Genomic DNA, 66,408 nt, shown 5'->3' with positions numbered 1-66,408 from the left:
GCCTCGGTCTTCCTAGGGGCCGGGCACTCTCTTCAGTCCCATACGGCCGAGCTCATGCCTTCGACAATCTCTAGGGTGGCCACGAACTAGCAGAATCTGTATCCCACTACAACACTAGCAGTAGAACGTGGGAAACTAGGAAATAATCGTAAGAGTTGCACACAAGAGTCCAACCACCCCTAAAACTCAGAGCGGCGCTCACTCAAGAGTCCCAGACACTCGTGAAAGGAGGATATCCATAGGATCTTTCCTAGAATCTGGGGACATTCTCAGAATTAGATAAGGTGGACTGGCAGTTAAAGCTGGACTCTTCGCAAGTGAGACCTTAGGGTTCACAACCTATAAATAGCAAGGTAAGCCCCTAGAGAAGGGATCGATCACTCCTTTCCCATAAAATCCTCTTAAGTAATTGGTATGGAGAAATTATGACTTAGGTATCGGAGAGTCCCCCGTTGGGTCAGCCCAGCTCTCGTTTGTCTGCTCTCTTGTGCAGGACCAGCGTGGAACTCCCAATCTTGCAAGGAAGATCACCCGGTCAAATCCTACCACATCACATGGAATGTAATTTTTCTTTTTCCTGTACTCTTGCTATGTTTTTTTTTTTTTAGCTAGATGGGTGGTAATTGGATTGTGAGGTTTGGCCTCAATGCAATACCCTGTTGCAATGCCATACATACAGCAAGCGATTAAATATGGCAGGGTTATGTATCTATGCCTAATTTGATGGAAACTGGAGGGAGTTGTTAGAGTGGATCCCAATCTGGTTGTGTGTCTATGGTTATCTATATCTTAGGGAATCTCTATCACATAAGATGTCAATCAATAGGTTCAGTCTGATGTTGATCTGGGATATGTTGGTTTCGATGTAGGAATGGTGAAATCAAAACCAAATCAATAAGAAAATGTTGATTTCGATTTGATTTTGATTTTGGTACAGTTTTAGTTCGGCTTTGGTTTCTTATATTGGGTTGACTTTGATTTTAGTGAATTGATGTAAAAATCTGATTTTTATGAGTTTTGGATTGGTTTCGATTTTTGACCAATTTAGTATCGATTTTGATCCAATTTTCTATCAATTTCGATTTTAATTCTAATTTAGTTTGATTTCCAATGTGGTTTGATCTGATTTTGAGATCATAATATCCTAAACTGAGGGCAGGTTCGAACTATTTCTAATTCAATCTAATTGATTTTATCGGTTCGATTTAGTTTTTGACATCCCTCGTGTCACCACATGATGACTTGTAACTCCCCCAACTCTTTGGGAGTTTATAAACTGGTTGAATAGAACAAGTCATGTGTTTGAAGCTACATTAGTCCCGCCTCCTTGCCTCCAACCACTCCCATGCCTATGGGCCCCAGTCTATAGTCTTCTAGAATCTAGATCATAGAAGGAATTGTTTGTTTTTGTTTTTTTAAGGTAGATAGATGATGAAGGACCATGTAAGAGGTAAGAGGGAAGAGGGAATAATAATGGCAACATAGATCGTAATTTAAGTATGCTATCGATGAGGCGGTGAGGCCTATTAGTAACACTGCTGAAGTAAACTGTGGTAGGGTATGGTCATGTCTCGTAGTCTCACAAGTACATTGCCTATGAGGCGCATGTTTTTTGTTTTTTTGGATGTGAATATAAGGCATATGTTTAAAGTTTTTTTCTTTTGGGTAGAAGTATATTAAAAGTTAAACCAGCTGAAATACCACTGTCAAAGAATTTGTGGTAGAATGGTCATGTGATGTCACAGAGTCACACAAAGTACGCTGCCTATGAGGCTAGGACAGCTGAAGCAGTTGTCGTATCATCTCTCTTTCGCATTAAAATCCTTTGTGATGAAATAGTAAGTGGCACTGACAATACAACATCCAAAGAAGAGTAGGCTGGTGTGGAGAAGGAAGGAAACAACTGATCAAGGTGGGGTGAATGCTGAAATTTGGATAACCAGCGATGTTGATAATTCTCCGACAAATGAAAGAGGTGATTTAGGAAGGATGGAGGTGGATTATATGCATACTAAATCTGGAAAGTATTTTTATTCAAATTCAAATTTGAATATTCAAAATGAGAAAGTTGGCACTATTAGATTCGGTGGAGGATTTCTTTCTCAAACAAATTCAATCGTTGATGCTAATACTTTCACATTATTGGAAGGTTTGACCGAAGAGATTCCTCTTTATTCAAATAAGGAGGTTATGCTATATTCTGAAGGGGGGATAAATGCAGGGAGACTTATATGGAAGGGGTGACTAATTGCGCAGAGGTTGTTTTGGAAAGAGGAGGTGATGGCATGATAGTTGTAGGTGATAAGGATGAGGTGGATGTGGATGTGGACTTTGACTCTAATATCCACTCTGTAGTTGGTAATGCCATAGAGGACGGTGTGCTGGCTGAAGGAGAGATTGAGGGAGAAATTATAAGGATTGACGAATTGGGGTATAATTCAGCTACCATTTTAGAGGGGGTTGTTTTTGAGGAATCTATTAGTGCTCCCTTTTTTGCTAATAAAAATGAGGAGGTGGTGCTGGCCGATATTCAATCTGCTGACGTTGGCAATGTGAATGAAGATTTTTCTCCCAATTTGGTGGGCTTAATTGAAGGAGATGAAGAGGAAAGGAATAAGGTCAATGAGTTGGCTGATCAATTAGAAGAAAATATTGAGAACGTAGAAGATATGGTGGAAAATCTATCAGGGGCAGATTTTGAGGAAGGAAAATATTCTACCTCCTATATCCGATCCTCTTCCACAAGGAAGAGAAAAAGAAGAAGAAGAAGAAGAAGTCAGTCTCTAGGACCCTTGAGTGTAACTTGAATCCTGACCCGGAGCCTAAGCCATTTTCAAATCCCGAAAATGAGACAGATTCGAAAGAGAGTTTAGAGTCTATGGAAAATTTGAACCTAGAAAATGATCCCTATGATGGAGAATCATTCATTCATATTTTAAATTGGGATGTAATGACAATTGTTATCTCTCCAAGAGAAGAGAGAGAGAGATGAACCACGAGGTGGTCCATCGAGTTGATAATATAGATGGTTCATTGGATTTTCCTGAGGAAGAGTCAAAGTCGACCAATGATGACGATGACTTGGCTTGATTCCAACATATCAAAAAATAACTCGTATCAATCCGTTGAGCTGGACGTGATCAATCAGTTAAGAAATCATAGGAGAAGATGGAGATATGCTGATGTGGTCTTTGCTGGAGCATGCAAGTCACATATGCCCAACTTGGACCGTAGATTCTAAAATTGCTCACGGCCAAGAGACTTAGTGAACAAATCGGCCAGTTGTTGTTGAGTAGAGATCTTGGTCGGGCAAAGGAAGCCTTGTTGGATCTTATCATGAACGACATGACAATCGATCTCAATGTGTTTTGTACGCTCGTGAAAGACTGGATTGGCGACGATGTGGAGAGCGGCCCGATTATCACAACAAAGTGGGATGGGTGCCAAAGATGAAATGACGAGGTCATGTAAAAGATAAGAGAGCTAGGTAAGTTCATATGTTGCAAAGGCCATAGCACGATATTCAGCCTCCACCGATGACCGAGAGACAATTGTTTGCTTCTTTGTCTTCCAAGATATAGGACAAAAGCCAATAAAAATGCAATACCCAGTGGTGGAGCGACGGGTCATGGGACAACCGGCCCAATCAGAGTCACAATAAGCCTTTAAGGAAAGGTCAGATTGTTTAGGAAATAATATGCCTTGCCCTGGGGTAGCCTTTAAATAGTGCAATAAGCGAATTGCCACATCCAAGTGAGGTTGGCGAGGCTGGTGCATGAATTGGCTTAAAATGTTGATAGTGTGGACAATATCGGGCCGTGTAACCATGAGGTATATCAAATGGCCAACCATCCTTTGATAGATAAAAGGGTCATAAAGGACATCACCCATAGAATCAGATAATTTTAAATTTTGTTCCATGGGAAAATCAATTGGCCGTGAACCAGTTAAACCACAATCCTCCAGTATATCCAAAGTATATTTGCACTAAGAAATGTATAGACCACTCTTGGAATGACCCACTTCAATTCCAAGAAAATATTTAAGAGTCCCAAGGTCCTTGGTATGAAATGTTTGGCATATGAGGTTCTTGACAGTTTGAATGGAAGTAGCATTGGATCCTATAATGACAATGTTGTCGACATACACAAGGACAAAAATCGAAGTGGTTTGCTGATGTAGAAAAAATTGTGAGTGGTCAGCTTGAGATTGTGTGAAACCAGAATGCAACAACACTTTGGAGAATTTTGAGAACCAATTGCGGGATGCCTGTTTAAGGCCGTAAAAGGACTTGTGTAGGCGGCAAACAAGATTCTCCCCCTTTCGTCGATAACCGGGAGGAGGGGTCATGTACACTTCTTCTACAAGGTCCCCATGCAAAAATGCATTATTCACATCTAATTGATGTAAGTTCCATCCATGAGCAGCAGCTATAGCAAGGAGAGCACAAACATTAACCAATTTTGCAACAAGAGCGAAGGTATCATGATAATCAACGCCTTCAATCTGTGTATACTCCTTAGCAACGAGTCTAGCTTTGTGACGATTAATTGATCCATCAAAGTTTCTTTTTATTTTGTAAACCCATTTTGAGCCAATAGCTCATTTGCCACGGGGTAATGGAACAAGAGACCAAGTATAGTTGTTCTCAAGGGCCACTATCTCAGCTTTCATAGCAGTGTGCCATTCCTGTAATTGCATGGCTTCAAAAAAATTTGTAGGTTCACGAGTTATAGATAGAGAGCTAAAAAAGAAAGGTGAGAAGGAGAAAACTGATCATAAGATAAAAAATTAGAGAGAGAATGAGATGTACGTAAACCAACAATTGAAGAAGATTGAGCGCGGGCATTGGAAACATAGTAGTCTTTTAGGTAACCGCGTGGGACACGAGTGCGAGAGGATAGGGTACTAAGGGGTAGGTGGGAAGTGGGAGTGGGTGGCACTACAGGTTCAGGTGTCGGGTCGGGTTGGGTGCTGGTGTTGGGTCAGGGTGAGTGGGAATAATAGGATTAGGGTGAGGGGCAAGGTCAATAGCTGGGGAAAACGTGTTGGGTTCAGATGAAGGAAAGTCTGGTTCAGTGGGTGGTAGAGGTAGGATAGGAGAATTGGAAGCCAACGGAGATGAAAGCATATTGTATGCAAAAATATGTTCATGAAAAATGACATCACGTGAAACATAAATGGTTGAGTGGATAGGTCAAAAACACGATAACTCTTTTGGCCATATGGGTACCCAACAAAGATACCAGGAGATGCACGTTTATCAAATTTAGGTTTAACAATGGGATTGCGACCAAAACAAAGGCAACCAAACACCTTGAGGTTAGACAAGATAGGGGATTTATGAAAATGAATCACATAAGGTGTTTGGTTGTTAAGAACTGGTGTTGGCAAGCAATTTATGATAAAAGCTGCGGTGATACCACATTCTCCCCAAAAATTTAATGGTAAGTTAGCTTGGAAGAGCAATGCACGGGCAATGGTAAGAAAATGATGGTGTTTTCGCTCCACAACGCCGTTTTGTTGTGGAGTGTAAACACAACTTGATTGGTGTATCATGACCAAAGAATAAAAGTAATCAAAATTGGGGTTATTAAAGAACTCTTGTGCATTATCAGAACAAAGTTGGTGAAATTGGGTGTTGAATTGTGTTTTGACCATTGCAAAAAAATAACGAAGAAAAGGAGTTACATCAGTTTTATGATTCATCAAATAAACCCATGTACTTCGAGAATAGTCACCCACCACTGTTAAAAAATAACAGGCACCAGAATGGGAGGGCGTGCTATAGGGCCCCCAAACATCGAAATGTATTAATTGAAAACAAAAGTAGTGGTAATTGTGCTAGTTGGGAAGGGTAAGCAGGTTTGCTTTGCCAAAGGGCAAACCGTGCAAGTGCACTTGTTGGAAAAATAAATATTATTATCTAAGGCCTTCAATTTTGGTGACAAAGAAAAAGCAAGATGTCCTAGGCGTCAATGCCAAAGATCGAAGTGGGAGCCTAGAAAGGTAGTGGCTGCAAGGAGGGTTGTTTGTTTCAAAAGGTAGAGTCCACCATGTTTCTTACCCACTGCAAAACTCTTCATCGTTTGTTGGTCTTGAAACACACAAGTGTCATGAGAGAAAGTGAAGGAATAGTTAGAATTGGTAGTGAGTTGACTGAGAGATAATAAATTAAATTTGAAACTAAGGACATGCAGAACATTGTGAAGAGTAAAATTTGGAAAGAGTTGGACACTACCAACATTTGCTACTTGAGTATTAGCACTATTAGGGAGTCCATTAGTGAAATTAGTGGAGGCTTTTGTGTGGGAAGAAAAAAGAGCCATGTCATATATCATATGATTAGTTGCACCACTGTCAATTATCCAAAAGGGTTGTGAAATAGTAGAGAAGCAAAAAGGGCTACCTGCAAAATTTGCCAAGCCATGTGGATTACTAGAAGGGAGCAACACTAGCAACTGCTGTATTTGTTCTAGTGTGAAAGAGGTGGAAGTATTGGTGGGGTTTGTTGGTGTGTCGTCCAAAGGGGTAGCAGCCATGTTGGCGTGTTATTGATATAAGCGGCTATTTGATGCACCAACTCCACGACCACCTTGGGTAGAGCCACCATGGTTTGATGAAGAACCATTACGTACGAAGCCAGGTGGATACCAGTGAAGTTTAAAGCATCGAGAATCTCCATCAATATTGCAGTGAAAGCAATGGTACTTAGGTCGTGTGTTGTTATTATCTAATCGGGAAGATGCCGTGTAGGGAAGGTTGTGTCAGATTATTGAGAGAGCAAACCTCAGTGTTGCCTTCTTGATAAGAGAACTTTCAATCTATCACCTGTATGAAATATTCCTGATACCTGAAACAAAGATTATTAGAAAAATTGGTGGGTTGAGTCGTGTCACTTGACACTGTCCTTAAGACCGTAGATGCCCCCTATGGTGCAACCGGGAATATTACAAATCGGCCTCCAAGAGAAAATAGCCCGATGGCTCCCCCAGTAATCGTGCACTCTACTATTGGACCCCTTTGAATGCTATAGGGCTGTGCTCAAACTATAAAACAAAACACTCACACAATGGATATGTTAAAATCCAACAAAACCCAAGAGAAGCAAAATTAAGAACACACTTGAATAACTCAAATGACTTGTTTCGTGTTTTACAAATGCTAATGCTCCCCCTATTTATAAGACAATTTGGATGAGGAGTAAAAGAAAGGAATTAAAGAACTTTAAAATTAAAGTGAATAAATTGATACTTAAAGATATGAGATTAAAGATCTCTCAAATTTAATCTCTCAAAAACTGAAGAATTGCTTCCACAAGAAGCTTCTGTGTAGAGACATAAAGTGTCTCAAAAACTTAAAAGAGAAAATGCCTTAAGGAGCTTCAAAGGATAAATTACGTATTAGCAACTGTAGTATTTAATAACCATTTTATAGAGAGACTTAAAGAATCTCCAAAACTGAAGGAACAAGTGTTTTGAATCTTAATTTGTGTTTTAAAACTTGCATTAAAAACCAACAATTCCCCCACAAGATTCAAAATACTGATAAAAATATAAATACAAAAAAAAAATTTAGTCTGAGCACATTAGAATGGTAGGACACATCGTTGCAGATGTCTTTCGGACTTGAATCTACACTAAGTCTGATAAGCCACGCTACAGAGTACGGATAAAGTCAGACTTTTTGAAACTTTCCTTATTGGTGTAGCCGACTAACTTACCATCAATATCCTACCATCCGACGCCATAGTCACTCTTTTATATATTATGGAAAATTTTGGCCTTTGTCCCCATCTTGGAATCATGAATGTTTAGAGAATTTGCCCATAAAATTCTCATCGGAGGCGGCCTCACCCCCTACATCCACTTAGGTCAGCCCACAGTATGCACCACAGTTAATATACCCCCATCTGACATGAGCCTTGGCCGATTAAGAGTTTTATAAACTCATCCTCCTTGTCATTATGGTGAGTATTATCTTCCACATCTAATCCGGAATAGGCATATGATAGTACTAATCAAGTCATCCAGTAATTTCATTTTTACCCTTTGAACCTAATTCCAGGGATCTCTTATCACATAGGTTGGGTGTCCATCACTTTGACTTATGACATGGGCCTCAAGCCTATTCCTTTAGATGTCTCATGAATAACCTTGGTGGATTGAGGCTTTGTAAGCATATCTGCTACATTCCTCTCTGACTTTACAAAGTCGATAGCAATGATACCATTATTTATATATTCCCTCACCAAGTTGTGTCTAAGGAATATATGCCTTTTCTTACCGTTATACACTTTACTTTTAGCCTTTGCAATGGCTACCTAACTGTCACAATGTAGATATAAAAAAGGCACAGGCTTAGGCCATAATGGTATATCTGCTACTAGATTCCTCAGCCATTCAGTTTCAGATCCAGCCTTTTCCAAAGCTATAAATTCAGCTTCCATGGTAGAACTTGTACCACATGTTTGTTTAACCGATTTCCATGAAATCGCTCCACCACCTAAAGTGAACACATAACCATTAGTAGCCAATGTTTCATTTGAATCAGATATCGAGTTAGCATCACAATATCCTTCAAGTACAACAGGGTTACCACAAAAATGTAAACCATAATTCATAGTACCCTTTAAATAACTTAACAACCTTTCTAAGGCATCCCAATGTTCCATTCTTGGATTCTTGGTATGTTGGCTTAATTTTCCAACAGCGAGAGCTATATCAGGTCTTGTGCAATTCATTAGATAAGAGACAAAACCAATAATTTGGGAATATGTTTTTTGTGAAATTGGTTCTCCCTTATTTCTTTGTATATGACTTCCAACAACTAAAGGTGTTTTCATGATTTTGCTATCAAAATAGCCATATTTCTTTAGTAGGTTTTCCACATAATGGGCTTGAGATAAAATTATTTCACCTTTTTTTTTTCTAATAATCTTGATTCCTAAAATCACATCAGCCTCTCCCATATCTTTAGTATAAAAATGGGACATTAGAAAGGCCTTAGTAGATTTCACTAAATCAAGACTAGTGCCCATAATTAACATATCATCAACATACAAAACAATAAAAACACCTTTGTTGTTATGGAATTTACTATAAACACACCTATCAGAATCATTTACTTGAAAATAATTTGAAATTAAAATATTACCAAATTTTTCATACCATTATTTAGGTGCTTGTTTTAAACCATATAATGATCGCACAAGTTTGCAGACTTTATGCTCTTGTCCAGGAATGACACATTCTTCAGGTTGTTTGATATAGATTTCTTCCTCTAAATCTCCATTTAGAAATGCCGTCTTTACATCCATTTGATGTATGATAAGCTTATAGATTGATGCAATAGTAATCGATAATCTTATGGTTGCAATTCTAGTAACTGGAGAAAAAGTATCAAAGAAATCTATATTCTTCTTTTGCTTGAAACCTTTGACCACTAATCTGGCCTTAAACTTATCAAGTGTACCATTAGGCTTTAGTTTCTTTTTAAATATCCACTTGGTATCTAGAACCTTAGTGCCAGGAAGTCTGCCACCAAGTTCCCTTCTCTATAGTTGTGAGTGATTTTCCATGTAATACTTCCCAGGTATTGCCTTAGATGGTTCCATCTCTGCAAAGCCATCCATGGAATTTTTCCCTGATGAACTGACATAACCAGAGCAACTGAATCTGATTCTACCCAGAGGAATGGAATAGCTAACTGTTTTGCTTTCATGAGACCATGCATTAGACCTTCTAATTCTGCTTCATAATTTTCTTTAATCCCCAAATATATGCTGCAAGACCAGAGACACCTACCATTATGATCTCTCATGATTGCACCTGCACCTGCATTACCAGGGCTCCCAAGAGAGCTTCCATCAAAGTTTAGCCAGGGGGTTTGCATGATTGACCCCCCTGGTAATGCACCTGCACCTGCATTACCAAGGGGCTCCCATGATCTCTTATGATTGACCCACCCCGTAAGCAGTTTGCACCAATAAACTTCCAGGGGGGTTTAATGCCCGCGCTAAGAATGTTCAAACCCAACCTCCTACAACAAAGAATTTCATTCATGGATTTGATTGATGTTTTCACATTAGGAATAGTCTCTCTAATGTCGTTCTTAATCATTTCAATCACATGCCTTTGTTGTCTCTGTCTGTCTTCAAAGCGGCGCACATTCCTTTCTTTCCAAATGTTTTCAGCTGAAATGGCAAAGGCGATTGACCAGACCTCTTTCAGAATAAATTATCTTCATTTTCCTTTTCCACCATGAAGCCAGATCATGAAGGGACTCATGCTTCCTACTGGGAATATTAAACCATTCACAGACAATATTCCAAACTCTCTTTGCAAACTGGCAATGGCCCAAAATATGATCCAAATCCTCGCTCGAGCTTCTGCATAAGTCGCATCTAGAGGCCATAGGGATGCCTCTCTTCATAACCACCGCATCAGTAGGGAGTTTGCCATGCATGATTCTCCACCCAAAGATAGAAATTCTTGGGTGTAATTTCTTAGACCAGATCAGGGCCTCCCAAGAGATTGAGTCCTTTTTCCGCCTAATTGTATTCCATGCTGATTTGGTCGAAAAAATCCCATCAGTGTTGGGGCTCCAAACACACCTATCTTCGTACTCAGACTAGGGGAGAGGGATTTCCATGACGATGTTGATGATTTCAGTCATTCTACTCGATTGGCAATTGGGGAAATTCCATTCGTAATTTTGAATGACTTGATCAACCTTACCACTGAATGCTTCGTCTGAATTTTGTTCTGTCTCCATAAGGTCAGCGATAGTCTTAGGCCCCAGCCATCTATCATTTAAAAAATTTATTTTCCTTCCATTCCCGATGATCCATCTTTCATTTAAGGAGACAAACTCCCCTAATTTTCGAAAACCCGTCCATATCGAAGAGGACATGTGGCCTTTTCGTAGAGATCCATCTGCTTTAGTGAAGCGAGATTTCAAAAATCTATAAGCTGGGTCGTCATCATGCTTCGTCTTCCAAACTGCCTTGGACAACAGGGCTTCATTGATCTCCCTCAACCTGCGCAGACCTAGTCCACCCTCAAATTTTGGCTTGTAGCACTGATCCCAGCTTACTGTGATGGATCTGCACATATCAACATCTCCTGTCCAGATGAAGTTGCGAATCCACTTCTCCATAATCTTGATGAGCTCAGATGGCCACCAGTATACAGAGAAGCTATGCATGGGTATGCCCATCACCACAATTCTGGCGAGCTCCACTCTACCTGCCATAGAGAGCAGCCTTCCTTTCTAGCTTGCAAGTCTCGCCTTAACTTTGTCCATCACAGGGAGGAGGAATTCTTTCTTAGCTCTACCTTTGAAAATTTCCACACCTAAATACTTAGTGGGCAAACTACAAATTGGGATTCCCATCGTCTCTCATATTACAAGCTTTCTAGCTGCAGAGATGTTCCCTAAAAACACCTTGCTCTTCTCCAAGCTGATGTGTTGACCTGACCATTCTTCATACATAATTAAGAAGGATTTAAGATTCCTGACGTACCTTATAGATGCATTGGTGAATATGAATATGTAGTCGACGAACAGCATATGACTAGGGGTAGGCATCCATGAGGGTCGTTTATGGGTTTGATTTTCTTCTCTCGGATTATCATATTGAGCCCTCTACACAGGACCTCTTCAGCCAAAACAAATAAGAGAGGAGATAAGGGTCACCTTGCCTCAGCCCTCGACCGACATTAAAGAAACCCACCGGTCCTCCATTCAGAAGAATGGAGATTTTTGCAGAATCCAACAACAGATGAAACCATCCAATCCAGGTTTCAGAGAATCCAAATTTCCTCATGACTAAGAATAGAAAGCTCCAATCAATTGTGTCAAAGGCTTCTTGATGTCGATTTTAACACCCATCCTCCTCCTCTCGTCGCAGTCGACATCATATTAGCTAGCTCCAAAGCCAAGTAGATATTTGTATGAATAATTTTCCCCCTTTGGAAGGCCCCTTGCTCTCGCGAAATAATTCTCGGACGGAAGCTTGCCAGTTTCATGGCAAGAGTTTTAGAAATTATTTTGCAAATAAAATTTTCCATACACAAGGGGCGGAATTTATCCAAAGAGTCAGCCCCTTTAGTCTTTGGAATAAGTAAGAGAAAATTATTGTTGATCCCCCGAGGCATGATTCCAGAAATAAAGAAGCAGCGAATAGCGTTGCAAACATCATATGCTATAATATCCCAACAGTGCTTGAAGAACTCACCAAGGAACCCATCTGGGCCGGGAGAGCTAGCAGGATCAAGGCTCTAGACCACCTCCTTGATCTCCAAACTTGAAGGCATTCTATCCAAAATGGCTCTATCTCGCTGCACTAATTCGCAAGGGATGCAGTCAAGGATCGAGGGATGCCCAGACACAGGCACTGCTTTGTGAAAATTAGTGAAAAAGTCCACCATATAGTGTTCTAGGTCTGATCACTCTGATATTATAGCACCATCATCTATCTTTAAGCATCTAATAGTGTTTTTAATTCTTCGCATCTTCACCGAGAGGTGGAAGAATTTTGTACATCTGTCCCCAGGCTTCTTCCATCAAATCCTCGATTTTTCAGCCCACATTTTTTCATAGTTTTCCATTGCCTTTAAATACCTTGTTTTGGCATCCGCCTCTTGAGCAAATAAAAAATCATCAAGGCCATCTTCGTCAATTTTCTTTTGGACCTCCTCCATCTCCTTTTTTGCCTGTTCAAGCTCTATATTGAAATTCGGAAATTCATTTTTTGCCCAAAGCTTTAGGGCGCCTTTAAGTCTTTTAAGCTTCTATGCAACCCTATATAAGTTGGTGCTAAGAGTCCAGCCGCTCCATGAAGTACTTACCACAGATAAAAAATCCTTGTGTTCCACCCAGTGTCTATGAAATCTGAAGGGGCAATTGTTCGGTTTTTGGTCGGGAATCGAAGAAATAAAAATTGGCGCATGATCTGAGCCAATTTTCTAGAGAACCTGTTGAACTCCCTCATGAAAAAATTCAACCCATGCGTTATTGCAAAAGCTTCTATCCAGTCTAGCTAAGACATTCCCTCTCCTCCTATTATTGGTCCAAGTGAACCTGCTTCCCTAAGAAGGAAGGGCCATGAGATTGCAAGAGTCCACCATAACACCAAATTTAGCTGCCGCCCCCATATTAAAGGCTCCAGGACCTCTTTTCATTTGAAGCCAAGATGGCGTTGAAATCACCAACTACAAGCCAAGGCATATTCTGAGCAGGCGCAGAGGCAGCCAGGGAGGCCCAGAGTTCTCTTCTTCTAGCTCGAAAGCAATTCGCATAGATGACAGAGACTCTAATAATTTTTTGGTGCCATTCTAGAGAGATGGTTATATGCTGGTCGGTCGCAGACACAAGGTCCGGTCTTCTAATATTTCTTTTCCACATCAGCCACAGGTTTGAAACTTTGTCTGATCTGTTATTATGGATAAAGTCGATATCAAATCCCAGCCTATTAAAGAAAAGCTTAGGGAAGGCGATGACATCAACCATAAGTTCTGCAATGCAGATTATTTCAGGGAACTTCTCCTTCAGAATGTTACTCAAGGCTAATTTTGCAATAGCCTTCTTCATGCCTCTTATATTCCAGAATAGCACATTCATGGATTACTTTCTTGAGAGGCCAATACGGCCAGACTTTCTCTGAGCTTGCGCCTCAATGCTGGTAGATAATCCCTTCTGCCTCTTCCTTCGCATCACTTGGTTGAGACCAGCCTCTTCAATTCCTGTGGCGTTCACCTCTCTGTGGTGAATGATTACATTACCACCAACCACTTGGGTGGCAGGGATGGCTATAATAGATTGAGAGGTATCGCGAACTGTGTCACCGTGGTCTTCGTGCATCTCAGCAACATAGATAGACCACCCAGAACTGGAGAGTCCAACTGATCGCTGACCCGCATCCATCGCTCCATCCTCCTCAAGGGTATCCGACCCGTACTCTGATTCATTTACAGAACCAGATTCGGAATGCCCCTCTTTTGTAAGGAATTATACCGGATTGCCTTCCATATTTTATCCTTGATGGATGGGGAGGACGATCTCAACATTGCCATGTGTCCTCCCCTCATTTGACTCTAGGATATTATCTTCCAAGCCGTTTCTTCTCAAGTTGGAAAGGGAATCATGCCCTACGGAATCTGGATTCTTTCCAACTTGGGAAGATCTTCTCTCCACCGTCTAGCCCTTCTCCTCCCTATCAGAAACCATGTCAGCCACTTCAACTCTGGCAGTGGCGTCCTGGTTTACCGCATCAGGAATAGCTTCTCCCTACTTAGTCCTGGCTGCGTCCATCGCTATCTTCTCCCCGCAGTTTTGGACATAGTGTCCAACCTTCCCACAATAACCACATTGTGCCATCCCATCTTCGTAGACAATGGTTTGTTTAAACCAAAAGACCTCCTGGGTTCCTGGTTTCAGACCATTAATGTCAATATAATCAGTAAAAGCATTAGATATCAACTCTCAATCACCGTCAGCCTTTGGCTTGATTAGTCTTGTGGATCCATATTGACCCCATAACTGCATGGATTGAGTCATACTTTTATTGAAAGCAGTGAGCACTAAATATCTCGTGTGAGTGCTCCTAAAGAGGTAAGAGGAGTCGAATTCAGAATCACATGCTTTTTGAGGCGAGGGTCCCTTGCCAACTCGGTTACCCTTTGGAGTTATTCCTTTTAGTATTACCATGGACAATGACCATAAATAAGAGAACCACTGAACATAATACTATAATAGACAAAGCAATTCGTAGGAACTCTTTCTCCAATAAATCAAAATTTGAGACTAATATGAGAAGGTAACAATAAATCAAATCCTATGGCTATGAGTCTTTTGTTGATTCTCAAGCATCAAGTTCTATATATATATATATATATATATATATTGGGTTTCCATTTGGCTGCATGGAAAATAAAGGAAAGGAAAATGAAATCAAATCAATAATAAAGTGAAAATTTTGTATCGCTACCTCACATGATAGTATAACTAACTTTGAAACATATCAAATTTGATTATTAAATTTTACTTTGCTACGCAATCAAGTTCTTTTGATTTGAAAAGTAAAATAAATTCTATATTAAAAAATATATTTACCAAATATAACGAAACCTTGTTCCATCATTTCGGTTTCACTCCAAATACAATAGGGTAATTGTTCTTGAAACAGGCTCACCAAACACCATTTTTTTTTTTAAACAGCATTTTGACACAAAAATTGAAAAATCTATTTTTAATACAAAACGTCGTTTCTGAAATTGAATGCCTACTTTGTCTTGTAAACCCATTAATTTGTTTTTTAATTTATTTTTTTCTTATTTTATAGATTTAGGAAAGTACCCCCTTTATAAAGAGATCTCATCTTTTTCCTGTTGATGCATTGTGGACCATACTACCAAGCCCACTATGTTATTGGAATGTGAATGAGGCTGAAATGAGAATTCACCTAGGTAGACGAGCTAGTATGTAGTTGCTCGAGCACATCATAAGATATCGGCCTTTAGGCTTGTACTAAAAAATGAAAATCATGAAATTATATTTCAGATGGGCATACTTGTAGATAAGTGGATACTTGAATTGAGAAATTGAATTATTTTAGATGAGTCTAAGCTTGAATTTGAGTTTAACCACAATTTTGTTTATGGAAAATACTAGAAAATTAATGAAAATCAGGGGAAAAAAATATGGATTATATGTAATAAAGTTTAAAGTTTTGGGCATTGACCATTGTGGCACCTATCTACATGGTAAATTCTTTATTTTATTTTTTTTTAGGGGGGTGTGGGCGGGTGTAAAAATGATTGAATGGTTCAAACATTGACAATGTTCTTAGGCTTATAAACATGGAAAAAGGAAGAAGATATTGTTACTTACCTAGAGCAATATACCCTACTTACCTGGAGCAATATACCCATATGTGCCTACAAGTATAGTGCGGTTGGATGAACCAGGATTTAGAAATCTTGAAGTTCCAAAGTCGGCTACAAGAGGTTCAAGATTTGCATCCAACAAGACATTGTTGCTCGATATGTCCAGATGAATTAATGGTGGTGAGCAATCATGATGCAAGTAAGGTAAAGCATGAGCGACCCCTTTGATGACTTTTATATGTTTCCTCCAATCCAATTCCACAGCTTCTTCTTTGTTTCCAAGAACATAATAAGCTAAGCTTCCTCTTTCTATGTATTCGTAAACTGAAAAATTACACCTTAGATGACAGCAAAATCCATAGAGTTTCACAGTGTTCCGTATTTTTGTTAATACGTGATCTCATTGGTGAAGCTGTTCTCATAGGCTCTCTCTTCAGCTTCTAGGCGATGAAGCTTTTTCACAGCTACTACTTTTCCTGTAGGTAGCTTTGCGATGTAAACTCTCCCATAACCTCCGGTCCTAATGCAATATCTGATATCAAATTCTTCTGTAGCTTCCATGATATCACTAAATGCAATCGTCCCATCGTAGTTCCATATGGAAAATATATTTCCATTTTTTTGAGTTCTTGTTGTGTCAATGGTGAAATTGATAGACTTTTTTCTAAAGAGGAACTGGGCAGTAACAATACCAAATGCAACAATTATGATGATGCCAGAAAGAGATAATAATTGGAATCTTGGGTTTAAGCCCTTTCTCTTTGCTTTTTTACATGGGAGATCCAGGGTTTTCTTTTTAGTTTTACATGGGAGACCCACCCCAGTAATTACTACATAAACCTTTGTTATTATTCCATGATTCTGGTTGAGTTTTTAAAGCTATATCATTTGGTACAGGACCCTCCAAATCATTGTAGGACAAATCCAAATCTATGGAAGACAAATCAAGTTTCTCCATTTGTACAGTTATTAAACCTCTTAGATTGTTGTGTGCAAGATGAAGTAGCTTCAGCCATTCCAAATCTCCAATTTCTATAGGGATTGAACCAGTAAACTCATTATAACTTAGGTCTAAATGATTTAGATTAGTCAAATTCCCAATCTGTGTAGGTATTGAACCAGAAAGCTTGTTACCTCCTAATCTCAACCCTTGTAGCTTTTTCAAATTCAGCATCTGTGTAGGCATTGAACCTGTATGAAAGTTAGCTCCTAGGTCCAACTGATTGAGATTTTGCAATAAGCTACTGCTATTGTTGCAAGGGGGCTTACAATGGTGAAAGAAGCAGCCACCCATAGACCAACAACAATTATTTCCAATACAAATAATGTAGTGAAGGACGCCATTCATGGAACAGTTTGATCTATCCTTTGCCTTTTTATAAATGATATCAAAGCTTCTTTTTATCTGAAAATTAAAATTGTGGTGGTCAAGTCAACAAAACATGTGGCTGGGATTTTCCTTTTTGTTGTTATTGTGTTTGATGCGTTTGACTTTTTTGTTGTTTTCTTTCATCCTCTGTTCTGTTCAGCTAATCCCATTGAAAGACTTCCAGGAAATACCTAAGTGTTATTTGAGTTTCAAGAATCGGTTTTGAATCAGTTGAATCCGATTTTAGTTGATCTGACTCGTCTGATCCTTGTATTGAAATTACACCATTAGAATGTTAAAACACTAGTTTTGGATCGATTCATACGGATTCCGATTCAATCTTGAATCAAAATCGGTCAAGACCATAGTTAGCAAATTCGGATTCGGGAATTATTCGGGCGGAGAATTATTCGGAATAATTCGATTGATTAATTTAAGGATTCGGTCAAAAAAGCGGTCAAAAAAGCGAATATGACGTTTTGTTTTTTGTTTTTTTGTTTTTTGTTTTTTTGTTTTTTGTTTTTTGTTTTTTTGTTTTTTGTTTTTTTTGTTTTTGCTTTCTTTTTTTTTTTTTTAAATATTGTTTAAGTGGGTAGAATAATTCGGTTTAATTCAGTTCGGCCCGAATTATTCGTGTTTTAAATTTAAATTAGTAAAATTCGCATTTTTTACCGAATTTTATTTTTATTTCGGATTCGGTCCGAATTTTTGATTTGATTTGAAAAAATTTGGTTCGGCCGAATTGCTAACATAGGTCAAGACCGAACGGAATCCTGAGTCAACAAGGTCTTCCAACACAAAACAAATTTGCCTAAATATTTGGTGTGACCGCCAGACAAGACTCCACTCGGTTTTGTGATTTTCTTTTCAGTCAAAGTCGTTAAGGTGGTCTCTTCCCTCGCTCTCTTTTTTGCTAACGCTTTCCACCTGACTAGCTTTGAGGGTCCAATCATCGGGGTAGCAGAATTGGTGAGCAATGAACTTGGTATGAGCCATAAACTCGAACATCCTAAGTTTGACTTCCACTAAGCACACCTTGGACCACTCACAGTTATGGGTGTCAATCGATTCAGTTTCGGTTATTTGGTTCGGTTGATTAGGTTACAAATGATGATAAGCTGGACCATAACCAAACCGAGAACTGACTTGATTCCATATTTAGATACTCAAACCAATTCAATTCCACTCGGTTCGGTTACGATTCCAATTCGGTTCTGATATGTGGTTTTAATTCGGTTTTCTACCTTGGTTTTAATTCAGTTATGAAAACGATTCCACTTTTGAACCATGACTCTAATGGACCAAATGTCATATGGGCTCAAGTTATAAGCCTTATGGCCATTGCTAACTCCAAAATTATCTTAGATTGTAAGAATGTGATGATAAATTGCAAAAAACACTTACCACATACAAAAATAGAGCTTGCAAAAAACACTCTTGAATAATAATAGCAATTTGGTTTGATTTCGGTTTGAACCGACGGTTCTGACACCCTAAATTGAAATCGAGTCGAACCGAATAGCATACTCACATATTCAAACCAAATTTGAATCTAATAAATTCGATTCGAATAATTCGGCTCGATTTCGGTTTGAAATTGACATCCTTACTCACAGTTTCACACAGGGTTGTTTAATGCTATTCACTGTTTTTAGTGAAAGTTGAATGAGAACCATATGTTTTCAGTGAAAGTCAAATAAAAACCATATAACCTGGTCCATGCGGTTATGGGGTCAGTATGAGCCCTTAGGACTAGACCGGAAAAAAAAACACACACACACACACATTTTTCTGACGCCACAATGAATGGCCGCTCGAGGTGGGGGAAAGAGGTGCGTGATGCAAGATCTCCGACCCTCCCACTGACATAGGCGAACAGAATTTTTCCAAGTTAAATGAAAAATTCTGACTGAATCCGAATTAAAAATAAAAGTCCATAAAATCTGCGCTTGTTTCTAATTGGATTAAAAAACGCGAATATATCGGGCCAAACCGATATAAACGAATTATTCGGTTCAAACTTCAAACACACTTAAAAAAAAAACCGGATAACAAAGCCAAAACCGAAAGAGGGTTTTGCTTTTTTCTCATCTTCTTCTTCATTCTCCCAAAGTTTCCACCGCGCAACCTTCGTTCTCACTTCTCCGGTTCTCCCCCAAATTTCCGCCTCTATGCTCTGTTTTCATTCTTCTTTCTCCGCCTACTGTAAAAATCCTATAATCTCCTCTTTGTTACATCTATTTCTCATAACTTCATCCTGAGGCAAGGGATTTAAGGTTTTGGGACAGAATCGACAGATTCAATACTTCCGGTTCTACAAAGGTTGCTCAGCCGAAGCCATGGCGATGTGAGCTCGGGAGCACTAAAGGAGATTGCTCGACGGTGAGGTTGGTCGGCGGTTTTTTCAGAGGTTGGTGACGTTGGTCGGCGGTTTCTTCAGAGGTTGATCGGCGGTTTCTTCAGAGATTGGTGGGCGGTTTCTTCAGAGGTTGGTCGGCGGTTTCTTCTCTCTTCTCTCTTCTCTCTTGTCCCTTCTGTGATACTCCGGTGACACAGGAAGGGCCGAAGGGTTCCTCTTCTCTGCCGGTTGCAGGTATGTCCGTATGTGTTCTTCAGTTTTTTTTCTCTTTTTTCATGAGTGTTTTGTTCAAGCTTTGAAATCTGAAATGTGTTCTTCAACTCTTTATGTGCTTTTTCTTTAGTGTTTTTTTTTTCCTTAGACCAATCAGTATTCATTTATATTCTTTGTAAACTATGAGGCTGTGAGTAATCATTTTCAGTGTTTGGTTATGCTGGACTCAAATACAACTTCATGGTTGCAGTACTATGTTTGCAATTGCTTGTACTCTGCATTTTATGACTATACTATTCAATAATGTCAAGAAACACTATAATTTGTCTGGTTTCATTTTGTGGTTCTTATTCAACAATTGCAATAGGGATGTAGTAGCTATAGTGTGTGAAAATCTGAATAAATGGTTCCTGTTATAACTTATAACTGGTGGGTCTATGCAGTAAAATATTTTCCCTCTCATGGCTCAAAGTCAGCTAGTTAGATACTCTCATATTGAATCTGAACATCATTCCATTTGGGTCTCGGCCTTTCTAGACTCTAATCAGTTGATGGGTCCTAGGCTCCTAGCTTATGAGGTTATTTGCTTGATAATAGTTTTAAGAGTTGATTGCTTACAATGTTAGGCTTTTGTTTTCTATATAGTCTTATGCATGCTAATGAAACTATGGTAAGGTCTTCTTGTTTGATTCAGAAAATGATCATAAGGTGTAAATGACCAATGCTATTGTAAAGGCTATGCATGTTAGTGGGACTTGAAAACTTGATTCGTTAATTATCCAGAGGCTATTTGCTTATGTAATGTAATTATTAATATGATTTATTTGTTTGTTTATATGAAATGATTTATGCTGTTTTTTTTGTGTTTCAACTTTTAACAAATAGGAAAAATGGGAAGACAAAAAGATAAGTTTTGGCAACATGCTGAGCAACTTGATAGTTCACATTTCAAATGCAAATTTTGTGAAAAACAAGTTTTTGGAGGGGTCACTCGACTCAAGTATCATTTAGCTAAGGTTAGTGGTCATGATGTTGCCTCTTGTGAGAAAGTATCGGATGATGTCCGAGCAGAAGCTCTTCTTGCTATTAATTCAGAATCAAGTAGTAAAAAGCGGAAGAGTTGTACCAGTGGTGAGAGTATAGTTGGTTCTTCTCCTTTGACTCCTTTAACTATAACTAGTCAAAGGAAGTCCACAATGGAGGAAATGATCCATAAGATTGACAAACCAACTTGGGGGAAATCTCTTCGTGATCTTTTTATTAAAAATAAAATTTCTTTCAATGTTGTTCAATCGGATGCTTTCATCAATTTTGTGAAGTGCACAACCCTTTATGGTCCTAGTGTTCCTATTCCATGTTATGGAACCCTTCGTGGAAGAATAATTCCTAAAGCAAGAAAGGACCTTGAAAAATATGCCGACGAAATAAAATATTCTTGGAAGTAAACTGGTTGCACAATCATGTCTGATTCATGGACTGACTTGAAAAGTAAGCTAAAGTCTGCGAGCTATCCGATTAATTCTCCTCTTGTTACATCTGGTCTCCATTAGAAAAACAAAATCTTGGTGTGTAGCCTGGGAAAGGTGTTGAAGGGCACGAACGATCATGGCCTTTCCCAACCCCTGACAATTCCAAGAGATCATCTACATAGGCCCCTGTGGTGCTGATTTTCCCTAGCTACCAAGGGGGCATCCTTTAAAAAATGTTCCTGAGAGGATGGTGGCTTCTTCATTTTGATGCTTTACTCATTTTGCCCTTACATAACATGATTTGATTTCAGTATATTGAGAGGTTGGTAAGGTTTAGGACAGGACTTACGCACTATCTTCCTTCTCCGAGATGCTGAAAAGCTAAGCAGGGAAGAGGAAGGTAAGGGGTCGATGGGATGAATGGGAAGAGAGGTCGGAATGGTTGTTGTTTCAGATGAGGTAATAGGCAAAAGTTGAGTTGGATTCGGCTTAGGGACAGTGGATGGTAGTGGGCCTTGCAAGTGTTTGTTTAAAGGTGAAGAAGTATGGGTTGGGTGAGGTAATTAGTGAGGAGGTGAGTAGGTGGTGGGCTTGATATATTTATAGGTAAAGAATATTGGGAGTGGTTTGATTCCGTGATGGAATTAGAGAACCAAGATAGGAGTGGTATAAGGTGGGCTAGGATGTTGGAAGTATTGTCTAAAACTCGAAGGTGAGCTTGAATAGTAGAGAGGAGTTGTGATGAAGTTTCCTCTAACGATGGTGGGGTGCCGTGGGGGGAGACCAAAAGGGTATTTGCAAAACCATGAGGGAAGGAGATTATTCCATTTTAACGCATGTGATTACGGGCAGCAAATCCTATTGCCCATGTTTTAATTTTCAAGTATTATTTGACTATACATTCTCTAATACATCTTGACCTATTGATCCACTATGTCTACGTTTTTCCTAGAATTGGAGTCCAAAGTCTGATCTATTTACTATCCATGTCCGTATATTCAGAAATTTATTTGGATAATTGGATATGAATTTAGATATTGATGTAACTACTACAAAATATCAGATGCAATTATAATTAAATAATATAGAAAATATTTTAGCAACGAATGCTTAAATGTTATATTTGTTATATATCTTATATTTATTTATATTTTATTAAGATAGCGATAAATCTGTGCTCAGTTCTATATCCATCCTTTAAAACACCAACCCCACCCTCCCCCCAAAAAAAAAAATCTAGATCCATCTATTTGATGTCTTGTTTTTTGTTTTCCAAATCCATCTTTTAAAGTGGCATGAAGGATGTAAGCCAAAAGCTGCAGGAGGTCTTGGTTTTAGATTGAATTCTATCCATAATCAGGCCCTTTTAACCCATCTTGGTTGGAAATAAGTTTCTAATCCATACTTAGGGAGATGAATTGTTGGAAAGTTGGGTCATGTGCTTCAATTAACATCTGGTTTGATCCCTGGCTCCCCAAGTGGTCAGGGGTCAACATTGGCAGGAGAAAGATAATGGCCATGAAACTTAAACTCGAGACTTCTTAATGAGTATAATAAGTTTTGCGTACCACAATTTCACCATCTACGATAGACTGTTGATGTTGACAAAGGCTCCGAGTAAATTTCCATAGGCATGGAACTTACCATTACTTTGTTCCCTGTTCAGCCCACCAGCTATGTCTAAAATCTCTTCAATCCATCTCACAGATTCAGCACCTGAGGATTTCCTCTTTTGCCACCCTTTCAAAAAAAGAGAGTTATCTACCAAATTTGCTGCCAATTTCTTGTCCTCTAGAAGGATATCTTCCTCTCAAGATACTAGCTCTCTATGGGCATTCCTTTGGAAATCCAAAACCCATCCTAAATTCAAATTTTATCATTTGGAATGTGTTAAAGAAGATGGCCTAAACACAAGGTTAATCTTAGTGCTTTCTTTTCTATAAATGAGCGTTGTCCATTGTGCGGTTTAGAAAGGGAAATGGTTTAACATCTCTTCTTTTCTTGTAATATTACTAAGCGTATTTGGGCAGCAGACACCTTAAAATTAAAATCTGAATGCCTTCAAGGTCCTAACTTGTTGGAAGCCTTAGGGGGTGTTTGGTTCGGTAAATCAAATGATGTATGTATCGGATATGGATGTCAATCTTTCAATGGACATTCTTTTGAATTGTGTTTCTTGCTGAAAAATTGTTTGGTTGCCTTAAGTCTAGAACATGTTTCTTACTGAAAAACTGTTTGATTACCCTAAATCTGTATAGTGATTCATACTGTAAAACTGTTTGGTCATCCTAAATCTGTGTAATGATTCTTACTGTAAAACTGTTTAGTTACCCTAATCTTATGTAGTAATTCTTCATATAAAATTGTTTAGTTAAACATAAGAGTGGTGAAGTGAAAAACTGTAACCTTTTTTATTATTTTTTATTTATTTCCAAAATTCAGAGTAATTGTTTTTCTCTTCTTCCATCTTTGATTCACAACTAAGAGTGTTTGAGGTTTATAAACATTTCAGATTGCAAAGAACCCTAAGTATGATCTTGTTGACATTTCATGTTATAATTAGATTAAAAATGATCCAGTTTCTAAAAATATTAATCAGAATCACTAACCCATTAATGGCTTTGAACTTCAAGATTAGTTATTAGAACATAAATGCTTCATGTGGGAAATTTGAATCATTAACTGATTAAGAAGAATTACAAGGTATCGGCACTGAATTGATTACATACAAGGTGTACATAATGTAAAAGAATTTCCCCTCTTCTTCTTTTGGGCTCATTCGTTTTCTGACATAGTTTTCCTTGACCGTGTGATGAAGTTCAGTTTGCAATCTAAGGGTCATAGATCCAGCCTTCTCCTCCCACAACCCCCAATCGTGTGACTCTGAGAGCACGTAGTGAACGGATTCCCATTCACTTTGGCCTTAGACATATTGATACCCAACCCTCAAGGGATTTACATTGCTTTCATTTTCAAGATTTCCAAGTTACTTTTGGTTGTTTGGAGTGTACTAAAGTCTTGCTTCCATTGACCAAAGACACATTTCAAATCCATCTTACAGTTTCTTATATCCATCTTATTTCTACCTTCATCTATACAGAGGCTTTCCATTGACCATGGATATCTTTCAATTCAGCTTACAGGTTTCAGATATCAACCTTAATTTCTACCAGCATCATTAGAAGGGTTCTTCTTGAACAGGGGATCAACTACTTGGGGCTCAAAGTCATGCTTCACATACCGAGCAAGCATCTCTGCATACATGTCATACCCGCTAGTCATTCGAAATCCCCACTTGTCTTTCAGCTGCCTACAGAGATTGAGGTCCATGTCTGATATCATTAACCCATCCCTATAAGCGATGGTGATGGTGTGCAAGAAGCATCTGGAGCTGAAAAATGGCTTGACCCATAGAAATGTCCGAAATCTGAATGCTGAGGCTTACCATCACCCGAAGTGAATGGATTGGGGAAGGTCTCAGTTCCAACATGATTGATAGATGCCACAAAATAACTATTTGCCATAGCAGCATTCCAGGCCTGAAAAACCACATCAGTGGCAAGTAACTTTAAATTAACAACAATGTCCTGCAATAACTAGAAGCGTGGTTTCAAAAATCAGAATCAAATCGGTTTATTCAAACTGAAATCAGCCATGAGTGAACCCGGAATTTTGGGACTAATTCCAATCCCATCCAGGTTGGAATTGGCAATGACCAATTCAATCCCAAATTCAGAGTTTAAAATCCAAGATCAGAAGGCAAAACCGGTGAAAGCACTATAGTTTCTGCAACAATCTCTGATATTAACAGCAATCTTCAAAAGGGAACCTATATTGTCCTGAAATACAAAACAGTAGTTTAGAAGAATACACGAACCTCAATAGGCCACATTGGTTCACTGAGTTCTCCTACAGTAGCAGGTGGATTAAAGACAATCTCAGCACCATTTAAACCAAATGCCAACCAATTCAGAGGATGATGCCTTCCATAACAGATATTAATAGCAATCTTCCCAAAAGCTGTTTCGAACACAGGATGGCCTGTGTTCCCCTCCATGTAATATGTGCTCTCATTGAAATCCCCAACTCTAGGTATATGATTCTGATAGAAATCAGTGTCATTACATGTTCCACATGAACAGTTAAAGAGTAATGGGAACCAATATGAACCAGGCCAAAAGCAGAAAGAGTAATGGGTTTCCAATTTGATTGGAAAAATATATCCTTAAAATGGTTTTTTTTTTTTTGGCTATATATATTTGCCAACTTACTTGTAGGCATAGTATATTAACCCCAGAAGCACCTGCAGCATCAATGATCGGCTTCAAATTCTGCAAGATAGCCCTCTTTTGGTCCAACAAGTGTGCAGTTGTTGGAAGAACTGTGGTGTTCTGAATAAGTCCAACACGAACTATTCGAGGTTCTCGCAGTGACTCTTTATCAGCACTAAAGCAGAAAGCCTGATAGGAGACAAAGATGAACATGGAGATCAGTATATTGCTCGAGAAAAGTAAATGAAGATCTCAAAAGTTGCAGACCAGGATGTAGATAGAGTCACAAAAAATTAGTATAGCCAACAGAGAGGTTCCTGCGCTTATGCAAGAAGGATCCCACATGCTAGCATTTGCTGCTTGTTCTGAATCTTCAGAACTTTCAGGTCATTCTTCACTTTAATTGAATTAAGAGAGTTAGTCCAGAACTTGAGGAAATTAACTAGCAAGTCAGGCAAACATGAAGTTTCCTAATAGGAAGCTCTTATCTATTGTCTTGAATTCTTGATGCATGTAGCTGCACCTGAAAGAGATTGCACAATAATCCTATGCATCCTAAGCAGATTCTAGCTCCCAAAGACAAATGAACCAGATGATTCTTCCCCATCAGGGAAGAGGTTATGATAATTTACTTTCCAATTTCATCACTTCATTAAAAATTCAAATTTCACTAGAACTTCGAAAATAGATGGCATATTAAACATTTAAGTGGGGGAAAATGGAAAATTTCTTGTTATCCAGTAAACACGTATAATACAGATAAAGCTAACAAGGCATGAACTCTGTTTAATTCAGGGTTAGTGTAAATATACCTTCCCAGGAAAGCCTCTCTGAGAAAACCTCCTCTGAGCTGGTGGGTCTCCAATCCTGCACCATAAAGTAGAGTACACTTGAAAACACAGGTCAACAGAAAAATATTTTGGTGGATCAAGTGAGTTTAGTGGGGCTCCAATAAACCTCCTCTGAGAAAACCCTACTGCTTTTAATAGATAATGGCAGATTGTGTTATAAGTTAGATGTGGAAGAAAATTTTAACAGATCATGGCAGATTGGCATCCCTATATTAGATTTAACTAATTAAAATTTAGAAAAGATGCTAGCCAGGTTAGACATCAATAATAATGTATAATACAGTGAAAAATGACATTATTTCCACACCAAACACTGAATGTAGCATTTAGCTTCATGGCTCATCCATTCTTCCTTGGTGGCAAAAGCCTTGACAACACGGTACACATCTTCACGTTGACTGATCACCTTGCATAAAATTAAAGAACATTAGTTTATTCACACAGACAAATGAATCATAAGTGTATCTGTTCTTTGACAAAAATTAGGTAAGAACAACCATTGAAAGAGGGGGGGGGGGGGGGAGGAACTAGAATGTAAGATGTTAATTCACTTAAGAAAAATATAAGTGAGAAATAAACAGAAGTGTACTTTTCTGGACTGGATGATTCAAAACTTATCCTAAAGGTTCTCAGACAGAACAAACAACAAAGAATAAGTAAATCAAGAAAAGTTCATCAAATTCAAAAAAACAAGTAAGAACCTAACCTTACAACTCAATGAAAACACAATAGAGAGCCGTGGACAGAGAAAGCGAGAGAGAGAGGTTCTGGTTTTAAAAACCTAAGCCTACAACTCCATGAAATTGAAATAAACTCCATGAAATCAAAATAGAGAGCTTCAGGTTTGAAAAACCTAACCCTACAACTCCATGAAAGAGCTTCTGGTTTTAAAACCTAACCCTACAACTCCATGAAATCAAAATAGAGAGTTTTGATTTTAAAAAACCTAAACCTAAAACTCCATGAAATCGAGAGAGAGAGAGAGAGAGAGAGAGGGCTTACCAGTCGCCAACGGCGAACTCTCGGTGAGAGTGTCGCGGGGTGAATATGTTGCGGTTTGAGAGGTCGCAGGTTGAGATGTTGGCTTCCGTAGAGAACTTCTTTCCGTTTTCTCCTTTTATACTAGGTGGTAAAAAGGTTGCTCAAATCTGAGTCTGAGTTTAAGTGTTGAGGTAAACTCATATTTGGAACACATCTTTTGTAATATGGTCATTCGTGGGAAGTAGGATGTTCACTTATGAGGGTCATCCTAGTGGAACCAAACTACTCCAAAAATTAAGAATTATCATTCTAAAGAATATCATCCTAAAGATTTACCGAACCAAACACCCCCTTAATCATGCTTTGCAACTAGTATCAAGGATTTAGTTATCAGTATTGATACTGGTATTTGTATTCATCAATATTGATAAGTTCTTGATCCGAATTAATCAATTTTTCTTTATTTTCATAAAAAAAAAAAAATTTATTTTTATTTTTTAATTTTTAATTTTTAATTTTTTTTTAATTTTTTTATTTTTTATGATTATACCTCTATTCTAATGCTTATAGCTGATCGAGATCTGTCAAATATAAGTATTGGTCTCAGCCTATATGGTCGATCCCTTATCAATACTTAGAACCATGACCAGTACTCCCCCTTTTCAGAAGAAAAAAAATGGGAGAGTACTGAGAAAGTTAAAATTGAATCTGCGACCAGATTGAGAAAGTAGAAACACATACTCAATAAGACACCCTGCGAATATGCTATTACTTTTCAGTAACTTACTTGATTGTGATCATCAAAAAATACAAGGTATTAACTATCTGAAGCCACCCCCTCCTTTATCACCAGAATAAAATCCAAATAGTGTAAAATTCAACTCACAAGGCTATACCTGCCCTTTTCCTTACATGCTCTAAATACACATATAGATTTATCATTCAAACAATCTTATTAAAATGCTTACTTTTTGCGAGAAAAATCAAAATGCTTATTTTTCCTTACAAATCATTTGCTTAGAACAAGGTCACCTCTAGGCTAAAGGAATTTTGGAGTTCATAAGAAGGAAGATCATATACCCAAGTAAAAGAAATGTAAGCCTGAACTTGTTGGATTGGGTTCAACATATGTAATGCTAGTAAGGACAGTTTAATGCTAGTAACATATACAATATACAGATGGACTTCTTGTATGAACCAAAATTAAAACTCTTATTTCCTTGGGTGATGGGCTGTTTAACTCAAATAAAAAATTTTAGTTCATGTTAGATTGTGGTTCAACATAAGTGACCTGATCCCAATAGACACATGCAACAAGGCATTTAGAAATTAAAACCAACCAGTATGTATTAGGCTGTACTGGCTGCTGCTCTATGGGGCTAGAATTCTTTCAGTGCTAACAATGTAAGCCATGTCCTTAATGGATGGTTGGAGCCTTCAGATGTGGCTTCATGAACATGCTCAAGGTTTGCACCAACAGCTGAAACTTTAATTCTAAGTTTATATAGTTATATTGGCATGCCCCTGTTCTATTCAGATGCATGGAGGCAGGCATTGGGTGTCTTGTTCAGCATTTGTGCAAAATCGAGAGAGAAAGAGAGAGAGAACCTGTGAGGTAAGGGTGTCAATTTGTAATTGAAATTGGATATCGAATTTGAAATCGAGTCGAATTAACCAAGCTGAATTGATTCAGTTCAAATTCAGTCTGAGGACATGAGTATTCACCTCTTTTCAGTTAATACCGAATTACCATTAGTTTGAGTATGAGTATTCACCTTAGTTTTTTTTTTTTTTTTTTTTTTTGTAATTTATTATCACATATTCTAAGGCCCATTACTTGAGCAGATTATGGTCTTTGGTTCATCACATCATGGTCCATAAGTGGAATCGTTTACATAACTGAATTAAAACCATATTACAAATCCAAATTAGAACCGAAATTGAGCCCGAACCAAATTAAATCGACTTGAGTATCCAAATATAGAACTGAATTGGTTCTCAATTTGATTTCGATTTACCTCATCATCCCTTTGAACCGAATCAGAAAAACCATAACCGAGCCAATTGACACCCTTATAATGTGAGGGTGTTTTTAAGCTTCAAACGAACCATCATTCAGAACTAATTCTGATTCATTTAGACAAATTTCAAAAGTATGTAGCGTATCAACACATCTAGGCCTTGAGATCTCCCAACTATAAGTGACAGAGAGAGGATACAGTGAATCTACTGAACCTATACCAACCAAACGAAAGGAGTCAAACATGAAAAGATCTCCACAACATCTGAGGAAGCTACAAAAAGTACCCAAAATGCACCCATTGATTCGAGCAAGAAAAATGCAGCAGATTTGCTAAGAAAAAATGTGATCCTAAACAATTTCACTCACTTGCACAGACCATCTAAACATTAAAAAACCATTATCGCTCCAACCAGGGAAGCTTCGCAGGAATATAGGGATCTATAGATTTGTTACACCGAGAGGAACTAGAGGCAAGGCAAGTGGAGGAGAAGGTGATGATAATCACTAAAAATGGTCAATTGCTACACTTTTTTTACTACGGTAACTATATACCATGGTAATTGAGACCATATACTACGGTATAAAAATAGCGTTATATAAAATCATCATATACGACAGACTAAAAAATCCGTAGTATTTAGTGAGTATATACTACGGTAAAATAATACCATTGTAAAAGATGATATGATATGACGGTTAAATTTTCCCGTAGTATATTTTTAATTATATACGATAGGGTCGCAATATCCGTAGTATATACTTAATTTATACGGCGGTATTATAAATTCCGTAGTATCTAGTGAGTATATACTACGGTAAAATATTACCATTGTAAAAGGTAATCTTATATGACGGTTACATTTTACCGTAGTATAGTTTTTAATTATATACAACAGGGTTACAATATCCGTAGTATATACTTAATTTATATGGCGATTTTATAAATTTTGTAGTATCTGGTTAGTATATAATACGGTAAAATGTTTCCGTAGTATATAGTAAATTATATATAATATTTGTAGTACAAGTAGATACTTATACGACATTGTTAAAACTTCTGTAGTGTTTAATATATTTTATACGACAGGAGTTAATGGAGTGTAGTATATAGTTAATTATATATGACACTTAAATTTATCCGTAGTATATGCTCTCGTAAGTAAAGTAAAATACATTTCCTGATAAACTGTTCCCCCTGAAAAGGCATAATAAGGCGGGTTTCTCTCCCGCGGTCAAAACCCTACACTCACTTTTTGTCTGTCCACATTCCCCTTTGAGATATGATCAAAACCCTGCCCTCACTCTATGTCTCTCCACATTCCCCTTCAAGATACGATCAAAACCCTACCCTCACTCTATGTCTCTCCACATTCCCCTTCAAGATACGATCTCATTCAATCAAACCTTGGAGAAAAATAGCGGCGACGGTGAGGTTCTGAGTTTTCCGCAGTTGCAGGTTCTGAGATTTTGCTGAGAAGGATTTTTCCGCAGTTGCAGGTTCTTTGATTCTTCCGCCGTTGCAGGTTCTTTGTGATTCATCCGCCGTTGCAGTTTTCCGCCTTCGGTAATCGGCTACCCTTTTGATTCTCTTTTCCGCCGTTGCAGGTTCCATTTTGATGCTTTGTTAGCGTAAGTAATAAATAATTATTATTTATTCTCATCCTTTGTTTTCTTCTTCTACCTTTCTTCTACCTTTAGATATCCAGCTTGCTCGTCGGATTAGGGGTGAGCGTGCTTGAAATGTGTCTATTTGATCAACTAGTGAATGACTTAATGGCACTGTACAGTGAAGGGTTATGTGGCCTAGGTTTTTGGAATTGGGGTTTTAATCGGTGGGGGAGATATCTTTTCTTGCTAATTTTATGAGCTCAATGAAATTTTCGATTTTGAGATAAGTACTCTTTTTTTTTTTTTGGAGAAAGTTCTATTAGATCCAGGAAAACAAACCTTAAAGAGCAGGGTAACAGGCAAAAAGAAGATATAACCACTGGAATAACTCACATCTCTCATCTAATATTTGGAAATGTTAATTTGTTTGTAATTTATTTTTTTGCTTCCCTTCATTTCCTCTGCCATTGTAGATTAAATGATGAGCTTAATTTCAATAACATTATTGAAGCATCTGCATCACATTTAACATATCACCATTTCCAAGTCTTGAAAGCTCAATAGTGGCTTCTGAAGAAACACTCTGTAACTCTAGTTATATGAATATGAAGCATTCAATTATGTTTCTAGAAATGAAAACTCAGTTATTCAAATGGCTTTGTAAAGGCGGTCAATGGTTATTTCCTTTTGATTCCAAAACTTGGTCTTTACTGTAGTATAGAGAGAATTTTGACTTGTTTATTGACCACTCTTGTAGAATGTCTCCTAATATGTTCTTAATTTATGTGTTAGCATAGGTGTTCACTCTTATCTTAATCATGGAATTGAGTTCTGCCCATAGAGTCAATATACATTATCATCTACGTAGATGATTGCTTGAAAAACAATTAATGCTCTTTACGATGTCAAGGGTCACGTTGTATTCAAGCTCTCGTCTTTAGTAAAAATTACTGTAAGCTGAACGCTTGCAGCCATTGATTTTGTTTATAAACTTGGGTTCATGTCTCTTTCTTAATTGGTTGATGCAACCCTCCTAAAACTGTAAGGTTGCATGTCTTCTATGCATCCTTGGCACCAGAAGGATCTATTAAGTGGCTATTATGATTTAACATTTTTTTTTTTTTGGCCAGTTATGTGTGATAAAAATGTCTAGGGGTATGAAACTATGAACCCTATATCTATAACCTTTAGTTTTTCTCTTTTGGTCAGCTAGCCGACCTTACATGCCACATGGGGCTTTGAACTACAATTAAGAGAGAGAGAGAGAGAGAGAGAGAGAGAATGAGTACTGTTCAAAGCTAGTTTTAACTGCATGAAGACTTCAGAAGCACTTTTAAGAAGATGCTATTGCTTCATTGGTAAGGTCTTTGTTTGAGTTACACAAGAGCTGCAGTTTTTATTTTTTATTTTTTTGATAGGTAGATCTACAGGATCTTATCACCTCTTACACTTAAGGTGCATTTATTATTTATTAATTATATGTAGTTCCATTAAGTCCTAGAGTTCTTGGGGTAGCTAGCCACAGTGGCACATCCCCCCACCCCCCTCCCACGCACACAAGGAGAGAAGAACTACTTCCATTCCTTAAAGAGGGAAAAATATATACTACACTTCCAAGGGAAATTCAATCCCTTAGCCTCTCAAGCCTGAAAGACACATATTTTTATTTTTTCACTCCAAACATTCAGTTAACGCGCCTGGGATCTGAACCTAACCAAGATAAGGTTTCCTATAGGCCTTGTCAGAATTTTTTTCTTCATATACCTTTCTAGGGAGGAAGAAGCTTTGCTGATGTCTGATTGTTTGTCTCCTACTTCTGATCTTGTTGGAGGCACTATAGCAGAACCTCTACAAGTATACTTGAACATCACTTGTAGCATAGGATCCGCACACTACCATCAAATCTTTTGAATTTTCTTTCTACTGTACCTGGAGAAGGGGGAGGCTTTGGGCTTGGTTGTGATAAAGGCTTAGCATGCACTATAAATCCCTTCCTCTTTGTATTTTAGACAACCATAAATTAGAAATAAATTCTCAGAATTTAAAAGTTGGGTTCCAGTAACTTTAATGTCCCTTGAAGAAGAAAAGGGAGGAATTATAAAGGGAGACACTGTAATTGCTGGGAAAGGTTATTAAACGTTTGAACTTTAACATATTATACTATACATGAGTTTGGAACCTATTCACTAGGCTTTTCCTTAAAAAGGATATTGTAAACAGCTTCTCTGGTTCTCAAAGCTGTCATCTCCTCATAAATGATTTTTTTGTTATTTTCCATGGAAGATTCTGGGGACATTGAATTGTGCAGGCACTCATTATAGTACAACATGTGACAACTGACGACCACACATGTTGATTTGGGATAAGCTCATCTGGATGTCATTAACCTGTAACCCTACCCATTGGGGTTGCTTATGTCCGATTCTGCTATTTCTGAAATTTTGATGTGTGATCATGTACCTAGCTCATTGCCTCTTGATGGATCCTTATATCACTGTTTGGAAGGAATTTGTTTATTTCTCACCCTGTTTAAAAATTACTTGTGATTAAATTGTAAGATCCAATGCGCATATTGAAATGTGTCATAGGTAAATACTACCATCCATCTTAATTGATAGTATGTTACATGATTATTTTTTTATGTATGTCACCAGATACATACCATCTGCAAAGGAGTGCCCTCTTCTGTTACGCCTTCCAAATGGAAAGATGTCAATGACCAATGGATTTATATCTCCTGTGAGTTTTTTCACATCAAACATTTTCTCCACCAGTTTGTCAAATGTCAGTATTATAGAGATGCCTTTGTATGACTAAGCCGTAACTGCAACATGCTGTAGATGTGGGGAGGTGTTATCATCTGGAACTCCCCGAGCTGTTTAAGGGATTCCAAAAATAAACTTCCCACCGTGCATACATTGTCTTCACAGGTTAGATTTCTGTCCATCAGTTTTGACCCCACTATATTCTCTCTTAAAAAGATGACTTGGTTCAAAGTTGAAACCTTCTAGTTGATTCTCTTAGCAGTATGGTATTCTTTCAGAACAGATCTTTTGCCATACTCGTATAGTTCCATAAGACTCCTCCAAAATGTTACAAATTTATCGATTAATGAATGTGAAATGAATCTATTTATGCTTTCATTTTTTTTTCTCTACACGTGTATAGGAAGACAAAATTGTGCTGTTTCACATGGTTTGTAGCTCATTTATCATATATCTTTTTTGACCATTTAGATATGCCCAATATTTTTTTTCGTGGATGTATTATTACAGGGATTTTTTATGTAAATATAATTATTTAAAAAATATATATATACTGTTAACAACGTGATTATATTTCCGTGGTAAAAAGAATTTTTACTACACTTCCAAGCATCCGTCGTATATATTGACATTATGCGACGGAATATTTCTGTAGTAAATGAGATACTTTTATTACGATATTGTACTCCGTAGTAATGAATTATTTTACACTACAGTAACTTACCGTTGTTTAAATGTGATTTTAAGCTACGGTATAATAATTTCGTAGTTAATAACCTAAACCTACGCATTCCATAATTCTGTTGTAAGTTATTTCTCAGAGTGAAGTGGATGCATCTCTGTCTTCTCTGTACAATTTTTTCCCATCATGGTTTAACAAAGCAATCAATTTGGATTAGACTCAGCCATGAGTTAATGTTCTTAGTTGCGTGAGATTTTACTTTCAAAGTTTCTCAATTAGTTGTCATTTCATTATTTTTAATAACTGGGAACAACTACATTCAAATTACTCTCTTGCATTCTTATTGAGATGAAAATAGCCCTATTATGGGCATGTGGAATTCTGATTAGCACTTCAGTTCTCGATACATCTGGCTTGATTTTAATTGATCATTTTTGGTATATGTCTGGCTTGATTTTAATTCTGGGCATTAGCAGTTTTCTTGTTTTAGAATGTCCCAATTTTGCGATTCTAAAATTTGGAAGAATTAGGACTCCAGAATGACCAGAATCATAAAATTCTGCTGGAATCTGCGTAACAGGTTTGGAGTACCTTACCTTTAAGTTCTTATTATTGGAAAATTGATCTTACATATTGTATATAATTTCAACAACGGTAATGGACGTCAACAAAAATGGTTTAAGAAAAGATGGGAACCGTAAGATGCAAAAAAATTATCTTCTCTCGCAATGGACATTCCTTTTGTAGTTTTTGATGGTGTGCATTTCAAAATGTGGACACAAGATTTCAAATCCAAATCCATTTTTCATTTCAAAGTGCTCCCCTAATTTATAAAGATAATGGATGATGGCTTAGCTAACTCTAAAATGATTTCTATAAGAAATGATTTCAAATTGGAAAATCAGATTGGATTTAAGTGTTCATTAAAGCATGAGAGATTAGAATTTAGTTGTTAACAATCACTTTTAGTTCATTCTTAATACCAGAATAAATCTGTATTTTTGCTCTCGGATTGTTGCAGAGTAACTGTATTAAACATGTACTGCATCATTGTCATATGTGTTTATTGCGCCGAATTTTTATTGATGTCACCTATCTTGCAACATACCCTGCACTTGTAAACCCCCACATCCCCCAGCATCGGCAAACCCTCAATACCACCTGCAACCCCCCAAATCCTCTCTCCAGCAACAACCCCAGCACCGGTGCCCCCCGTCCATGAAATCTGCCGCACTTGCAACTCCTGTATCGGACTCCAACCCGTCCATGCCAATCCTTTGCAATCCCTTGGCTGTGGCAATCACCTGCCCTCCCCGCCTATCGCACCCCTATCCACTGCCTGCTGGAACCCTCCTCCCTCTTCTCTATGCAACCCACCTACAGTCACTCTCCCCTCTCCCCCAGGTTCTCTCCTCCTGAATTTTTCTCACACAAATCCCTTTGAACAATCCTCTGCAAATCTCACCCCTATTCCTCTCAACCCACCCCACCCTCATTTTAATCCTCTTAACCCTTCCCGATACACAGCCCACACCAGACCAGCCAGCCCCAATAGTCTTATGCATCATATTTTATTCCCTTGGAAATACAGTCAACACTTACAATTTTGCCAGTTCTCACAGCAATCATCCTTCCTGCAGGCCGTGGGATTCTTCCTCTTGCCGAAAAGGGAACTCATCACTTAGTTGTTGCTGGAACGGTTTTTCAGTTGATACATGATCGTATCAAAGGTTCTCTCTGTCTCTCTCTCTCTCTCTCTCTCTCTAGATCATGTTTCATGATGAATTGTAAAGGAATACAATACATGATGATGTGTTTCAGTTACCTTCTTTGTTTTGATTTTCTTTAAATGTAGCTAATTTTATAGCCAGAGGGTTGGGGAAAGGCAGATTGCAAATTACTTAATATTTAAAAGATTGTCTCAAATGCGTTGTGAGGAAGGGATTTCGGGGGATTGTTTTTCCTTGCTATTTATTCAAGATATTGTTCGTAATATATAAACGTCATGCTATTCCAGTCGGTCTTATTGGTTTTCTTTCTTTCTGTTATGTGGCATCTAGAACGTGGTAGTAAGGAGCTACTGTTTAGGTTTTAGAAAGCAAGGGCTTGTTATTTTCTTTGATAATTCTTTTTATATGTAAAAGACACTTACTAATTAGGTTTTCTTTTCTGTTCGTAAAAATTTATGTCTGGGATTTAGAATATAAATGTGCCTTCTAAAGTTCTTGTATTCTAATAACCTTGTATTAGTTATCAGAAATTAAAATAGCTCATACAAATTAAAAATAATTACAGAGATCAGACATTCTAAATTTATAATAATTTCAAACATTGTATGTAAGTTACAAGGAATTGTAATTGTATGTGAGATCTTAATATCCTTTTTATTTTCTTTAGATTTCCCCATTTATTTTTCTGATATTTAAGTCATCTTTGATTATGCAAAACCTGCCCTGTTGCCATCACGAATTGTGACTTATATTGCTTATTTATGTCTTATTTTCAGTTCCAGTCTTTCTGTCCCATTTGTGGTAATGGCGGATTCTGGTGAGCCTCAACCTCAACCCTCTGAACAAGTCTGCAGTTTCTTCAGAAAACCCTCAAAAAACAAAAACATCAGAAAGAGAACAATAAACGATGATGACGATGAAGAAGAAAATTTAGAAGGTGAGAGTTTTATCAACAAGCAGAAGAAGATTCCAAAGGTTGACAATAAACTCCACTTTTCGACCGAGTCTTCAAAGCGATCAATATCGGTTGAATCAAAGAAAGAGCATGACACTCCTATCTTCCAGTTTGAGTCTTCAAAGGAAATTCAAGTTCAAAATGATAGTCGGGCCACAGCAACCTTAGAAACTGAGACCGAGTTCTCAAAAGATGCACGAGCACTCCGAGAGAAAGTTCTTAAGCAAGCAGAAGAAGCTCTAAAAGGGAAACACAAACCTTCTGGGGATGAGAAGTTGTACAAGGGTATTCATGGATATACTGATTACAAGGCTGGCTTCCGAAGAGAACACACTGTCTCTGGAGAGAAGGCTAGTGGAGCTCATGGCCCTCTGAGGGCATCTGCTCATATTAGGTCTTCAGCAAGGTTTGATTATCAACCAGATATTTGTAAGGATTACAAGGAGACTGGTTACTGTGGCTTTGGAGACGCATGTAAGTTTATGCATGATAGAGGAGATTATAAGTCCGGATGGCAGATGGAGAAAGAATGGGAAGAAGCTGAGAAGGAAAGGAAAAGGAATTTAGCTATGGGAGGGGATGGCGCCGATGATGAAGGAGGAGGGGATTTGAGTGAAGATGAGGACGATTCATTGCCATTTGCATGTTTCATTTGTAGGCAGCCATTTGTGGATCCTGTAGTCACCAAGTGCAAGCATTATTTCTGTGAGCATTGTGCTTTGAAGGCAAGTTTTATTCTTCTAATTTCCTTATTTTATTTTTTTTCTTCTTATTTTTATTTTTAATTCAATTAATGCTTTCAATTGGTAGAAATGGTGGCCTGATTCACAGACAAACTTGATCACCTGATCATTATTGTCAGGAAATTAGTTCATTGAAAGAAAAGGTGAATCAAGCTGAACTAGTTTTCCACTACTTGTTAGAATTAAGGGTTCAGCATCTGCCTTTAACGGTTATAGGGTTAATGGTTTAAACAATAAAATTTGTTTAAACTTTCTTTTCTAAACTTCAAGGTGGTTTCTTCATCCATCAATATAGGTAGAACAACTAATTCTTCAATGATTGGGCTAGCAACACAGCATCTGTTACAATTATGTGATCCTAATGTTTCAATCAAGTGAGAGATGAATTCTAAATTGGGTTTACCAGTTTTAAAGTTTCAAATTGGAATTTGGGCTCTTTAGTAATTGTATTTCATTTTTTAAAATGCTCACCCGTTGAATAACCCTAAACCAGGTCTGCCTAACATGAAATTGAGTGGGTGCCATTGCTGTGGAAATTCTTGGATTCTAGACATTCTACTGACTATTAGTTTTTTGGTTGAGTTTCCTTAAATTACTTGGCTACTTGCTGTGCTGTGGTTATGTTGGACATTGGACTGTGAATTTTAATTATTTTTCTGGGGATTTGTGGAGTTTGGATACCGATTGAGTTCTCTAGGATCAAATAAGTCCTGGTCAATTGTTGAGAAATACTTTTGTTTCCGTAATAACCTTCACTGCTTTGTTGATGAGGGTTCTACTGTAAGTGAATACGGCAGATTGAAATATCCTTTGATATTGGTGAAATGCTTAATTTCTCTGGAAAATAAAAGGGAAAAACCAATTGGGAGCAGAAAGGACCATTAGCAGAAAAATTTACAACATTTTTTTCTTTAAATGGAAACTATCTAGCTAAAAAAGGAAACCATTTGAGAACAGAAAGGACCATTAGCAGAAAGGTTTACAACTTCATTTTTAATATGGAAACAATCTAGTTATCCTGCTTTCTGGGGTTTACGTCTATAGGAAACCATTGAAATGTTCTCTTAAAATTCCCCTCGTCTTCAATATTTATGTGTCTGGAGTTTGTTGGAGAGATTGTCCTAGTCATGACTCCTAAAAGCTAATGAGTTCCAAGATCCTAATAATGATACACAGTCGCAGAAAACTTTGTAAGAATACCTGAAATAGTCGAATTAGTAATGATCCTGGATAAACCTTGAAATGTGAAATCGTTTGATAAACTAATGACATTGGATAATATGCTATGGACCCTTGATTTACCTTTGTTGTACAAGAATGGACATGGGTATGCATGAAAAGGTGTGTTGGGTTCCTCAAAATTCATACCCGTTTTTTGTAGTTTTGATTCTGGATCAGTTATTTATCAGTTATTATTTGCATCTGCACACAGTATAAACTATAAACTATAAACTGTGGACTTGTATCATTTAAGTTTTTTTTGTTGTTTTTTTTTTGGGATATAAATAATGAATGCATCAAGGCTATCAACCTGCTTGCTTACTTGGAAATTGCATATATATGGTCCTTATAATCTTTTCATGTACCCATACCTTTTTTGAAGGCCCATTTAGTTAAGTCTCCATATCCTAATATTAATTGGTTGGGCTGATCGGACTTGTAGAACCCGACTTGCGCTTGTAACCATGTAACTTATCTTGGGAATTTTGTACTGCCTGTCTTGTTTTTATGAAACAAATTTTATTTTCAATAAAAAGTATAGTCAAATATTTGGCTTCCTATGCTAAAGTTTAACTTTAGTTTATCATCCTCTGGTCCACAGCATCATTCAAGGAACAAGAAGTGCTTCGTGTGCAACACACCAACTCTTGGGATCTTCAACACGGCTCATGAGATAAGGAAAAAGATGGCAGCAGAGGGGAAATGATGGGTTAGTATTTTTTTTTTTTGGGTTCCCTTCCCTTGACCATAGAGTCTTATTGACATGAATGCCTTTGTTTTTAAGTGTGGCTGGAGAGATTATTTGGATGTTTTCTGATCATGAGTTTTTTGGGATTAAATAGCTTTGAGAGAATATAATACTCTGACTTTCTTATCCATAACAGGTTTTATTTCTATTTTAGTTTACGGAGGTTTCTGAGGATCTTTTTGACTCGAAAGAATCGGAGTTGCTTAAGAAACTATTTTGGATGTCTTTGCCAGTGTCTAATTTAGTCTAGATAGGACTTACTTTTCCATTTTACATGTACAAAAAGGAAGGGGTGGTCCATTTTAGATGAATGATTATTTTAATGAATAAAAACGTTCCAAGTCTAGAATGTTTCGTATAGGTTCCATTTATTGAGAAGCAAGCTGATATTTTTTAACTGAATGCTGAATTGACAATGTTTGGGTGTCTTGACTTACAACCATTCCCATTGCAATCCATATTTAGCTCTATGCCAAAGGCTTTTAGGTCCCTACATAAATTTCAATAATCACTTAGCCAACAATGTGTTCTTCTCTTGAAAATGAGCCAATCCAGCCCACCATTTTCGTTAGAACATACAATCAATCCCTAGATTGATTAGACTTTCGTCTTAGCTTCTCCTGGTTCCACAGAAATGATCACTGAAAATTATCTAGAATTTTAAGATTTTTTGCTAAATCTATTTTGAACCATGGTTGGAAACTACGAATTTCAATATTTTGTTTTGGACAATGTGATTGAATCTCAATCAGCTGAGTTATAAATCCTTTTGTTGGCCTTTTCTCTCCAATTCATTTTGTACTGTTATAAGTTAGTTCTTACAGCAAATTCAGGGTTCATGTGCTTGAATGCGATTTAGTTAGTATCTGATTTGGATTCTAATGGTGCATTGAAGTTTTAGATTTTGTAATTTCATCGAATCTGAGCAAACCAGCTACTAATTGTCAAATGCATTGCTGTAATCTTGTAGTCAACTCTAGCGGATGCATTGCCCCCCCCCTCTCTCTCTCCAACGTCCGTTTGCAGCATCATTGTACGGAGTGAGCCTCTGCTAGTGGTGTAATCAAGGATTAAAGTATCGGTATCGGTCGCCGTATCGGTCGGCCAAAATTAAGATACGTATCAGAGGGTATTGTATCGTATCGGAGATACACTAAGATACGCTAAAGATACACACATAAATGGATAGGAAACATTTTTTTAAACACTTTTGCATAAAGAATTTGTTAAAAAAAGCTATTGATAACATGTATTATGCATAAACACTAAATTGAGGGTATCGTACTAAGAATTCAAGGTTTGTAGTTGTCCCATAAATGTAAAATCTTTGTTCCCAACCTTGATTTCCACTTTAGTTAGAGAGAAATATGGCTGACAGCAACTTTGGAACAACCCTTCAAAAAATCGTTTTTTTCTGAAAAATTACCCATATTGGCCATTATATGACCGTAGCGCCGATACGTATCGATACGTACCGATATATATATATCGATACTCACCGATACGTGCTGATATATACCGATACATATCGATACTCACCGATACGTACCAATACATATTGAAACGTACATTTTACCTCAATTTTATATTTTTCATAGAGTCGTATCGAGGCATGTCGTATCGTATCGATGTGTATTAGTGGTGTATTGATGCATATCGGTATGTATTGTAGGATATATATCGATATGAAATGATTTAAAAAATTCAATGTATCGTATCGGTGTGTATCGTATCGGCAGACTAAATTTAAGATATGTATCGGAAGGTATCGTATCGGTATCGGAGATACTTAAAACCATGGGTGTAATTCAATTCTCCATTGCTAACAACCTCTCATTGATGCTCCTTTGGCTGCCATTTAGATTTCTCTGTTCAGCAGTTTACTGTTGAGCCATCGGATCAGGTGGATCCGGAAGCCTTGGTGAATTCTCTGTCATGCTCTGACACCACTTATGTAGTCTCAAAACACTAGCCAATAGACAAGATTTTTAAATAAAATAATAATTCATACTATACGGGACAATCCTAGCAGATCTAGGAGAAGGGTACTTGGGTCATAAATCAGCAAACAGGAGGAGAACATAGAGTAATCGTTTCACACTGAAATCAGTTATGAATTAGTGACTAAAGCAAAGTTGAAAATCAATATATCAATGAGGAAACAAACAGTAATAAAAGTAGGGATAAAACAGTTCCAAGGCCAAACAGAATTCAGAGATTAGGGTTTGTAATGGTCAATCGATTCAAGAGCGTATGACATAAGCAGTTGCTTAAATCTCAGAATCGATTTAAGAAGAAAGGTTAAAACAATAGTTATAATGGAGGGTAGGGACAGAATGGGAAAAACAGAAATATCTCAAGAGGGCCAGAATTAGGTCAAGCTCAAATCGAATTCACCTTGAGGATTCCTGAACATATGGTCAAAATCTTGAGAGAATCTAATGGCTAGATTTCTTAATCTCAAAACACATGTAGCATATGATCCTCTAGAAACAAAGATTCTAGATGCAGAAAATTCTCAGAAATAGAGTGAGCTTGCTAATGGCAGTGAATAGAGAAGAAGAAGAATAAAATTCAGTAGAACAATGGCAGCAAAAGAACATGAGCATAAGGACAATCCATCTGGTCTTTGTCAATTGGATCAAACACGAGAGATCTTCAATGGAGAAGAGGAACACCTAAAGCTTTTCATTAAATGAATTTTTGTATACCATGCTAGGCCCTCATACAAATTTATATAGAAGACTCAAAAATGGACTCGTACACTAAAAAGGAAAGGCCTAACCTAATCCTTAAATAATAATGTAACTTAATTTGATTAGGTAACTGAAATAACAAAGAAATAAAAACAATCAACCAATCCCATATGCCTAGTCTATAACCATTTTATAGATCCATTACAATGAAAACCCATGGGATCAAAGGATTTACACATACATAACCCAATCCAATCCTTATTTCTAATAAAATAAGCCCATTTTGGTGATTTAATTGCCTCTCTCTCTCTCTCTCTCTCTCTCTTCTCTCTCTCTCATGTCTATGACATCATTGTGGAAGAAGTGAGCCTCTGCTAGTGGAGAACGGGGATGAAAAATTTTAGAGTCGACTAGAGAAGAAAGAACGTAAGATTAAAGTATGTATTTCAAGCATGCAGCGCACATAATAGGGCTAAATAGTAATTATGCCCCAATAACAATGGCCATTGACATTTTGTTAATTTCCAAAGTCAAATTTAATAATTTTGCCTACAATGTTTCGAAGATTTTCGCAAGTGTTTAAATCAGAATTATGCCCAAATGGCACGATGCTTTTGGCACAGGTCTAAGATGATGTAGACAATTTTCCCACAAAACACCAACTAAGCTGTTACATAGCAGATGAAATCATAACAAGGGTTGCCAATCTAGAGACATTTTTGGATGTTCTCGGCTAGAAAAACTGTTCCCACCACATAAGGGAAGCAATTGGGTTAGGTTGTTTTTGTCCAATCAAACAAGTTTGTAATCTTGTCTCCTCCCAACTCTCAATATTCTCATATTTATATCCATGCAAATTGCCAAGGATTTCTTTTCATCCACATTAACGTTATAATTATCATTTTTTTTTTTTGGTGAATAAATAATTCATTGCCAAGGAGAAAGAAAAGAACATACAACCCTTTAAAAGGGGGGGGGTGGAGAAGAGAGAAGATCAAGATCATAAGGGGGCATTCCTGATAATGGAGCTAGGAAGCTCCTAGGAATGGACAATATGACAATTTCTAATAGATGGCATACAAGAGGAAGACATCCGAGAGATTTTAGCTTTGACATCAAAGGAGATGAACTGCAAATTTTATCTAGAGAGCGAGAGTTGGAGGTCCATTTCCTATGGTTTATTTCCATCCAGATCTGGTTGATTGTTGCATAGAAGGCGAGCTTACCCACCAAGTCACAAATAGTTTTGCCACGGAAGTTTTTCTCCATCCACATCCATTCTCTACCAAAAGGGAGAATTCTTCTACTGACCGGCCAACATTTAGCTGTAATCATTTTCCATATGGACCTTGAGACCGAGCAATGGAAGAAAAGGTGGTCAATAGATTCTAGCTCATTCCCACATAGGGTACACATCGGATCAACAGAGATGACTCTGTGAATGAGGAAGCAATGCATAGGTAATGAGTTGGTGAATACTCTTCATGCCATGAAACTATGCCGGGGAATGTGATGAGGAAACCAAATAAGCCTGTGCCAAGGGGTGGTTGGAACATGAACTCTGACAAAATCCCAAGCAGCCTCGGAGGAGAAAACCTTGGATGAAGTGGGCAGCCAAATGGTAGCATCATGCCTTTGCCTCTATGAGTCGGAGATGATCAGCAAGGAATTCCAAATATCAGCAAGCTGGCTCGAGGGGAGAGCTGGGGGAGCCCAAGAACCAGAAGATATAATATTTGCAACCAAGGTGAGCTTGGGGAGACCCGAAGAATAAATGTTTTGAGCACTAACAACATGGTAGAAGACCCCTTTGGGATGCCAAGAATCAAGCTAAAGATAAGTAGATAGCCCATTTCCGACTTGAGAAGAGATGACTGAGGAGAGCAGGGAGCGGATGGCCATGATCTTTCGCCAAGCCCAAGAGGCATCAACGGCCAAAAGGAGTCATTCCTGAAAGGCCCGAGTACACCCACTTGACTTAAATACTGTCCTTTTTGGAAATAATCTTCTAGGCCAACTTGATGATTCCAGCAGAGTTGACCTCTTTGATCCTTCTTAGGCCCAAACCTCCCTCCCTTTTTGGAAGGTAGATAGCAACCCAGCTAATAGGGTGAAGGAATCTAGGACACTCACTTCCTTTCCACAAGAAGGAAGCAAAAATGGGCTCAAGCTTGAAGGTGGCGGATTCTGGCAAACCAAAGATACCCGACCAATAGATGTAAGAAGGTTGGAGGACTGATCTGATGATCTCTAATCGACCCGCAAACGATGGGAGTCTTCCTTTCCATAGCTGAAGGTGCTTCCTAATAAGGTCAAGCATAGGGGTGCAATGGTGAGCGGAGAGCCTGGCTGGGATGAGAGGGAGCCCCAACTATTTTACCGGCAGCTGACCCAAGCAGAAGCTTGTTTGATCAAGGATGGCTGCTTTGATGGGGTTAGAGATCCCTGCTAGAAAAATAAGAGACTTGTTCGGGTTGATACAAAGGCCAAACAAAGAAGCAAAGTGATTCAAGCAAGCCATAATGTTCTGCATAGAGGATGAGTCAGCTCTACAAAAGATCAAGTCATCAGCAAAAGCTAGGTGAGTATGCTTGATCGCTTTACATTTGGGGATGGCCTAGATGAGATTCTGATCAGTGGCTACTTGTAGACTTCTAGAGAGAACCTCCATGACCAGGCAAAAGATGTAGAGGGATAGGCACATCCCTGCCTAATCCCCATAGAGGAGGCAAAGTACCCTGCCGGACTCCCATTGACCAACACTGAGAAGCGGGGAGCAGCAATACAGTTATAAATCCAGTTAGTGAAAACTGGGGGAAATCCGATGGAGTTGAAGACCATGATAATGTAATCCCATCTCAAATAGTCAAAAGCCTTATGGATATCCATCTTTATGAGGGCATCCGGGGAGTGGGATTTCCTATTGAATCCTCTGATTATCTCATGGTATAGGAGGATTTTGTCACTGATGCTTCTACCCGGGATGAACGCCGATTGATTGCTACTAACAAGAGAGCCCACCACTTGCTTAATCCTAATAGCCAGGATTTTAGCAATGAACTTGTAAAGGAGGTTGCATAAGGAGATAGGCCGGAAATCATTCATAGCCTGAGCTCCCTCTTTCTTTGGGATGAGGCAAAGGAATGTATGACTGTTCCCTTTAATTTGGCTTGGGTTGAAGAAGAAGCTTTTGATTGCCTTGATCAAATCATCTTTAATGAGATCCCCCATGAGGAGGAGAAAAATCCGATACTAAACCCATCAGGGCCTGGGGCTTTACTAGCCTTATGAGAGTGAATAGTTGCACTAATCTCCTCATCTGAAGGGATGGCCATCAACACAGAAGCCATGGAGGCAGGGATGGACTTGTTCAAGAGACCATTCGGAATGGGAGGGCCGTGACTAATGGAGGGTCTGAATAAGTTCTCGAAATGATCCACTGCCACCTTCTTAATCTCATCCACTCTGTGGACCAGGTTTCCCTCATTAGAAATCAACTTGGTGATGGAGTTGAGGTTGCTTCTAGCTTTGACAGATCTATGGAAGTAAGCTGTATTGGAATCACCAAGCTCCAACCAATTGATTTTGGATTTCTGCCTAAAAAAACTCTCTTCTTCTTGGGCCAGCAAAGAAGAAAGGGTATCCGCTTCAATCTTTTCTTCCTCAGCTAGAGAGGGATTGAGATGGTCAGTCTGAAGCAGAATCTGAATGGAGGAAAGCCTATCCCTACAAGCAATAACTTGAGAAGAAATATTCCCAAAGGAGTTAGTGTTCTAAGCTTTAAGAGCTTCTTGACATTTCTTAGCTTTCTGGCCAGGAGAGGGGGGGGGTGGAGAAGGCTTGGATAAGTTTTAGCCAAGCTTCTTTGACAATATTGGGATAGTCTGGATGGGAGGTCCATATATCAAAAAACTTGAAGGGCTTGGGCCCAAAGGTGTAAGGTTGGATAAGGATGGAGATGGGACTATGGTCGGATACATTTGGGGTTTCAAAAGAGGCATGGGAAGAAGGGAAGGCAGTGAGCCATGGCTCATTCACAAGGAATCTGTTAAGCTTACAAGCGATCCGAGAGTGACCAGACCTTTTGTTATTCCATGAGAATTTTATTCCCGACCATCTAAGGTCATCCACAGCTATGTTAGAAATGCATGCATCAAGGGCTTCTGTATTTGCAATATCAAGCCCCCCCCCCCCACCTTGTTTCTCATGATTGAACCTAACCACATTGAAGTCACCACAGATCCCCCAGGGATGGGATCCAATCCGATTGGCAATGAGCCTGAGATCATTCCACAAAGATTTCCTGTCAGCCCTCCTGTTAGAGGTATAGATTGGGGTGAGGAAAAATGTTGAGTTATGGGCTATGTCTGTGATGGAAAGATGAAGGAATTGGGGGGAGGAAGATAAAAGGGAGACATGAATTTTGGATTTATCCCACGTCATAATTATCATTTACCATCTTTCTATTTTAAAAAACCATTTTATAACATCAAGTCCTAGCTGATCACCTGTCTTTGCAAGATATGTGTGAGAATTATCATTTCTCTGTTTTTCCCTAATAAAAAGGGAAGAATTAATGTACATTAAGTTCTAGATATGTTTGAACAGTTGAAAATACATGTACAAGATAATCAGGTTATTCTGTGGTTCCCTTTGATTCTTGGAAATGAGTTGATTTTATCTGCAGAGGGTTTGTGATGCAGATTAATCACCAAAACAGGTTTTTTTTATTAAGAATAAGCCTAGGGTTGGGTTCCATACATGTTGGGCTTTTGATCCCATGTGTTTTGAGTATAATAGGCCACTTTTATGGACCTAAACTAAGGATTCTAAGGTTGTATACGGGATTCACTGATTTGTTTCTTTTTTCATCAGTTTCCTTTTTAGTTGTGTTTGATTTGAGTTATATTTGTTTCTTTAGGAGCCAAAATATTAGTTGAGTCAAGTCATTATTAGTTAGTTTCCTTTTTCAACGAGTTTCTAATTTCGGTTTTTAGTAAGTATTGTATTAGGAGAATATTTGGTTTCCTTTTTGAGGAACCTTCTATTTTGTAATTTCCTTCCCCATCAACATTATAAATAGAGGGGGAGGCTCCTAAAAGGATGATTTTGATAAAAAAAAAAATTAATGGCTGCTACTATTGTCTTCTCCGTGAAGAGTTGTCTTGTATTTGATCAAGACTGATGGAATTGGTGTTTGATCCAATTGACTCTTTGCGGTAAGAAGCCCGAGAGGTATTTTTCTACGTTATTATCTTCTTCTTCTTTGCTGTTCAAGATGTTCAAGACCTGTAACTTCAACCTCAATCTATCACAATGAATTTCTGAGGCTGAAACTGAAAACCAGATCTGCTGGAAGCTATAGTCTTCTTGTGTTCTTACCTGATCTCTCCTCTATTGTGATTTTATGTTATATTACTGGTCTGGTTATGGTTGTTCTTTGATTAAAAGTTTCTGCATTTGAGACTTGGTTAGACTCCAATCCTAGTCTACATTAAGGGTCATTTAATTTTGTGCCAATATAAGTCTGGTTTTTTAAGGTAGCAAAAGTGAAATAAAATTGACCATGTCAGTCCAGTGGTTGTGATGTAGGGGGAGAATATTTGAGGCTATTGCACGATCTTAGACTATACACAAAAAGACTAGGAGTAGGTCTAATCAATTGTCCAGAAATGATCTTTGTTTTTCCAATGCACAAACTATATTGTCTTGCTTCATCAAATATAAATAAATATACAATGTATGCTAGGATGAGCTACGTCTCGCAGCTCAAACTCATGGCAAGCAGGACTTCTAGGTCCATACCTCTTTCAGACAAAGTTGCACCAAGGATGTTTGAGCAACTCTAAGGTCAGTGAGTTTTTCTAGGCCTCGAGTTTCCTTTGTGTCCGTATGAATGGGAATGTGCTCTTGTTGTAGTTTTTCTTGAATGTGCTTGTGTGATCTTCAAATCAGTGATTGAGCCAGTAAGCATGTTATTGCTTAGTTTCAATTGGTTTCAGATTTGTCATATTTGCTATTCCTGCAGGTATCGGACCAGTTGCCTTGTTACTTGGGTCCTGCTGGTTCAGTTTTTTGATGTTCCCCAGTCCTCCAAGTATTGAACCAGTGAGCATGTTGTAAATCAGTTCCAACATAATTGGACTTTCCCATATTCCCCATTTCTGGGAGTATGTTCAACCGGTGAACGTGTTGTAGCATGGAGCTAACAAATTCAGATTTTTCACATTCCCAATTCTTGCAGGTAATGAACCAGAGCCTGTTGAGTCCTAGGCACGACCAATTGAGATTTTCAAGTTTCATCGTTTTTGAGGTATTGAGCCATTGATACTATTACCAAAGAGGGAGAATGATGAGGATGTTCAACTTACCTATAGCATGAGGGATTTCCCCATTGTAATCAAGCTCATAAGAAGAGAGGTTTGTCCAGCTGGAGAATAGAGGCTCATGGAGTTGACCACTTGCATTATTGTTAGAAATGTCGAGGTCAGATAATCTAGCGAACTTAGCTAGTGAAGAAGGCAGTTTGCCAAAAAATAATTATGTGATAATACCAAATTTTCCTGGTGGTGATGATTTAGACACTTCCACTATCGATGAGGGCTAATACTAGTTGTAAAAGATACGTACATGCCTTTGAATAAGTATCTGTATTTCCAATACAAATACAATAGAGGATGCCAAGGAAAATTTGATACTGTTTGGTTTAATTGTTCTAATAGCAAATGATCCTCTATTGTATTTCCAATACAAATCCTTCCCTTCCTACCCTAGCTGCAAAAACGTGGGTTGTGACTTGGTGTAGGAACACTAGACAGACAATGTTCTTTCTCCCGTAGTTCTTATAATGATTCCAGGGAGGAATAGGTTGGGGCTTAAGCTTAAAGAAATCAATAGAAGTTTTTCGTATGGCATTTGAAAAGCAGATATATATTGAGATTATTAGAGTGAGTAAAGGTATTTTATTGTTTAATTTAATGTTTTGGAGCAGGGCTTGTATTCCCTCATCAGATAGTAGATCTGTAATAACTGTCACGTGGGTATTCTAATGGGTTGAAATTGTGGAATAGGTGGACCCCAGGGTCCTCTACCATATTTCAGCTAATCCAAGTTTGCCATGTGATTATACAAAATGAAATCTGAAATTTAACATGTCACCAATAAGTGTCATTCCGCATCCAAAAGTGAAGGTTTTAACACTATTTTTACGAATCTAGAAATGCTTCAATATATATATATATATATATATATATATATATATTGCTAATGACGGGTATCTATATGGGGGAAACGTCTTCCTCTTGCAGTGGAATGTGTAGAATCTCTTGTTTATAAGAAGTTAGGGATAATGAGTTGAGAGGCGTGGGGCAGGAAGGGAAGGAAAAGAAAATAAAACATCATAGTGAGATCAGTAAGATGACGGTGTTTTGCGACCCCATTTTGTTCAAAAAATTCAGAACAAGAAAGGCTGCAAAGAAGACCATTAATGTCAATATAATCAGTAAAAGCAATAGATATCAACTCTCAATTGCCAGCCTCTGGCTTGATTAGTCTTGTGGGTCCATATTGACCCCATAATCGCGTGGATTGAGTCATACTTTTATTGAAAGCAGTGCGCATTAGATATCTCGTGTGAGTGCCCATAAAGAGGTAAGAGGAGTTGAATTCAGAATCACATGCTTTTTGAGACGAGGGTCACTTGCCAACTCGGTTACCCTTGGGGTTATTCCTTTTAGTATTACCATGGACAATGACCATAAATAAGAGAACCACTGAACATAATACTATAATAGACAAAGCAATTCGTAGGAACTCTTTCTCCAATAAATCAAAATTTGAGACTAATATGAGAAGGTAACAATAAACCAAATCCTATGGCTATGAGTCTTTTGTTGATTCTCAAGCATCAAGTTCTATATCTATATATATATATATATATATATATATATTTGGGTTTCCATTTGGCTGCGTGGAAAATAAAGGAAAGGAAAATGAAATCAAATCAATAATAAAGTGAAAATTCTGTATCGCTACCTCACATGACAGTATAACTATCTCTGAAACATATCAAATTTGATTATTAAATTTTACTTTGCTACGCAATCAAATTCTTTTGATTTGAAAAGTAAAATAAATTCTATATTAAAAAATATATTTACCAAATATGATAAGAGTTTTAAATAGGTTACATAATCATGATTACAAAATTTTCAAAATTTTCCTTTATCTTTTTCAAATGATTTTTCTTCCCTGAAACCCACGGTTATCATTGCTATGGCATTGAACCTGATATCTCCTTGTATATGTTAAATTGAATTTGGATTTTGACTAATTGTATTGAAATTCTAAAGTTGATTGGAGTTGGTTTTCAGTTTATGAGAATTGTTGATGAAAGTTCTAAAAGAGAATGAGGTGATTCATATGGGTACATTTTTAGTGTTAAACACTAATAGAATGTTGTTGTGTGCAGGGTGGAGGAAAGGCTTCAAAGCAGCAAAAGAGAAAGAAGCATGTCCCATATTGAAGGGAAATTTCAGAAAGTAGAAGTATTGCAGTTAAGACTATGTGGTCTAATACTCTGATGCAGTACTGAATGTAGTGAATGAATTAAGAAGTAGTTGAGATATGAATGTATGGTGATGGCTTCAACTGTGTTCATACAAGATGCAACTCTGTAGAGTGTTAAGGTTGGGTCTCACATTCGGCATGTCAAACATCGAGGTCGGCTGGGTTATAACCAGGTTTTGATCCTCAATGGATTCAGGTGGTTCTTAGATGATTTGGGCAGCTCTATTTGGTTAGGACAATGGGTTTCATGGGTGTGTAAGGCTTCTCTAGGGTTTCTAGGAAGGCACTAGTTAGGCCTTTGTAGCTTCTACTGGTTTGATCTCTCTTGTTATGGTAAATATATTTATGTCATCCAGTTGAATCATGTAGAATCTCAGTTTCTCTATACTGATTCGATGAAGCCCTTTATATGTTTCTTGATTCGATTGCAGGTTATGGGTGTGATCCCGAGTGCAATGGAGAAGTTCTAAATGTGAATATATTGTTTCAACAATCATGTATCCATGGTTCTAAATGAAATTTCAGTTTCAATTTCAACATAAAAGTAGGGATAAGTTTCTCATTGAGCCAATGTATTGTATGCCCACTGAAATTTTTTTTATTATTTTCTCTCTCATCTCCTAACTATATGGCCCCATGTAGATGGTATTTGGTGCAGTGTGGGAGATTCTCCAATGTTGGTGGCATGGGAAACCCTCGCCCGTAGAATTATATGTTTAAAAGAGGAAGAGGGTTTCCTAAAAGGTAATGTGGCTCCTACACTAACGTGGGGGCCAATGGAAGCAATAGTAGATCAACAGGGCAGAATTTTAATTCTAATCCTGAACATTGTAACCTAGTTACTCTTTTTTAATTTTAAGCTTCTTTCTTTCTTCGAAAAAAAAAATGCTAGAATTTTCACCTTTCATGAGGGGTAGGGCAATCATTTTTCCCCCACTATGTGTAAGTGCAGGGGTCATGCGGCCTTTTAGGTTGCTTTCTCCCTTAAAAAAATTAAAGAAGAAATAGCACTAACTGATAGTGTCTACCTGCGCCAAGAAACAGCGGATGCAAAAAGATCGTGTCATTCTGCGTTGAAGATTAATCACATGTACCCTCCCTTTGGCCGAGGGTGCTAATACGTGCACTATCACAATCATGTAGCGTTCTTTTGGCCAAAAAATTAAAATCAAAAGAAAGCACTAGGATGTTGCTTTTTAATTTTTATTCTTTTGCAAAACTTCACCAGCCCACAAAGTGTTTTCAAATACATTTCAGGATTTAGAATCCACAATGCAACGTTTCCTTGCAAAGCAATTTAAAAGGAAGGGAAGTGAAATTTTTAAATTTAAAAAGAAACTTTGTAATTATTACCCCTTGTAATTTTATAAGCTACTTAAATTTCTCACCTTATTAGTAATGATACACTTTATATGTAATTTTATAGCAAAGGTTTTGGATGCAAATAACTCTCGTCTCATTACCTACATGACAAAACACATAAAGAAATCACAACACTTTCTCTCTTCTCTAGATAGAGAGCTCTGTCATGTCGTAATCCATGTATAAAGAACACCCAAGAAACCTGAGTTTTACCTTTATTCTCTCCATCCATTCAAATATGAGGAATAGATTGTACCCACACGAAATGGGAAGACAAAGTTACTCAACTTCTCTCACAATTATGGGAAGAGTTCACACTTTATGTCCCACCTTGCCTCTCTATAACCTTTATATAGATAAGAAGAGAAGAGGTGACATGAGACAGCATAAAAGACAAAGTTGGTGTTTGTAAGTGACTTGAAAATGATCAATGTGCGTCCCATTCCATAAAGTAGAGAGGAAACCCAACAATGATGGTCACCAGTGAAGGAATTTAGTTAAAAAGAAAATAAACTCAAGGGACAAAATTTTCCTTCACCAAGCGAAGGAAGAGAGGATCCTGACGTGACCACCCTGTCTCCCATATATCTCCCCCTATTGACATAGTGAATTAATGCCCGTTCACCATGGCCTCCAGAAAACTTGTTCTGAATTAAAGAATCTTTTTTAACCATTTAAGAGCTATATGGCATCATACACCTTGTTGAGGGCCTAACTGCCTAGTGAATTGTGCACATGAGAAAACCCCATCCTTCAACATCTTTAGGCTTTGTGTTACCACAACTCTTTACTCATATTGGGAGATAAAGCACTTGTGAGTTTCCTATACTGCAACCAATTGCTTCCTTTGTAGTACATTAATCATATCTAGTTAAAGTGCGCAATTTTAGGGAAATAAATCATGTTTATTGTAATAAGGTTTATCATAATGTCTCATTATAGATACATCTTACTATGACAAACACATGAGTTAAGTCCTAATTACCCCCCCCCCCAAAAAAAACGAAAGAAGAAGAAGCATAAATTAATCATCGTTTGGTGTGGAATATAAATTCTTCGTCACGAATTTTCCATAATTTTTTCGAGAAGAGATAAAAATAATTATTTGTATAACAAGGCTTTATATACTCTAGTTAGAATAAGCCATAATTCATTCTAAAAATCAAGTTCCACGGATTATTTTTATTTTTTATTTTTTAACCCAAGAGAAAATGTGCTTAAGGATTCAACATGGCAATGCAACAATACTTTAAATACAACATGATTCAATTTAAGAGAGAAACTAACAATATTTTAAATACAACATGAGAACACCTTAGCAATAATTCAATTTAAGAGAGAAACTAACAATAATTTAAATACAACATGAGAACACCTTAGCAAAATACAAACCACTTCCATGTAACTTTATGGAATTGATTTTATTTTGAGGTGCCTTATTACCACAATTAACTTGTATAGAAGGGTTGCAATTAGGGTTCGTAGGACTTCCTAGTTCTTGAGACATATTGCATAGTTGGACGAGATTTTGGATTGGTGTGCAAGCATGCAATTCCAAGCATCATTGAGAAATTTAGATCTTGTGCTACCAATTGTGTTGGTGGTGAGAAGCGTGGATCTAACACATCCTTTAGCATTATATCTTTTGCATTTGGCGAGGATAATGAAGAGATGAGTTCAGCCGGATGCCTTCCCATAATTGTCTCTAGTGTCAATACCCAAAGCCATAAACATCACATTTTTCTGTCACAACCATTGTATAAGCAAGCTCTGAAAAAGGGGGGGGGGTGAAGGGGAAAAAAAAGCAAACTCAGATTTTCAAATAATTTAATGAAAATATTAATATTGCTAGTTCAACAAATATGTAATATTTGGCAACAATAGCAGTTTTTTAGTAGAGAAACAAAAAAAGATGATGTGCTCCAGCAAGCCTATTACAAGGGTTTCCATTATTACAATATATCTTAAAATAGATAGTGTTAATTTCTAGGGGAAATTTCTTAGATCTATTAGATAAGAAAAATAAATTACAAAACAAGTAGGTTTACATTGTTTTATACTTAGGCTGCTTTTGGTAGGCATCGTTTTTTACAGTTCTGTGGGAACAAAGAAACGGAATGAAGCGTTTGGTGTCAACGTGGTGTTTTTTGTTTTTTGTTTTTTGTTTTTTGTTTTTTGTTTTTTTTGGAATGAAGAGGAAAAAAAAAATGCTAGAAACGCAATGATGGAATGACGAAACCTTGTTCCATCATTTCGGTTTCACTCTAAATACAAAAAAAGTGAACAACTAGGGTAATTGTTCTTGAAATAGGTTCACCAAACACCATTTTTTTTTAAAAAAAAACAGCATTTTGACACAAAAATTGAAAATTCTGTTTTAATACAAAACGTCGTTTCTGAAATTGAATGCCTACTTTGTCTTGTAAACCCATTAATTTGTTTTTTAATTTGTTTTTTTTCTTATTTTATAGATTTAGGAAAGTACCCCCTTTATAAAGAGATCTCATCTTTTTTCTGTTGATGCATTGTGGACCATACTACCAAGCCCACTATGTTATTGGAATGTGAATGAGGCTAAAATGAGAGTTCACCTAGGTAGACGAGCTAGTATGTAGTTGCTCGAGCACATCATAAGATATTGGCCTTTAGGCTTGTACTAAAAAATGAAAATCATGAAATTATATTTCAAATGGGCATACTTGTAGATAAGTGGATACTTGAATTGAGAAATTGAATTATTTTAGATGAGTCTAAGCTTGAATTTGAGTTTAACCACAATTTTGTTTATGGAAAATACTAGAAAATTAATGAAAATCAGGAAAAAAAAATATGGATTATATGTAATAAAGTTTAAAGTTTTGGGCATTGACCGTTGTGGCACCTATCTACATGGTAAATTCTTTATTTTTTTTTTTAGGGGGGTGTGGGCGGGTGTAAAAATGATTGAATGGTTCAAACATTGACAATGTTCTTAGGGCCCGTTTGGTATCGTTCTAAAAAAACGTTTTTTGAGTTTTTTCGTTCTATTGGAACGAAAAAACAGAATCTTCTGTTTGGTGCACTTATGGTCCGTTTCTGTTTTTTTGGAATAAAAAGTGAAAAAAAAAAAATCCCGATAAAAATCTGAAATTTTGAAACACCATTTTTTTCGTTTAAAAACTGCGTTTCGACACAGAAACTGAAATTTTCGTTTTTGACACGAAACGGCGTTTCTAGAACAGAAACGATACCAAACGGGCCCTTAGGCTTATAAACATGGAAAAAGGAAGAAGATATTGTTACTTACCTGGAGCAATATACCCATATGTGCCTGCAAGTATAGTGCGGTTGGATGAACCAGGATTTAGAAATCTTGAAGTTCCAAAGTCGGCTACATGAGGTTCAAGATTTGCATCCAACAAGACATTGTTGCTCAATATGTCCAGATGAATTAATGGTGGTGAGCAATCATGATGCAAGTAAGGTAAAGCATGAGCGACCCCTTTGATGACTTTTATATGTTTCCTCCAATCCAATTCCACAGCTTCTTCTTTGTTTCCAAGAACATAATAAGCTAAGCTTCCTCTTTCTATGTATTCGTAAACTGAAAAATTACACCTTGGATGACAGCAAAATCCATAGAGTTTCACAGTGTTCTGTATTTTTGTTAATACGTGATCTCATTGTTGAAGCTGTTCTCATAGGCTCTCTCTTCAGCTTCTAGGCGATGAAGCTTTTTCACAACTACTACTTTTCCTGTAAGTAGCATTGCGATGTAAACTCTCCCATAACCTCCAGTCCTAGTGCAATATCTGATATCAAATTCTTCTGTAGCTTCCATGATATCACTAAATGCAATCGTCCCGTCGTAGTTCCATATGGAAAATATATTTCCATATTTTTTTGAGTTCTTGTTGTATCAATGGTGAAATTGATAGACTTTTTTCTGAAGAGGAACTGGGCAGTAACAATACCAAATGCAACAAGTATGATGATGCCAGAAAGAGATAATAATTGGAATCTTGGGTTTAAGCCCTTTCTCTTTGCTTTTTTACATGGGAGATCCAGGGTTTTCTTTTTAGTTTTACATGGGAGACCCACCCCAGTAATTACTACATAAACCTTTGTTATTATTCCATGATTCTGGTTGAGTTTTAAAGCTATATCATTTGGTACAGGACCCTCCAAATCATTGTAGGACAAATCCAAATCTATGGAAGACAAATCAAGTTTCTCCATTTGTACAGTTATTAAACCTCTTAGATTGTTGTGTGCAAGATGAAGTAGCTTCAGCCATTCCAAATCTCCAATTTCTATAGGGATTGAACCAGTAAACTCATTATAACTTAGGTCTAAATGATTTAGATTAGTCAAATTCCCAATCTGTGTAGGTATTGAACCAGAAAGCTTGTTACCTCCTAATCTCAACCCTTGTAGCTTTTTCAAACTCAGCATCTGTGTAGGCATTGAACCTGTATGAAAGTTAGCTCCTAGGTCCAACTGATTGAGATTTTGCAATAAGCTACTGCTATTGTTGCAAGGGGGCTTACAATGGTGAAAGAAGCAGCCACCCATAGAACAACAGCAATTATTTCCAATACAAATAATGTAGAGAAGGACGCCATTCATGGAACAGTTTGATCTATCCTTTGCCTTTTTATAAATGATATCAAAGCTTCTTTTTATTTGAAAATTAAAAATGTGGTGGTCAAGTCAACAAAAAATGTGGCTGGGATTTTCCTTTTTATTGTTATTGTGTTTGATGCGTTTGATTTTTTTGTTGTTTTCTTTTATCCTCTGTTCTGTTCAGCTAATCCCATTGAAAGACTTCCAGGAAATTCCTAAGTGTTATTTGAGTTTCAAGAATCGGTTTTGAATCAGTTGAATCCGATTTTAGTTGATCTGACTCGTCTGATCCTTGTATTGAAATTACACCATTAGAATGTTAAAACACTAGTTTTGGGATCGATTCATACGGATTCCGATTCAATCTTGAATCAAAATCAGTCAAGACCAAACGAAATCCTGAGTCAGAGTCAACAAGGTCTTCCAACACAAAACAAATTTGCCTAAATTTTTTGTGTGATCGCCAGACAAGACTCCACTCGGTTTTGTGATTTTCTTTTCAGTCAAAGTCGTTATGGTGGTCTCTTCCCTCACTCTCTTTTTTGCTAACGCTTTCGACCTGACTAGTTCTGAGGGTCCAATCCTAGGGGTAGCAGAGTTGGTAAGCAATGAACTTGGTATGAGCTAGGGGTGTCAACTGGTCGGGCTGGTTCGGTTTCGGTCGGGCTTAATCGGGCTTGAAGACTTTCAAAGGCTACACCGTGTCTGCCCATTTAACTAATCGGGCTTAGTTATTGAGGGCATGGTACACTTTATATTTGGTCGGTCGGTCTCGGGTTATAATCGGGCCACCTTAATCGGGCTTTAGTCGGGCCTTAACCGGGCTACGGACATGTTTAATGTTAAACGGGCTTTAACCGGTTTTTAAACGGACCCTCTTTAAAATGTGCTATTATATTCCGGCCCACTCATGCAAGCCCAAAAAAATTACAATAAATCAATAAATGATACCAAATATAACCATTATTTAAAATGTGAACATGTCTTTACTTTTTACTTTTTATTCTTTAATTTGGGGGGTAAAATAGGTATTCTACAATCATTAAAGGGTCGGGCCAAGTCGGTGCACAATAGGCCGATCTCGGTCGGGCGTTATTCAATCGGTCTCGGTCGGGCGCCCGACGGTTCAAGTAGCAAAACCGAGACCGACCATTTATAAACGGGCCGGGCCCAAGCCCGACATGTTTAATAAACGGTCCGGGCCGGGCCGATCTATAAACGGTCAGTCCCGATCGGTTTAGCCGGTTCGGGCCACGAATTGACACCCCTAGTATGAGCCATAAACTCGAATATCCTAAGTTTGACTTCCACTAAGCACACCTTGGACCACTCACAGTTATGGGTGTCAATCGATTCAGTTTCGGTTATTTGGTTCGGTCGATTAGGTTACAAATGATGATAAGGTGGACCATAATCAAACCGAGAACTGACTTGATTCCATATTTAGATACTCAAACCGATTCAATTCCACTCGATTCGGTTACGATTCCAATTCGGTTCTAATATGTGATTTTAATTCAATTTTCTACCTTGGTTTTAATTCGGTTATGAAAACGATTCCACTTTTGAACCATGACTCTAATGGACCAAATGTCATAATGGGCTCAAGTTATGAGCCTTGTGGCCATTGCTAACTCCAAAATTATCTTAGCTTGTAAATATGTGATGATAAATTGTAAAAAACACTTACCACATACAAAAACAAAGCTTGCAAAAAACACTCTTGAATAATAAGAGCAATTTGGTTCGGTTTCGGTTCGAATCGATGGTTCTGACATCCTAAATTGAAACCGAGCCGAACCGAATAGCATACTCATACATTCAAACCGAATTTGAATCTAATAAATTCGATGCGATTCGGTTCGATTAATTCGGCTCGATTTTGGTTTCGATATTTGATTTCGGTTTGAAATTGACATCCTTACTCACAGTCTCACACAGGGTTGTTTAGTGCTCTTCACTGTTTTTAGTGAAATTTGAATGAGAACCGTATGTTTTCAGTGAAAGTTGAATAAGAACCATATGACCTGGTCCATGCGATTATGGGGTCAGTATGAGCCCTTAGGACTAGGCCAAAAAAAAAAAAAAAAAGTCTTGAGGGTCCCCATATATGCTGTGACCCCACAACCACATAAGCTCTAGAGTCATGACAGTTGTCATCAAAGTTTTGATCAAGGGGAAATTTCTTAGTTCGTTATAATGTTCCCTTCTTTTCACCTTTTAATAAATCTTTAAACAAAAAAAAACACACACACACACACACATTTTTCTGACGCCACAATGAATGGGCGCTCGAGGTGGGGGAAAGAGGTACGTGATGCAAGATCTCCGGCCCTCCCACATATATAGATGCAGATTAAACAAAGGATAATTCTTTCCTCTTTTGGAGTTTAGGTTCATTTAGGAATGAGTAAGATACAAGGAAATTAGGTAATTCCGTATGATGAGAACATGGATTGAATATTTGACTTGGCTACCATTATTGAAGTTGGAGCCTTAATGAGACAATTAGAGATGGTTTAATGATGTTGCAACACACAATACATTGGTAATGGTAGATACAAACCAGATTAGTGAGAATTAAGAGGTACCACAAAGACTTAGACAAGGTAGGAGAAGAAAACAAGGACCAAACATCTTTTGCATTTAGCAAGGACAATGAAGAAAGTTAGATCTTGCACTACCACTTGTGTTGGTGGTGAGAGTCGAGGATCTAACACATCCTTTAGTACTACATCTTTTGCATTTAGCAAGGATAATGAAGAAATGAAATCACTTGAATGCTTTCCCAAATTATCTCTAATGTCTATACCCCAAAACTATAAACAATGCATTTTTCCATCAAAACTGTTGTATAAGCAAGCTCTGAAAAGGAAGAGAAGGAAGAAAAACAAATGCAAATTCTTCATCTAAACTTATGAAAATATTCAAATTATTAATTCAAGAAATATGTAATATTTAATTACAATAGAATTTCTTTTAGTAAAAAAACAAAAAATACTAACATGAAAAAGTTAATTACATACAGAGTCAACCTCAATCAGCTAGAGGGACAAGAAATTCAAGAGGGGGAATCAGTTCTTGGTAATCTTGTGAGGAAAGTTGATAGCCCAGTTTGTTGATAAAGAATTGCATTATAACATTTCCACTATTCAAATCTTTCAAAAAAATTATATTTTTATTAACTTTGGCTGCGTTTGGTTGCAAGGGAAATGGGAAGGGTAGGGAAGTGAAGGGAAGTGAAGTGAAGTGAAGTGAAGTGAAGGGCAGTGAGGTGATTTCCCCCCCCCTTTTGAGTCGTTTGGTTGCAACAGAAGTGAAGTGAAATTAATTTACCATAGTTCTTTGTCTGGATGTAAAATTGATATAAAATTAAAAAAAAAACTAATAATCCAACCAAACTCCTCAAAAGAGATTGGGGGGGGGGTACTTTTCAATTCAGAACCCACCCAACTTGTCAAAATTTATATTGTTTATGTGAATCAAGTCATTCAAGGTCTGTACCAAATCAAACCAAATGTCATCAGATACTATGCTCTATCACTAACTAAAATAAACCATTTCATTCTATATATCAAATGAATGCAACATAAATAAATATTTAAAATAATATAAAAGATGATCACAAAGAAAACAGTAATAGATCACAAGTGATAACTGAAAGGCCCATTCCAAAAAATCTTTTGGTCAAAACAAACTCAACAGGTCAGTAATGCTCCATCTGGCTCAAACCCAAAGTCTTTTGGTTAAAACAAACCCAATTGAATCGCTTGAGAGAGAGAGAGAGAGAGAGAGAGAAAGAGAGAGAGATCGTTGACAGTCATGAGCGGGGTGAGTATCGCGAGAGTGGAAGAGATCATGAGAGTAGGGTTTTTTTTTTCTTCCTATTTTAGTGGGGAAATAAAAACAGAAATTTTAATGATTAAGTGAAATTTTTTTCACATGTAAAATATATTTCCCTTGCAATCAAACATCTACATTTATTTTTCCTGGAAAAAAAATTCTACTTGACATAAAAAATTTGCATTCCCTTACAACCAAACAAAGCCTTTATGATTTTTGGCATAGGCCATTGTGGCGAGTATTTCTTTCCGAGTGTAGAAATGTTCCTTTCCAATTTTCCTTTGTGATGCAGGGTCTATTCTGGTTTTTTTTTTAGGGGCTGCTCTCCCTTCCTTAGGCCTGTCTAATAGGGGGAATGGTCACCTTATCTTCTTTTTCTTTGTTCTGTCTAAAATAACTTTTCTTACCTATCGAAAAAAAAAGTGACGCTGAGGATCCAATGGTTAGGTGGATGTTTGAGGCTCTTCCAACCATTGAATGCATAGGATTTGAAACTCTCTCTCTCTCTCTCTCTCTCTCTCTCTCTCTCTCTCTCTCTCTCTCTCTCTCTCTCTCTCTCTCTCTCTCTCTCTCTCTCTCTCTCTCTCTCTCTCTCTCTCTCTGTGTGTTTTAAAGCTTGGGATCGATTTCAGGTATCAATGAATTAGATTGGTATCAGCTGGGATCGAATGGATTTACCTTTTTTCATTTTTTTTTAAATGGAAATTTTGGACCATATTACCCTTATACCTAACTCAATCGAGGATCGGTCTCGAGTCTTGACTAATACCAATCTAATCGGGTGATCACCGCTTCCTTCTTTCTCACCACAAAAATCTATCGTGTAGAAGAAACCAAACACCAAACTTTCTTTTCTCTCTCTCCCACCACAAAAATCTATCTTGAAGAAGAAACTAGACACCAAACTTTCTTCTCTCTCTCTCTCTCAACATAAACATCTATCCTGAAGAAGAAACCAAACACCAAACTTTCTTCTATATGTTATTAATTTGTTTCCAATCTCAAGTGCTAAGGTCGGCAATGATGATGATGATGTTTTAGTAATGCTAGGGATTCAGATGACATAGGGGTTATCAAATTTTTTCCTTCATTACTTACGTGTTTCTTTTCGTCTTTCTTGGGTCCATTGAAGGTTTGAGGAAAATGTTAAGTACTTCCTTTACCATATAAGTGAGAAATTGTTAAGACTAATGTTGAAAATTAACCCTTTCCCACATGTATGCAAATTAATGAAGATATACATAGATAACCAAGTATGTGTAAAATAATAACAATCTCAAGGGCTAAGGTCGTCAATGATGATGATGATGTTTCAGTAATGCTAGGGATTCAGATGACATAGGGGTTATCAAATTTTTTCCTTCATTACTTACGTGTTTCTTTTCGTCTTTCTTGGGTCCATTGAAGGTTTGAGGAAAATGTTAAGTACTTCCTTTACCATATAAGTGAGAAATTGTTAAGACTAATGTTGAAAAATTAACCCTTTCCCACATGTATGCAAATTAATGAAGATATACATAGATAACCAAGTATGTGTAAAATAATAACACACTAAAACAAATCAACCCAACTGCATGTTGAGACTAATGTTGGAAAAAATAACCTTTTCCCACCTATGTGCAAATTAACGAAGATATACAATGATAATCAAGTATGTGTAAAATAATAACACACTTAAACAAATCAACCCAACTACAAAAGTGTATACCAATTGTAGCATGGAAAACTCTTCCAAGACGAAAGAGAAAAACCACGAGATACCATCTAGGTAAAATTTGTAATATAATCAATAACTGGATTACTAGATAAATAAACATATAGAGGTTACCAAAACAACAAGAACAAAATTCTCTTGAATTACAAAAAACTCACCAAAAGGTGAATTCATTATATTACAATATTCTCATCTTCAAATCCGTCAAGACAAAATACAGAAAAGCCTCACTACCTTTCCTTCTTCCCTTGACAGAGAGAATACCATCACGTTGTAACCCCACCTAGAAAGTGTATCTTATCTTCTTCTCCTTTTCTTCTCTCCACTCACTCTCAAGAAAATTGAACAGAGAGAGAGAGAGAGAAGAGGTTATATTTTTCATGTATTTCCCTCTCACTCATGCTCATATAAAAAAAAAATTAACTCGTTTGGAAAACACAACCACTTATCTATGTGTGACGTTTCTTGATAGAAAACAAAGACTTGAGGAATTCAAGTCGGTTTGTAACATTGATTTGAAATATAAATTGTGGCGGGTCCCCCTCTATAAAAGTGGGGAGGATCCCAACAAACTCCCCCTTTGACTCACAAGTTAGGATCTCCCAAATTTTCTATGTCAACATCTTTGTATCTCAACACAAGCTTTACTCCATAAAGAACACCAAACTTCTCGCATTATACGGGTGCACATCGCGTCTTGTGAATCCTACAATGTGGTTCCTTTGCCTCTGCAAATGGTTAACTCTATAGAATTGAGAAACTGAAGTTTGTAATTGAGGATGAAGGCAACCATTTATCGTCATACACATGGATGTTCCTCCAATCACCAACATTCCAAACCAAACCATCAAGAATAACTTGTCGACCTTCTAATATACCTCCCCAAGCCCAAGAAGGATTGCTTTCCAATTGGGCTTCTAAGAAAGTAGAATTAGGATAGTAGATTTCCTTCATAAAAGAGGTCCAATAAGACTGAGAGGTTTTCCCAAAGCGCCAGGCCAACTTCCCTAGCAAAGCTTGTTTTGAACAACAAGGTCAAGAAAACCTAGCCCCCCCCCCCCCTTTTGCTTTTGATCTACAAAGTCTCTTCCAAGAAACCCGGCAATTTTTTTCTTTGTCCTCATCATTTCCCCAGAAGAAGTGAGTAGCAACACTTCTGATTTTAGAGTGATGAGACGGTGGTAACTTGAAGTGAGAGGTGACGAAGGTGTTTATAGACAAAGCAACCTATTTCAACATAATTTCCTTCCCATAATGGATAGCAATCGTTGCTTCCAACCATACAATTTCCCTAAGGTCTTCTCCGAGACCTCTTTAAAATGTTATGCCTTAGAGGTCCCAAACTTTGTTGGCAAACCCAGGTACTTCCTAGGACCGACTCCATAAGGAATTTTCATGATACGGGAGAACCACCTCTTGAAATGTGGTTGATGTTTGGACTAAAAGTGATGGAAGATTTTTAGCAATCAATCATTTGACCACTCGCTTTACAATAAAGCTCCAAATAATCCTTCAAGTTCTGAATCTCGTGAACATTCACCTCTAAAAATAATAAGCTATCATCTGCAAAAAGTAAGTGAGTGATAGGGGTGTATCTATTGCACACCTTGATACCATTAATATGACCCTTGGACTTCGCATCATATAGAAGGGAACTCAAGGCTTGGGAGCATAACATAAAGATGGCCGGAGAAAGGGGATCCCCTTGTCATATTCCCTTAGAGGAGTAATTGTCCCTCTAACCACTCCATTTATGAGAATATCATATGAGTCTCAGGTGATGCATTAAGCATGGTAACCAATTTATCATTGAAACCAAGCCAACATAGAACAGCCTCAACAAAAGGCCATTTGAGACTCCCTAGGCCTTAGCCATGTCAAGCTTTCCTGCTACCAGCTTCTTCTTACCTTTCTTCTTCTTTTTAATGTAGTGGGACACTTCATGAGCAAGCATGATATTGTCGGAGATAACATGATCGGAAATAAATGTTGATTGTCATGTGGATATGATGTTATTGAGCAAGCTCTTCAAACTAGTTGCAAATATTTTTGTAACTATCTTCACGACAAAGTTGCATAAGTTGATGGGTTGGTACCGATCTATTTTTTCCAGTTGGTTGACCTAGGGATGTCAATTCTGAGCCCACACCAATAGGCCCGATCGAGCCTGACACATTTACGGCCCAATTAATCAAGCCCAACACATTTATTAAATGGTCGTTCACGATGCAAGTAGCTAGCCCGCCTAGCGCCCAACCGAACCGACACGTTTATACACCCGGCTTGAACCGACTCATTGTAGCTCGACCTAACCTGACCCCTTTAATACTACATAAAATTCCTATTTTCCACTATTAGTAAGAAACTAATTAAGCTTTTTTACCCTTTGCTATGTAATAAGATTTGATTTATAACCTTTGTTTTGTAAGTTGTAATGGTCATAATCTCTTCTTTTTTTTTGAAGAATAACCATAATCTCATATCATTTATCTTCTTTATTAAAGATTCGCGTCACATATTTTTGGGCCTTCAACCCACTTAAGAAAATACTTTTAGGGTAGGCACATTTAAAGCCTGTTTAGAACCCGTTTAGACTTAAATAGGTCCGTAGCCTAGTTAAGGCCAGTTTAAGGAAGCCCGATTAAAGCCCGACACTGACCAGCCCGATTTTAAACTGTACCATGCCCTCCAAAGGTAGGGGCATTTACTTAAATGGGCGTTCACCGTACAAGGCTTCCAAGTGGTCAAGCCTGACTAGGCCTGATCGAGACTAGCCTGGCCCGACCGATTGACACCCCTAGGTTGACCTTTGGGATAAGGCATACATTAGTGACATTAGTTGTTGTAGGAAGAGTACCATAAGTAAAGAATTCAAGCACAAACTCATACAAATCATAACATACAATATCCCAATGTCATTGTTAGAATACCGAAGGTAAAATCCATCGGGTCCTGGCGATTTAAGGGGAGCTGTATCAGTAAGAGCTTAATGAACTTCAACTATATCTGGAATCCTACATAGGAATCCGTTTATAACTGCATCCACCACAGGGTTGATTGTCTGAGTAACTTGAAAGAGAGCTTCATCAACCACCCCCTCTATAGAAAAATTGTCCCGATAGTGATTACGAGTTTCTATGAATATTTCCCCTTCAGATTGGGACCACTGATTGAAGCTAAGACAAGGTGAAGAATCTTCTTTTGGTGTCGGCGCTGTAAGGTGGTAGCATGGAAGAATTTCACATTCCAATCACCACTTTTCAACCATTATAGACATGACTTCTGGTGCCACATCAATTCTTCACGCTCAAGCTTAATATTTAGTAGATCTTTTAATGCCTTCTATCTGCTTTGAGATGCCTCAAAAGGTTGATTTTATAGTTGTTCAAGCTCCTTGAGATAGTGATCAAATTTCCTGTTTACATCATCAAAGGTTTCCTTGTTCCACTTTGAGAATACCACCTAACAATCATGTGATTTCTACAAGACATTATCTCCAACAATGTTAAGAGAGGGAATAGAACAAGCTTTAATTAACATATTCCTGCAATCAGGATGAGTAAGGCACATATTCTCAAATCTGAAAGGTTTAGCCTCTGAAGCCTTTCCTTCTTCAATATCAATAATTAAAGGAAGATGATGTGAACCTACCATGGAGCGAACTGTGAAATAGCATCACAAATGAGCTTCTCCAAGCTCGGTTAGATAGGACCCGATCTACTTTAATCCTTATATTTGTTGA

At 37.6% G+C, this 66,408-nt stretch overlaps 3 protein-coding genes and 1 pseudogene across 11 annotated transcripts; 1 reads left to right on the top strand and 3 right to left on the bottom strand.

The window, feature by feature from the left end:
* Window positions 1-14,292: 14,292 nt before the first annotated feature.
* LOC122070571 (MDIS1-interacting receptor like kinase 2-like) lies at window positions 14,293-17,076 on the bottom strand. The gene is made up of 3 exons (XM_042634755.1): window positions 16,731-17,076; window positions 15,918-16,214; window positions 14,293-14,432 (listed from the first exon to the last, which is right to left on the bottom strand). The coding sequence occupies exons 1-3, from the start codon at window positions 17,074-17,076 to the stop codon at window positions 14,293-14,295; spliced, it is 783 nt and encodes a 260-aa protein (XP_042490689.1).
* A 2,264-nt stretch (window positions 17,077-19,340) lies between these two features.
* LOC122070568 (zinc finger CCCH domain-containing protein 1) lies at window positions 19,341-51,506 on the top strand. Of its 9 annotated transcripts, none has more exons than XR_006137851.1 (8): window positions 19,341-19,852; window positions 33,689-33,773; window positions 33,875-33,964; window positions 36,122-36,211; window positions 36,988-37,891; window positions 39,732-39,839; window positions 48,603-48,818; window positions 51,045-51,506. XR_006137851.1 is itself a non-coding variant. In XM_042634749.1 (8 exons), the coding sequence occupies exons 6-7, from the start codon at window positions 37,016-37,018 to the stop codon at window positions 39,834-39,836; spliced, it is 981 nt and encodes a 326-aa protein (XP_042490683.1). In that variant the 5' UTR covers window positions 19,341-19,852; window positions 32,244-32,392; window positions 33,689-33,773; window positions 33,875-33,964; window positions 36,122-36,211; window positions 36,988-37,015; the 3' UTR covers window positions 39,837-39,839; window positions 48,603-49,284. The 9 variants fall into 9 exon arrangements, 7 of the variants coding, with proteins under 7 accessions (XP_042490683.1, XP_042490686.1, XP_042490687.1 ...); XR_006137852.1 differs by lacking the exon at window positions 51,045-51,506 and adding an exon at window positions 48,819-49,284 and having other exon boundaries at window positions 48,603-48,682; XM_042634749.1 differs by lacking the exon at window positions 51,045-51,506 and adding an exon at window positions 32,244-32,392 and having other exon boundaries at window positions 48,603-49,284.
* LOC122070570 lies at window positions 24,460-25,828 on the bottom strand (annotated as a pseudogene).
* On the bottom strand, window positions 45,778-56,324 carry LOC122070569 (cold-responsive protein kinase 1-like). The gene is made up of 3 exons (XM_042634754.1): window positions 56,158-56,324; window positions 55,791-56,101; window positions 45,778-46,313 (listed from the first exon to the last, which is right to left on the bottom strand). The coding sequence occupies exons 1-3, from the start codon at window positions 56,322-56,324 to the stop codon at window positions 45,778-45,780; spliced, it is 1,014 nt and encodes a 337-aa protein (XP_042490688.1).
* Window positions 56,325-66,408: the final 10,084 nt, after the last annotated feature.

This window comes from Macadamia integrifolia, unplaced genomic scaffold (genome assembly GCF_013358625.1).
Source record: "Macadamia integrifolia cultivar HAES 741 unplaced genomic scaffold, SCU_Mint_v3 scaffold947, whole genome shotgun sequence".
In the NCBI taxonomy this organism is placed as follows: Eukaryota; Viridiplantae; Streptophyta; class Magnoliopsida; order Proteales; family Proteaceae; genus Macadamia; species Macadamia integrifolia.
Note: the sequence above shows the minus strand (reverse complement) of the source record. Positions and strands in the feature narration are given on the sequence as shown.

Coding starts and splice junctions, on each gene's coding strand:
- LOC122070571 (XM_042634755.1), bottom strand. CDS start 17,076: ATGCCTACACAGATGCTGAATTTGAAAAAGCTACAAGGGTTGAGATTA. Junction 16,215..16,730: donor ATCATGGAATAATAACAAAG/GTTTATGTAGTA, acceptor GTAATTTTTCAG/TTTACGAATACATAGAAAGA. Junction 14,433..15,917: donor ATATGGGTATATTGCTCCAG/GTAAGTAGGGTA, acceptor GTCTGAAACCAG/GAACCCAGGAGGTCTTTTGG.
- LOC122070568 (XM_042634752.1), top strand. CDS start 37,016: ATGGCGGATTCTGGTGAGCCTCAACCTCAACCCTCTGAACAAGTCTGC. Junction 37,892..39,731: donor GTGAGCATTGTGCTTTGAAG/GCAAGTTTTATT, acceptor TCTGGTCCACAG/CATCATTCAAGGAACAAGAA.
- LOC122070569 (XM_042634754.1), bottom strand. CDS start 56,324: ATGGAAGCTACAGAAGAATTTGATATCAGATATTGCACTAGGACTGGA. Junction 56,102..56,157: donor AGCTTCAACAATGAGATCAC/GTATTAACAAAA, acceptor CTGTCATCCAAG/GTGTAATTTTTCAGTTTACG. Junction 46,314..55,790: donor ATATGGGTATATTGCTCCAG/GTAAGTAACAAT, acceptor TTTCTTCTCAAG/TTATTGCTTGTAGGGATAGG.